The following is a 72,089-nucleotide window of genomic DNA, read 5'->3' on the forward strand; positions in this document are numbered from 1 at the left end:
GTTAGTGTTATGCTAGTGTTAGGGTTACTGTTAGGGCTAGGCTTAGGACTAGGGTTAAAGTTAGGGTTAGAGTTGGCTTAGGGTTCCAGTTACACTGAGTGTTAGGGGTAGGCATACTATTAGGGTTAGTGCTAGGGCTAGTGTTAGGGTTTGCGATAAGCTTAGGCTTAGAGCTAAATTTGGGTTCATCCTAGCTAAAGTTGGGTTCATCCTAACCCTAAAAATAAATCTAGCCATAAACTTAAAGAGAAACCTAACCCTAAATATAATAATGAGACCTAGCCTTAATCTCAGCCCTAACGATATCTCTTGCCATAACACTAACCCTAACACTACCCCCACACCTAACCTTCACCCTAACCCTACACGTAACCCAAGTGTAACCCTAACTCTAACCATTGCTGTAGCCCTAAACCAGTCCTAACGCAAAACCTAGCCCTATTTCTAATCTTACACCTACCGTTAAACCTAAACTTAACCGAAACTCAAACCACCTCCCCTATCACTAATAATAACCATAACACTAATCCTAGCCCTATCTAATCATAACCCAACATTAGCTAATCATAACCCAGCCCTAGCCTTAAGAGTAACCCTAGCCTAGCCCTAAGCAACACTAACCCTGACCCAAACTGTAAACCTCACCCTAAACCTCACCTTAACCCTAAACTTAACCCTCACATTGTCCTAGACCTGATGCTAATGCTAGCCCTAGCCCACACCTTAACGCTTGACCAAGCCTTAGACATAACCCTAACCTTAACATTAACCCTAGCAATGGCCCTAACCCTTACACTAACCCTAACACTACCCTTAGCGGTGACCAACCATAAGCCTTGCCATAATTGTAACACCAAGCCGACTCTTTGCCCTTGACCTAACCCTAAACCAGTCTTAGACCTGACCCTAACCCTGGATCTAGAAGGAAACATAAACCTTCACCAATCCCTAGATCTAACCCTTACCTTAGCATTAACACTAGCAATGGCCATAACTTTAACATTTACCCTATCCCTAACCTTAGCCCTAACAAACAATAACCCTAACCCTAATTTTAACACCAAGCCAACTGCTTGTCCTGGACATAACCCAAAATCAGTCCTAGACCTGACCCTAACCCTGGCTCTAGAATGAACCATAAAATTTCACCAAGCCCTAGAACTAATCCTAACCTTAGCACTAACACTAGCAATGGCCCTAACCTTAAACATCACACTAAATCTGTCCCCAACCCTAACACAAAGCTTAAAACTAACATTAACACACACCTTAAGCCTAACACAAAACCCAATTCTAAAACTAACCCAAACCCTAACCAGAAATGTATCCCTGACCCGAACATGAAACTTAACTCTAACTCAAACATGAACCCTAACACTAACCCAAACCACAACACTAACCCACACTATAACCCTAAGCCTAACACGTACCCTAACCCTAACCCAAACACTAACCTGAATGCTAAGCCTAAACTGAACCAAAACCCAATACTAACACAAAGCCGAACAATAAGCTTAATCTAACCCTAACCCGAACACTTACTTTAACCCTAGAGCTAACCCTAAGCCTAAACCAAACCCTAGCCCTAACCCAACCAACCCCTAACCCAAGCACTAGCACTAACCCTAACAGTAACCTTCACCCTAACACTATCCTGAAACCTAACACTAATCCTAACCATAAGCCTTACCAGAACCCTAACCCTTACCCTAACCCAACCCACCCATAACCCTAAACCTAGCCTTAACTCTAAGCCTAATCATAAACCAAACCCTAGCAGTAACCCTAACCCTAACCCGAACCCAAACCCTAACTAAGTCTAAACCTAACCCGAACCCTAAACCGAACCTGAAACCTAACCCTAACCCTAATGTTAACACTAATCCAACCTAATCCTAACGCTAACCTTATCCCTAACCCTAATTCTAACCCTAAACTGTACACTAACATGAAACTTATCCTTAACCGTAACCCGTAACCTGAACCCTAACCATGATACTAACATTAAACTAACTAGAACACTAGGCGTAACACTAAGCTGCACTCTAAACTTAACCCTGAGCTGAACCTTAAACCTAGCTCTAACCCTAAACATAACCCTAACCCGAATCCAAAATCTAGCATAATCCCAATCCTAACCCTAACCCTAACCCTAACACTAATCCTAAACATAAGCCTAAACAAAACCCTAACCCTTACCCTAACCCAACCAAATCGTAACCCTAAAACTAGCCTTAACGCTAAGCCTAACCATAACCCAAACCCTAGCAGTAATCCTAACCCTAACCCGAAACCGAACCCTAAATCTAAACCTAACCAGAAGACTAAACCTAACCTTAACCCTAATGCTAACACTAATCCAACACAATCCTAAACCTAACCTTAGCCCTAACCGTAATTCTAACCCTAAACTGTGCACTAACATGAAACTTAACGTTAACTGTAACCCGTACCTGAACCCTAACCATGATACTAAGCCTAAACTTAACTAGAACACCAGCCTTAACACTAAGCCACACTCTAAACTTAACCCTAAGCTGAACCCTAAACCTAGCCCTAACCCTAAGCCTAACCTTAGCCCGAATCCTAAACCTAATCCTAAACATAAGCCCAACCCTAACTCTAACTCTAACACTAACATTAACACTCAAAAGAATCCTAACCCTAACCCAAATGCAACCCTAACTTAAAACCTAGCCATTACCCTAACACGAACCCTACCGCTAATCCTAACCCTAACCTGAACCCGAAAACTAACCCTGACATTAATATGAACAATAATTCGAAACCTAAACCTAACCCTAACACTAACGCTAACATGAACCCTAACTCTAACCATAAGCTAACCTAATCCTAACCCTAACCCAAACCTTAATGAGAACCATAACCCTAACCCAAAACTGAACCCTAAAACTAACACTACCCCTAAACCTAAGCTTAACCCAAAGCCTAACCCTAAAATTTACCCGACCCTAACCCTAACTTTAATTCATGTTTGAACCCGAAACCATACCCTAACCCTAATACTAACCATAACCTCAACCCTAACCCTATCCCTAACACTAAACATAACCTAAAACTGACACTAACCCAAACCCAGGTCCTAAACCTAACCAAACCCTACGGCTAATCCTAATCCTAACTCGAGCCTGAAAGCTAACCCTAACCCTAATCTGAACACTAACTCTAAGACTAAACATAACCCTAAGGCTAACATGAACCCTAACAGTAACCCTAACCCAACCCAACCATAACCCTAAACCTAGCCCTAAGCATAAGCCTAACCCTAACCCAAACCCTAAACCGAACCACAAAAGTAACTCTAACCCGAAGCATAATCTGACACTAAGCTTAAACCTAATCTTATCCCGACCCAAAACCAAAACCTAACCCTAATCCGAAGGCAAACCTCACAATAAACCTAAGCCTAACCCTCAGAGTAAGCCTAATCCTAACCTTAATTCTAACATGAACATGAACCGGAAAGCTAACCCTAAACCAAACCCTAGCCCTAAACCGAACCAGAACCCAACCCTACCCCTAAAACTAAGCCTAACCCTAAGGTGAACACTAACCCTAACCCTAAGCCTAACCATAACCCTAACTTAACCCTAACCTTGACGCTAACCCCACCCTTAACACTGTCTCTAAAACTAACACAAACCCAAAGTCTAATGCGACTGTAAACCTAACTCCATCGAGAACCCAAACCCTAACCCTAACCCAAACACTAATCTCACCCTAAACGTTAACATAACCCTAACAGTAACCCTAATCATAACCATGAAAAAAAAAACAAAACATAACCCTAACCCTATCTGGAACATGAACCCAAAACCTAGCCCTAACTCTAACCCAAAAACAACTTGAACTTTACCTAACTCTAAACATAGCAGGAAAATTAACCCTAACCCTACCATCAGCCCTAACATGAACCGTAACCCTAAATATAACCCTAATCCTAGCCCGACTCTAACCCTAACACTCACCTGATCCTGAAACATAACCCTAACTCGAAAACTAGCCCTAACACTAAAAATAACATTAACCTAACCTGAACCCTATTGCTAACCCTAACCCTAACCCGAACTCTAACCATAATTCTAACCCTAATGTTAACACTAACCCTAACTCTAACCGAAACACTAATCCAAACCCAACCATAAACCTAACCCTAACTCTAACCCTAAATCGAGCCCTAATGTTAACCCTAACCCTAACCCGAAACTAAAATCTAACACTAACCCTAACTATAATCTGAACTCAACCTTAACCCTAAACCTAACCTAGCCCTAACTCTAAACCTAACCCTAACAAGAAACCTAATGCTAAAGCTAAGACTTTCCCGAACCCGAAACCTAATCATAACCCTAATCCTTATACTAACCCTAAACTTAAACCTAACCTGAACCCTAACCTGAATCCTAACCATAACAAGAACCCTAACACTAACCTGAAGCCTAACCCGACCATAACCCTGAGCCTAAACCGATACCGAAACCAAACAATAACCCTGACCCTAACCCGAAAACTAACACTAACACTAACCCTAACTCTAACTTGAAACCTAATACTAACTCTAACACTAAACTGAACCCGACCACTGACCCTAATCCTAACCCTAACAGTAACCCTAAATTCTAAACCAAACCCTACATGTAAAACAAACGTGTACCAAGCCAAACCCTAACCCTACCCAGAAGCCTAATCCTAACGCTAACCCTAACCCTAACCCCAACGGTAATACTAACCCTAACAATAACCTGAGCATACCCCAAAGCTAAACGGAACCATAACTCTAAACTGAAATCTAGAGACGTCAGGGATCTCTCTCTCTCTCCATCTCTCTGGCTGTCACTGTGTCTCCCTCTCTCGGGGCCCTCAGGCGAGGAGGGGAGGCGCACCCTGCCCACCTTGCCTACCTCTCCCGTGGGCCATTCTTTGGCCTCTCCTGGAGCACTGCGGCTTGAGTTCAACCACTCAGGCCAAGGGCGCGTGCACAGCAGTTAGGCCACAGGGGTCCATAGTGAAGGCCCTGTCCACCAGTGAGGCTCAGACCAGGTGGGGCTCTTTTTTGCGTCTACCAGTTGAAGGTGAAAAAGGAACACCAGCCTTCTTGAATTGACTTCAGCTGTTGTCTCCCTCCCATCCGACCACTTTTACTCAGCTCGCCAGATGCTTCCCTTCTTTGGAAGTGGTGGTCTGACCCTGGTAGCCAAAGGCGGACTGGGTGTGAGGTCAAGGCTCTGCCTGGGCCAGCTGCTTCATGCTGGGCCTTATTTCTTCCTGGAAAGACAAAACCATGGCCTCACTCCACGCCTGCACTTGTCGACTCCAGCCAGGTGGAGGAGAGGCTCTGTGGAGTCAGAAGGAGCGAAACAGGAATATGGCAAAGCAGTGAGTGTGGCCCCAGCAGGCTGCAGGCCCAGGGAGCCGGGGCCACACTGGGAAAGCCCTTCTGGCAACAGGTCCCAGGATCTTCCCTGAGTCAGGCGGGCCTGGCCTTCCTAGTGCCCAGGCCATGGCTCTAGGGAGAAATCCACCATGAAGGGCACCAGTGAAGCCCTCTCCCTGAGTTGGCCTGTGCCAAGCCCAGGGCAACTAGAAGGATGGCTCGGCTCACCTGCTTTGTCCCAAGTCGACCGGCTGGCTGGCCAGCCCATACTCCTCGGCCAGGCCCCTTCCAAGGGGACAAGTTCTGGAGAAAAGAACCCTGGGGGCTGCTGCCAAGTATTCTGGGGTGTATGCTAGACACTGTCAGAGATGGAAGCGGCCTTGCAACTCGTGTGTCAGACCTGGGAATTCGCTGCCTCCCACACCCGGGTCCCTGAACTGCCTGGGCCTCCCAAGGGAGGATGATGGACTTGGCAGTGGCGAGAGGGTGGGGGCTGGCAGTAAGCATTTCCTGGGATGCTCTGGGAGATGGCCTCTGGATAAGGGCTCTCCCTGGCCAGGTCTGAGGGAGGGACCCAGCTCAGGGCTCTCAGTGGCAGAGAGAGAACTCCCTTCTGCCCTTTCCATGATATTTCTTATGGTTGGCCAAATCATTAACAGGACAGGTTAGCTGGAGAAAATAATCTCAAGCTTAATAACATGTATAGATGGGAGAAACAAGGGAAACTGAGTCTCTCAACACAATGGCAGAGATTCTCCTCTTCAATACTATCTTCAGTTCAAGACAAAGGAGGATGTTGGGGGTGAGGTTTTCAGATTTGAGAGGGGAAGAAGACCATTCTCATGGATAGGGACATGGAAACCTTTGAAAGTTTTCCCCTGCTCTGGCATCAGGTCCCGAAGGGACAGCATGCAAATGACAAGGAACCAAGCTCTCTGTGGTGGGGCTGGCACAGGGGAGGACATGGTGGTGGCAGGGGGAAGTGGGATGGTGTGTGAGTTGGCACCAGTGGTGGAGGCAGTGACTCATAGTTCAGAGATCTCTCTCTCTCTCTGTTTCTCTGTGTCTCTCTCTTTCTCCCTCAGGGACCTGAGGAGAGATGTGGACTCAACCTGCCCACCGTGTCTACCTCTCTCATGGGCCCATCTTTCTCTGGCCGCTCAGGGACCCCCTGCAGGCTTGGGTTAAATGTGTCAGGCCAAGGGCACAGGCACAGCCACAGGAACTCGAGGGTCCTCATTGCATGCTTCACCAGCCTGCTAGTCTCTGACAAACTGGGCCCTCTCTCGCACCTGCCACGTGCAGGTGAAGAAGGAACGCTGCCTTTCTTGACTTGGCTTCAGCTGTTGTCTCCCTCCTATCACCCCACACCCATTCAGCTCACCAGCTGCTTCCCTTCTTTGGAAGTGGTAGTCTGGCCCTGGTTGCCAAGGCGGACTGGGGTGCGAGGTCAAGGCTCTGCCTCAGCCAGCTTCTTCGTCCCGGGTCTCATTTCTTCCTGGAATGACCAAACAAATGGCCTCACCCCACGCCTGTACTTTTCAACTCCAGCCAGGTAGAGGAAAGCCAATGTAGAGTCACAAGTGCAGAGACAGGCATATGGCAAGGCAGTGAGTTTGGCCACAGCAAGACGGAAGCCTAAGGATCTGGGGTCACCCTTGGAGTGCCCTTCAGGCTACAGATCCCAGCCTCTTCTCTGCAATAGTGAAGCCCTGGTCCTCCAAGTGCCCAAGGTTGGGTTAACCCTAAACTTAACCGTAACCGAACCCCAAACCCAAACCCTATCCATAACTCAAACCCTAACCCTAACCCTAACCTAACACTAACACTAACCCACATGCTAACACTAAGCCTAAACTGAACCCTAAACCTAACTATAACCCTAACTGAAACAAAACCCTAAATCTAAACTGAACCTGAAACCTAACACTAACACTAAAGAAAGCCCAAACCATAGCCTAAACCTAACACTGACACGAACTACCCATAAATCCAAACTGAACCAAACTCTAATGATAACCCTAACCCTTACCAGAACCCCCACCATTAGCGTAAACAGAACAGTAACACTAACCCATGCCTGCATGCTAATTCTAAACGGTACCAAAACCTAAACCTAAGCATAACTAGAGCCTGAATGTTAACTCTAAACTGAAACAGAACCCTAACCCAAGCCATAAAGCTAATTTGAACACTAAGCCTGTCCCTAATACCTAACCCGAATGCAATCCTAACTGTAAACTGAAACTGAATCCTAACCATAACACTAACACTAACACGAATACTATGCCTTGCCCTAAACAGAACCCTAATGCTAACTCTAACCCCAACAGTAACACTAACCCTAACCCTAACCTGATCATATCAATAAACTTAAACTGAATCCGAACACTAACCTAAAATGTAGCTTAATCCTAACCCTAACCCTAACCAGAACCCTGACATCAACAATAAACCTAACCTTAATTCCAATCCTAACCCTAACACTAACCCTAACCATAACATTAACGTGAATCATTAACCTATCCATAACCTGAGCTGTAAACCTAACCATAAGTCTAACCCTAAACCTGACCATAATGCTAAACCTAACCTGAATCCTAGTTCTAACCCGAACAAGAAGCCTAACCCTCATCCTAAACCTAACCAGATCCCGAACCCGAACCCTAACCCTAATCTGAACACTAACTATAGCACTAAACCTATACCTAACCCAAACCATAGGCTTAACCAGAACCCTAACGCGAACCCAACCCTAGCCCTAACCCTGAACCCAAACCCAGAATCTAACACTAAATGTAACCTGAGACCGAACCCTAACCTTAACCCTAACCCTATCCTTAAACCTAACCTAAACCACAACAGGAACGCTAACACTAACCCACCTGAACACTAACAATAAAGATAACCTTAACCCAAACACTAAACAGAACCCTAACAAAACACTAACCCGCACCATAAACCTAACCATAACCGGTAACCTAAATCTAACGCACATCCTAATGCAACCTAACCCTAAACTGCATTCGAGCACAATTACTAACCAGAACCCGAACACTAACCTTAACATAACTCTAACCTGAACCCTAGCTTAACCCTAAACCTAACCATAAGCATAATGCAAACACTAGCTCTAACCCAACTAAACTCTAACCTGAACACTAATCCTAATCTAACCAGAACACTAACCCTAAACATAATGCTAACCTAAACTCTAACCTGAACCAAATGGTAACCTTAGGCCAAAGCATAACCCCATCTTACAGTTAAGTGTAACCCAAACCCGAACCCGAACTCTAACCCTAACACTAACCCTAATCCCAACGCGAACCCTAACCCTAACCCTAACCCTAATCCTACCCTAACTCTAAGCCTAACTCGAATAACAAGCACGAACTGGAAGCAGAACCCCAATCAGACCACTAACTCTAACCCTACACCTAACCATAACCCTAAGCCAAAACTGAACCCTAACCCTTGCACTAACTCTAACCTTAAGAGTAACCCAAAAACTAACCCTAACCCTAGCCTGAAAACTAACACTAACCCTAACCCAAAACATAACCCTAACCCTAACCCTAACCCTAATCTAACCCAACCCTAAACGTAGCCATAAACCTTAGCCTAACCATAACCCAAACCATAGCAGTAACGCTATCATTAATTCGAACCCCAACCTTAACCCTAAAACTTCCTAGATCCCCAAAACGAAGCCTAACCCCAACCCTAGCCCAAGCACTAACACTAACACTAATCATAAACCTAAACCTAAACCCTAAGACTAAATTTAAGCCTAAAGAAAACTGGTGCTGCCCCTAACCCTAACACTGACCAGAGCCCTAACCCTAGCTTTGACCACAACCCCAACCCTAAACCCTAACCTGAACCCTAACCCAGGCCCTAACCTGAACCCTAACACTAACACTAACCCGAACACTAACCTGAACTCTAACCTTAAAACTAACTGTAACCCAAACACAGCCTAGGCATAACCCTAACAGTAACCCTAACCCTAACCCTGTCCTGAAACCTAACACTAATCCTAACCCTAAACCTAACCCTAACCCTAACCTGAACCCTAACCCTAAACCTAACCGGAACCCAACCCTGACCATAAACCTGACCCTAAGAGTTACCATATCCCTAACCCTAACCCAAAGCTGCAGCCAACTCTAACACTAACCCTAGGCCTAACCCTAACACTAACTCGTACCGAAACACTAACCCTAACCCTAACCCTAATCTTAACCCGTATCCTAACCCTAATCCTAACCTGAAGCCTAACCCGACCCTAACCCTAAACATAATCAATCCCTAACCTGAAACCTAACCCTCACGCTAATCCAAACACTAAGCCTAAAACTAAACTTAACCTTATACCTAACCCTAACCCAACTGTAACGCTTATCCTAACACGAAACCTAATCCAAAGCCTAACCTGAAGTTGAATCATAAAACTAACCCTAACTCTTACTCTTACTCTTAGTCTAACTCTAAACCTAACTTGTACCCTAACCCTAACACAAACCCTAACTGTAACCTTAACCCTAACCTTAATCCTCACCTGAAACCTAAACTTAACGCTAAACATAAACCTAATCCGAACTCTAACCCTAACACAAAACGAAACCTAAACCGAACTCTAGTCCAACACTAACCTGAATACTATTGCTATCCCTAACAATAACCAGAAACTGAAACCTAACCATGACACAAACACTAACCCTAACCCTAACCCTAACCCAACCAAATCCTAAGAGTAAACCTAGCCCTAACCTTAAGCCTAACCCTAACTCGAACTCTAACAGCAACCCGAACACTAACCCAAACCATAACCCTAACACGAACACTAACCCTAACCTAAATTTGAACCCTAATGCTATCCGTAACCCAACACAACCCTAACCATAACCCTAGCGCTAACCTGAAGCCTAACCCTAACCCAAACCCTAACACTAACCCTAATCCTAACCCAAACCTGAACACTAATGCTAACACAGTCCTACCTCTAACCCTAACAATCTCTAACCCTAACCCAAACCAACCCTAACCCTAACCCTAGCACTAAACCAAAGCCTAATCCTAACCCCAACCCTAATAGTAACCAGAAACCAAACTCTAACCCTAACCCTAACCCTAACCGTTAACTAAACCGAACCCAAAACCTAACCCTGACACGAAGCCGAACCCGACAATAACTGAAATCCTAACACAATCCAGAACCCAAACCCTAACCATAACCCTAATCTGAACAGTAACCTCTCCCTAAATGTAACACTAACAATAACTGTAACCCTAATCCTAACCCTAAACATAACCCGAAACGTAGCACTAACACTAACCTGAACAAGAACTTGAAGCCTAAACCTAACCTGAACCCCAGATGTAACCCTAACCAGAACCCAACCTTAACCCTAGAGCTAACAATTATCCTAACACGAGTATTAACCCTAACACTATCAGAAACCCTAACCTGAACCGTAAACCTAACACTAACTCAACTCCTAGCCCGACACTAACCCAACCCTAAGATGAACTTGAAGCTGAACCCTAACCCTAACACTAACCTGAACACTAACTCTAACACTAAACCCAATCCTAACCCTAACCCCAACCCTTAACCTAACCTTAAACCTAACACTACACCGAACCATAAGCCTAAATCCAACCCTAACCCTAACCTAAACTGAACCCTAAAGCTAAGGCTAACCCTAAACCGAAAGTGAAACCTAATTGTAACATTAATCCGAACACTAAACATAACACTATACATAACCCAACCCCTAACCCTAAAGTGAAACGAATCGTAATCCTAACACTAACGTGAACCCTAAGGCTAAAGCTAACCCTAAACCAAACCTGAAACCTAACCATAACCCTAATCCAAATACTAACACTAAAACTAAAACTTAATGCTAACCCAAACCGTAGCCCTTACCGTAACATGAATCCTAACCCTAACTCTAACCCGAAATCGAACCATAATACTAACCTTAATCCTAAAATTAACATTAACCCTAACCCTAACCCTAATCCTAACCTGAAACTTAACACTAATGCTAACACTAACCCGAACCAGAACCGTAGCCCTAACGTGAACACTAACGCTAAATCTAATCCGAACACGAACCAGACCCCTAAGCGTATCCCGAACCCTATCGCTAACCCAAACACGAACCCAACCGTACCCCTAAACCTAACTCGAACTCTAACCCTAACTCGTAACGTAAACCGATCCCTAACCCTAACCCTAATCTGAAGACTGACCCGACCCTAACCCTAACACTAACACTAACTGTAACTCTAACACTAACCAGACCACTAAACGTAACCTTAACCTGAACCATAACACGAAGCTTAAACTAAAGCTAACCCGACCACTGACCTGAAGGCTAACTCTAACCCTAAACCTAAACCAAAACAGTACACGAACCCTAACTCCAACATAACCAGAACCCTAACCCTAATCCTAACCCCAAAACTAACCCTAAACTAAACCCTAACCTGAACCATAACCCTAACCCTAACAATAACCTGAATGTTAACCCTAATGGGAAGGCAACAATAACCCTAATTCTTAGCAACCAGTAACACTTACCCTAAGCCTAACCATAACTCAATCCTGAACCCTAACTCTAACCCTCACCCAAAGCCTAACCCGACACGAACACTAACCAGAATCCCAAGCTTAACTTTAATCCCAATCCTAAATGTAACCCTAACCATGAACCAGCCTGAACTCTAACCCGCAACCTGACCCTAACCTTAAGCGGAACCAACCTAACCCTAACACTAACCCTAACAGTAACCCTAACCCTAACCTGAACCCGAAAGCTAACTCTAAACCTAAGCCTGACCCTAACCCTAACCCTAGCCCTAACCCTAAACCTAAATCTCTAAATCATGTGAGTGAGATAGTCTCTCAAGGTCCTTCATTGGCCTGTGTAAACCTGCTTTGCCAAGGCGATCCTTATGTGCTGGAAGGAAGGGAGATCTGGCAAGATGTATTTTCCAGGAATGGGTGTTACATATAGTTTAACTCAGCTTCAGTAGTGATTGTCACTCAGATAGAAAGATATTTCTTTCCATCTGCTTACAAGCCGAGATAAGAAAGTGCCTTCCCTAAGACATGTGTGTGAAATCCTCTCTCAAGGCCCTCCATGGCACTGTGCACAAAGTGGTTTTGGATGGCGATCTTTAAGAGCTGGGAGTAAGGGAGATTGGGCACCAAGTTGTTTCCAGGAATGAGTCTTATACATAGTTCAACTCAGCTGTAGTAATGAATGCCTCTCAGATACCAAGGTGTTTCATACCGTCTACATTCAAACCCGGACAAGAAATTGTGTTCTCCAAGGCATTTGAGAGTGATCCTGCCCCAAGGCCCTACATGGCCCTGTTTACAAGCCTGCTTTTGGAAGGAGATCTGTAGCAGCTGGAAGGAAGGGAGATTGGGCATGAAGTTATGTCCAGAAACAGGTGCTATACATAGGTTAGTTCAGTTGTACTAACGATTACCACTCATATAGCTACTCGTTCCTAGACTGTTACTTACAAGGTGGTTCAGAAAGTGGCTTATCATGGAGTATGAGATTCGTTCTCAGGGCACAAAATGGCATTATGTTCCAAACCGGGTTCAGGTTTTTCACCGTTACAAGATGGAAAGAAGAGAGGTTAGGCACAAATTTATTTCCAGGAATGGGCGTTACACATACTTTTGCTAAGCTGTAGGAATGATTGCCACTCATATACAAACTTGTTTATGGACTTCTACTTAAAAGCCTGCATCAGAAATTTCCTTCTCAAAGGAATGTGAGATTAATTCTCAGGTTCAGAAATGGCATTATTTTTCAAATTATGTTCCTGGGTGAGCAAAGTGATCCTTACAACATGGGAGGAAGAGAGATTATGCACAAAGTTGTTTCAGGGATTAGGTGTTATACACCTTTTAACTCCACTTTAATAATGATTGTTATTCATTTACAAACTTGTTCCTGTATATCTACATATAGGCTGGGATTAGAAAGTGCCTTCTCATAGGAAAGTGAGATACTTTCTCAGGGTCTGAATGCCAATATGTTCCAAAATATTTAGGTTGGTGATGCTTACGAGCTGGAAGGAAGAGAGATTGGGCACCAAGTTATTTTCAAGAATAGGTGATATATATTTCATCTCTGCTGTAGTAATGATTGCCACTCATATTCAAACTTGCTCCTAGACATTTACTTACAAGCCAGGATCAGAAATTGCCTTCTCAAAGAAATGTGAGATTCGTTCTCAATGGCCGAATTAACATTATTTACCAAATCTCGTTTTGTGTTGTGATCCTTACGTGATTGAAGGAAGCGAGATAAGGCACAATGTTATTTCCGGGAATGGGTGTTATACAAAATAAAACTCACCACTACTAATGATTGAAACTCATATAGCAATGTTTTCCTAGACATCTACTTAGAAGCCAGGATTAGAAAGAGCCTTATCAAGGGAATGTGAGTTTTGTTGTCCAGGTGCAAAGTGACAGTATCTTCGAAATCTGGTTTAGGTTTCTGATCTTTATGAGATGGAAGGAAGAGAGATTAGGCACAAAGTTACTTCCAGGAATGGGTGTTATGTGAAGTTCACCTCAACTGTAGTAATGATTTCCATATCTTATAGTAACTTGTTCCTAGACATCTACGTAAAAGCCAGGATCAGAACATTCCTTCTGAAAGCAATGTGAGACTCCTTCTTAAGAACTGAAATGGCATTATTGTCCAAATCTGGTTTAGGTGTGTGATTCTTACGAGATGGAAGGAAGAGAAATTAGGCACAAAGTGATCCAGGATTGGGTGTTATACCAAGTTTGTCAGCTGTAGTAATGACAGTCACACCTATACAAACTTGTTCCTAGGTGTCTACTTAGAAGCTGGTATCAGAGAGTGTGTTCTCAGAAGATGTGAGATTCCTTATAATGCCTTAGAGGGCACTATGTTCCAAACCTGGTTGACGAGGGTGGTCCTTACGAGCCGGAATGAAGAGAGTTTGGGCATGAAGTTATTTCCAGGAATGCCTGTTAGTCACAGTTTAGCTCAGCTGTAGTAATGATTGGCAAACATATACAAACTTGTTCCTACACTTCTACTTAGAAGCCGGGATAAGAAGGCTCCATCTGAAAGGAATATGAGGTTCCTTCTCTTTTTTCTTTATGAGGAATATCAGCCCTGAGCTAACGTCCCTGCCAATCCTCTTCTATTTGCTGTTGAAGTCTGGCCCAGACCTAACATCCGTCCCAATCTTCCTCCACTTTATGTGGGATGCCACCACAGCATGGCCTGACAAGCGGTGTGTCGGTGTGTGCCCGGTATCTGAACACGGGCCACCAGCAACAGAGGGTGCACACTTAACCACTACGCCATGGGGCTGGACGCTATGAGGTTCCTTCTCAAGGCCCAAAATACCATGATGTTCCAACAATGGTTGAGCAAGCTGATCCAGATGAGATAAAGGAAGAGAGATTAGGCACAAAGTGATTTCCAGGAATGGCTGTTATACATAATTTAGCTCCTGTCATCATGATTGCCACTCATATGCAAACATGTTCATAGAAATTTACATACAGGTCGGGAACACAAAGGGCCTTCGCAAAGGAATGTGACATTCCTTCTCAGGGCCCAAAATCGCAATGTGCCCCAACCTGGCTTAGGTTTGTGATCCTTATTGGACGGAAGGAAGAAAGATTGGGCACAATGACATTTCCATGAATGAGTTTTCTACATAGATTAACTCAGGTGTAGTAATGATTTCCACTCATATACAAACTTGTTCCTAGACATCTACATAACCCCAGGATCAGAAAGTGACTTCTCAAAGGAATGTGATATTCCTTCTGAAGGCCTGAAACAGCAATATGTTCCAAACTTGGTCGAGGAAGGTGGTACTTACTAGCTGGAAGTAAGAGAGATTGAGCATGAAGTTTTTTTCCAGGAATTGATGTTATTCATAGAAGAGCTCAGTTGTACTAACGATTACCACTTATATAGAATCTTGTTCCTGGACATATACTTAGAAGCAGTGATCAGAAAGTGCCTTCTTAAAGAAATATGAGATTCCTTCTCAAGGCCTGAAATGGCAATATGTTCCAAACGTGGTTGAGGAAGGTGGGCCTTATGATCTGGAAGGAAGAGAGACCGGCACGAAGTTATTTTCAGGAATAGGTGTTATTCATAGTTCAGCTCAGTTGTAGTAATGATTCCACTCATATACAAACTTGTTTCTAGGGATCTACTTAGAAGCTGGGATCAGAAAGTTCCTTCTCAAGGTAACGTGAGATTCATTCTCAAGGCCCGACATGGTATTACATTCAAAACCTGGCTTAGGAATGTAATCCTGTAGAGCTGGAAGGAAGAGAGATGGAGTAGGAAGTTATTTTGAGGAATGGTTCTTATACATAGTTTAGCTCAGCTGTAGTAATGATTGCCACGCATTTAGAAACTCGTTACTAGACATTTACTTACAAGCCGGGATCAGAAAGTGCTTTCTCAAAGGCGTGTGAGATTTGTTCTCAAGGGCCTGAAATGACATTATGTTCGAAAGCTGATTTAGGTTTGTGATCCTTACGAGATGGAAGGAAGAGAGAAGCACAGCTCTATTAGTGATTGCCACTCACATACAAACTTGATCCTAGACGTCTACGTGCAGGCTGTGATCAGAAAATGCTGTCTCAAAGGAATGTGAGATTTCTTCTCAAGGTCTGAAATGGCAATATGTTCCCAACTTGCTTGAGGAAGGTCTTCATTACGAGCTGGAAGGAAGATAGATTTGGCATGAAGTTATTTTCAGAATTGGGTGTTATTCAAAGAATAGTTCAGTTGTAGTAACGATTGCCACTTATATAGAATCTTGTCCTGGACATCTACTTAGAAGCAGGGATCAGAAATTGCCTTCAAAGTAGTGTGAGATTCATTCTCAAGGCCTGAAATGGCACGATGCATGAAAATTGGTTTATATTTGTGATCCTTATGAGATTGAAGGAGGAGAGACGAGACAAAATGCTTTACCAGGAATGGTTGTTATAGACAGTTGAGCTCAGATCTAGTAATGATTAACACCCATATACATACTTATTCCTAGACTTCAACATTCTGGACAGGATCAGAATGTGTCTTCTCAAAGGAATATGAGATTCCATCTCAAGGAGTGACAAGGCAATATGTTCCAACCCTGGTTTAGCTTTGTGATCTTTATGAGTTGGAAGGAAGAGAGGTGAGGCACAATGTTATTTTCAGGAATGGGTATTATACACAGCTTAGCTCAGCTGTTGTAAAGCTTGCCACTCATTTACAAATTGTACCTAGACATCTACTTCCACTCTGGGATCAGAAAGTGCCTTCTCAAAGGAATGCGAGAATCCTTCTCAGGGCCCAATAAGGCAATATGGTCCAAAACTGGTTTAGTTTAGTGATGCTTAGTGCTAGAAGGAAGAGAGTTTTTACATGAAGTTATTTCGAGGAATGTGTATTACAAGTCATTTTATTCAGCTGTAGTACTGATTGATGCTCCAATATAAACTTGTTCCTAGACATCTACTTACCTGAAGTTATCAGTAAGTGTCTTCATAGAGGAATGTGAGATTTGCTCTCAACGACCAAAATAGCATTATGTTCTAAACCTGGTTTAGGAAGGTGATTCTCACGAACTGAAAGGAAGAGTGAGTGAGCACAAAAATACTTCCAGAGATGGATATTTTATACAGATGAGCTCAGTTGTAGTGGTGATTTCCACTCATATACTAACTTGTTCCTGGACATCTACTTACATGCTGGGACGTGAAAGTGCCTTCTCAAAGGAATTTGATATTCCCTCATAAGCCTCAAAAGAGCAATATATTCAAAACCTGTTTTAGGAATGTAAACATTCAGAGCTGGAAGGAAGAGAGATTTGGCATGAAGTTATTTCCAGAAATGGTTGTTTGCCAGAGGTTAGCTTAGCTGTATTAATGATTGCCGCTCATATACAAAGTCGTTTCTAGACATTTGCTTACAAGCCTGGGTCATAAAGTGCCCTCTCAAAGGAATAAGAGATTTAATCTCAAGGCCTGAAACTGCATTCTCTTATATACCTCTTTTAGGGTTCTGATCTTTATGAGATGGAAGGAAGAGATAGTGGGCATGAAGTTATTTCCAACAATGGGTGCTATACATAGTTCAGCTAAGTTCCAGTAATCATTAAAATTCAATTACTAACTTGTTCCTAGAGCTCTACTTAGAACCCAGGATCAGAAATTGTTTTCTCAAAGGAATGTGATAGCCCTTCTCAAGGCCTGAAATGGCAATATGTCCCCAACCTGGGTAAGAAAGGTGGAATTCATTTGCTGGAAGGAAGAGAGACAGGGCACGAAGTTATTTCCTTAGTTGTTACTGGAAAAAGTGCCTGAGCAGTGGTATTTTGTCTTTCCATTGAGAAGGCAGCCTCAGTGCAGGCAACGAACCAAAAGGAAGAAAAGACACTTTCCATTATGACCCTCAAAAACTAAATGGAAATGTTTTTCTCCACAGAGTATGTTCATTAGATGGATACTATAGATATTCTCTCCCAGCTGCAGTGGAAAGTTTAAAAGCTCTCAGTGGTAGTTGCTCCTTAAACCTACTTGCGAGAGATGTTAAGCAAGAACTTGCTGGCATTACATGGGAGAGAATTCTCTTTTTTCTGTGTGAGGAAGATCAGCCCTGAGGTAACATCCGATGCTGATCCTCCTCTTTTTTGCTGAGGAAGATTGGCCCTGAGATAACATCTATGCCCATCTTCTTCTACTTTATAAGGGACGCCACCATAGCATGTCCTGGCAAGCAGTGCCTTGGTGCGTGCCCAGGGTTGGGAAACTGAAAACCCCAGTCCACCAAAGTGGAGCGTGCACACGAAACTGTTTGCGCCACCGGGCAGGCCCCAGGGAGAAAATTCTTAACTAAATGTCGTTAACAGCAATGTTGGGAGAGGCAATTTTCAGGATAGTCCTCTACAGATGCAAGCAAGAATTTTGCTCCAGACTGACCTTTTCTTTTACAGATGCCATAGATGCTATCTCCCAGGTCTACTGAAATTTTAAAACCTCTCATATGAAGATGTTACTTACACTTATTGGGTACTTGTGTTAAACAAAAGTGTTCGTCATGATATGCTAGTGAGACCCTGAATGTAGTTTGAACTGCAGTGTATTCAAATTCTCAAGATGATCCTAAACAGCTACAAGGAGGAGTTTCTCTGAAGAGTCAACTGTCATCGAATGGATGGTAAGGATAATCTGCACCACCTGTAGTGATAGCTCTCCTTGTAAGATGATCCTGAAAACTACTGACAAACTTGGTTGCTTAGTGGTGTTTTGTCATTCCATTGGGAAGACAGCCTCAGTGTAGGCAATGAACGGCAAAGAGCATAAGATACTGAACCACATCGTCGAAAAATCTACATGGAAGAGTTTTTTTGCACAGGATACGTTCATGTACTGGATGTTATGGATATTGTGTCCCAGCTGCGGTGGAACGTTTAAAAGCTCTCAGAGGCAGATCCTGCGGAAAGCTACTTGCAATCTGAGTTCAGAAAGGTCTTTCTTTCATTAAAAAGGGAAAGAATTACTAAGTGAATGTTGTTAACTGCAAGGATGCAAAGGAAATTATCAGGATAGTCCTATACAGATATTAGGAAGAAATTTTCTCTACAATGAACTGTCATTTTATGGATGTTATAGATATTCCTATCTGTACTGAAATTTTAAAACCTCTCATATGAAGGTATTCTTAACAGATATTTGCAACCTGTGTTAAACAATGCTGTTGATAATGATATGCTAGTGAGACCCTGAAGGTAGACTGAACTACAATGTTTTTAATGTCACTCATGAATATGATTGTAAACAGCGACACATAAAGATATTCTTCACACGGTACTTTCGTTGAATGGATATGATAGAGTTTCTTCCCCGGTTGTGGTGACAATTTTAACATCCCATAGGAATCTGCTCCTAGCAGCAACTAGCAAAATAGGTTTACAGTGGTGTTCTGTCTTTACTTTGGGGAGGAGGCCTGAGTGCAGTCAGTGAACTGCAGAGATGAAAAGGCAATTTGCAAGATGATCTTAAAAAGCTTAAATTATGTATGTTCCTCCGCAGAGTACTTACATGGAATATACGGTATATATATTCTGTCCCAGCTGCAGTGGAAAGTTTAAAAGCTCGCAGAGGCAGATCTGCTGAAAGACACTTGTCATCTGAGTTCAGCAAGATCTTTCTTGCCTTACCTGGGAGCGAATTCCTAATGCAGGTCGTTAACTGCAATGGTGGAAAAGGCAATTTTCAGGATACTGCTATACAGATACAACCAAGAGATTTTCTCCACACTGAACTCTCATTTTATGGATGTTATAGATACTGTCTCCAGCTGTACTGAAAATTTAAAACCTCTCATATGAAGATGTTACTAACAGATATTGGGAACCTGTGTTAAGCAATAGTGTTCATCATGATAAGCTAATGATACCCTAAATGCAGGCTGAACTGCAGTGCGTTTAAAGTCATTCATGAAGACAATCCTAAGCAGGTAGGAGAAGAGGTTATCTTCACGGTATAATTTCATTGAATGGATTTGATAGATCTTCTTTCCGAGGTGTGTTGATAAGCTGAAACTCTCATAGGAAGGTGTTCCTAACAGCTACTGGCAGAGTAGGTTTAGCAGTAGTGTTTTCCCTTTAAATCAGGGAGGAAACGTGAGTGAAGGCAATGAAATGCAAAGATGAAAATGCAATTGACAATATGATCTGAAGAAGCTAAAAGCAAGTGTTTTCCTCCACATGGTACTTACATGGAATGGATATTATAGATAAGTTCTCCCAGCTGCAGTGGAAATTTTAACAGCTCTCAGAGGAAGATCATTCTTAAGGGACCTTGCAAGCTGAGTTCAACAAAGGTTTTCTTGTTTTACTTTGGAAAGAGAGCTGAGTGAAGGCCATTAAATGCAATGAGGGAAAAGGCAATTTGCATGATGAACCTACCCATACACAAAAGAGATTTTTACGAAACTTGTCTTTCATATTATGGACGTTATAGATACGCTATCCCAGCAGTACTGAAGTTTTAAAACCTCGAAGATAAAGATGTTGCTTTCAGATATTGGCCACCTGTCTTAAACAATATAGTTCATCATGATATGCTAGTGGGACCCTGACTAGAGTTTGAACTGCAGTCTATTAAAAGTCTCTTCTCAAGATGGCCCTTAACAGCCACAAGCTGGAGTTTCTCTGAAGCGTCAACTTTCTTTGAGTTGATCATAACAATAATCTGCATCACCTGTAGTGATCGTTCGAAAGCTCTCCTAAGAAGATGATCTGATGGCTACTGGCAAATGTCATTGAGCAGGAGTGTTTTGTGTTTCCATTGGGAAGGGAGGCTCAGTGCAGGCAATGAACGACAAAAAGGAAAAGGCACTTTACAATATGATCCTAAAAAGCTAAAAGGAAGAATTTTTCTCCACAGGGTACCTTCAAGAATGGATGTTATTGATATTCGCTCCCCGCTGCAGTGAAAAGTTTAAAAGCTCTCAGAGGGAGAGCCTCCTTAAAGATACTTCCAAGCTGAGTTCAGCAAACATTTTTTACCTGACTTGGGAGAAAGAGCACGGATGAAGGTTATTTACTGCAACGTTGGAAAAGGCAATTTTCAGAATAGTCCTATACAGATACACGCCAAAGATTTTCTCCACACCTGAATTTCAATTGATGGATGTTATAAATACCCTTTGCCAGCTGTACTGACATTTGTAAACCACTCATATGAAGATGTTACTTACAGATATTGGCCAACTGTGATAAGCAATAGTGTTCATCATGATACGTTACTGAGAACCTGAAGGCAGACTGAACTGCAGTGTAGTCAAAGTCTCTTCCCAAGATGATGCCAAACAGCTGTAAGCAGAGTTTTTCTGAAGTGTCTGCTTTCGTTGAATGTAGGGTAATGATAAATTGAACCACATGTAGTGATAGTTTGAAAGCTCTCCTAGGAGTGTTTCAAAGAGTTACTGGTAAACTTCGTTGAGCAGTGGTATTTTGTCTTTCTTGTGGGAAGGAAACCTCAGTGCAGGACATGAACTACAAAGAGGAAAATGCACTTTACTATGTGATCCAAAAAACTAAAAGGAAGACTTTTCCACCACACAGTATGTTCATGGAATGGATGTTATAAATATTCTCTCCCAGCTACAATGGAAAGTTTAAAAGCTCTCAGAGGAAGGTGCTCTTTAAAGATACTTGCAAGCAAGTTCAGCAAGAACTTTCTGGCATTACAAGGAGAGAATTCCTATGTGTAGGTCGTTAACAGTAATGATGTAAAAGGCAATTTTTAGGATAATCCTACACAGATATAACAAGAGATTGTCTCCAAAGTGGAATTTCATTTTATGGATATTACATATACTTTCTCCCAGCCGTACTGAAATTTTAAAACCTCTCCAATGAGGATGTTACTAACAGATATTTGTCATCTGTGTTGAGCAATAGTGTTCATCATGACATGCTAGTGAGACCCTGAACGCAGATTGAACTGCAGTGTATTTGAAGTCATTTATGAAGATGACCCTAAACAGTTATAAGCAGAAGTTATCTTCACGGTGTACTTTCATTAAATGGATGTGATAGAGCTTTTTTCTGAGCTGTGGTGAAAAGTGTAAACTCTCATGGGAAGGTGTTCCTAATCGCTACTGGCAGAGTAGGTTTAGCAGTGGTGTTTTTTATTTACATCGGGGAGGAAGCCTGAGGGCAGGCAATGAAATTCTAAGATGAGAATGCAATTGACAATATGATCCAAAGAAGCTAAAAACAAGTGTTTTCCTCGACAGAGTACTTACATGGAATGGATGTAATGAATAGGTTCTCCTAGCTGCAGTGAAAAGTTTACAAGCTCTGAGAGGAAGATCATCCTTAAAGATTCCAACAAGGCAAGTTAAGAAACACTTTCTTGCATTACATGGGATAGAAAGCCTGAACGAAGGTCGTTAACTGCAGTGATCTAAAGGCAATATGCAGGCTGATCCCATAAAGAGACAAGCCACAAATTTTCTATATATTTCACTTTCATTTTATGGATGTTATAGATACCCTCTCCCAGCTGTACTGAAAATTTAAAACATCTCAGATGAAGATGTTACTTACAGATATAGGCCACATGTGTTAAGCTATAATGTTTGTCATGATATGTTCATGAGAGCCTGAAAGTGGATTGAACTGTAGTGTATTAAATATCTCTTCTCAAGATGATCCTAAACAGCTACCATCAGGAGTTTCTCTGAAGATTCAACTTGAATGGAATGGATGTTAATTATACTCAGCAAAATCTGTAGTAATACTTTGAAAGCTCTCATACGAAGATGTTCCTCACAGCTACTGGCAAAATTGGTTGAGCAGTGGTGTTTTGTCTCTATATAGTGAAGGAATCATCATTGCAGGCAATGAACAGCAAAGAGGAAAAGGCAATTTACCATATGATCCTAATACCTAAAAGGAGGACTTTTTCTACACAGAGTATGTTCACGGAATTCATGTTGGAGATATTCTCTCCCAGATGCAGTGAAATGTTTAATAGATCTCAGAGGAAAATCCTCCTCAGAGCTACTTGCATGCTGAGTTCAGCAAACATTTTCTTGCATGTCTTGGGAGAGAGAGCCTGAGTGAAGGTCGTTAACTGCAAAGAGGGAAAAGGCAATTTGCAAGATGATTCTATATAGATGCAAGGATGAGATTTTCTCCACATTTGACTTTCATTTTATGGATGTTATAGATACTCTCCTCTAGCTGCAGTGAAACTGAAAATCCTCTCATATGAAGATGTAACCTATGATATTGACCACCTGTGTTAATCAACAGTGTTCATCATAATATGCTACTCAGACCCCGAATGCAGATTGAACTGCAGTAATTAAAAGACTCTTCTCAAGATGATCCTAAACACCTACAAGCAGGAGCTGCTCTGAAGAGTCAACTTTTATTGAATGGATGGTAATGATCATCTGCACCACTTGTAGTGATAGTTGGAAAGCTGTCATAGGACGTTGTTCCTAACAGATACTTTCAAACTTGTTGGAACAGTGGTGAGTTGTCTTTCGGTTGGGAAGGGAGCCTCGGTGCAGGCAATGAGCGACAAAGATGAAAAGGCACTTTAACATATCCTAAAATGTTAACTTTAAGAGTTTCTCACCACAGAGTAGGTTCATGGAATGGATGTTAGAGTAATACTCGCCCCACTGCAGTGGAAAGTTTAAAAGCTCTCAGAGGCAGATCCTCCTGTAAAATACTTGGAAGAAGAAGTCAGCAAGAACTTTCTTGTTTTACATGGGGAAGAATTCCTGATTGAAGGTAGTTAACTGTAATGTTGATAAAGGCAATTATCAAGATAGTCGTATACAGATAGAAGCAAAAAATTTTATACATACTGGACTTTCGTTTTGTGGATGTTATAGATACACTCTCCCAGGGTTACTGAAATTTTAAATCCTCTCATATGAAGATATTACTATCAGATACTGGCAAGCTGTGTTAAGCAGAATTGGTCATCATGATATGCTAGTGAGACACTGAGTACAGACTGAACTGCAGTGTAGTTAAAGCCACTTAAGAACATGATCATAAACACTTACAAGAGGTGGTTTTCTTCATGGTGTACTTTCATTGAATGGATGTGATACAGCTTCTTTCCGAGCTGTGGTGAAAAGTGGAAACTCCCCTAGGAAGGTGTTCCCAACAGCCGCTTGCAATGTAGGTTTAGCAAAGGTGTTTTCTTTTATATCAGGTAGGAAACCTGTGTGCATGCAATCAACTGCAAAGATGAAAGGCACTTTACAATATGATCCTAAAAAGCTAAAAGGAAGTGTTTTCCTCCACAGAGAACTTACATGGAATGGATGTTACAGATATTCTCTTGCAGCTACAGTGCAAGTTTACAATCTCTCAAAGGAGGATCCTGCTTAAAGCTCCCTGCCAGCTCAGTTCAGCAAGTAGTTTCTTGCCTTACATAGGAGATAGAGCCTGAGTAACGGTCGTTAACTACAATGATGGAAAAGGCAATTTGCAGGAGGATCCTATAGACATACCAGCCAGAAGTTTCTGCACACTTGACTTTCATTTTATGAATTTTACAGATATTTTCTCCCAGCTGTAATGACAAGTTTAAAAGCCCTCCAAGGAAGGGCTGACTTACAGTTACAGGGCTGTTGGGTTCAGAACGGCTGTTCTTTCATTATATTTGAGAGAAAGCCTGAGTGCTGGCCATGAAGATCAATGATTGAAAAGTTCACTCATCAAGATGATCCTCAACAACTAAAATGAGTTTTTTTTCCCCCGTGTATGTTATTTCAATGGATGCTATAGATACTGTCTCCCAGCAGTAGTGAAAAGGATCAAAGCTCTCATTGGAAGATCTTACTTACAGCTAATGGCAACCTTTGCTCCATAAGAAGATTCTCTCCTATAATGTGAGAGAGAGACTGAGTAAATGTCGTGAGCTGCAATGTTTGAAAAAGCACTTTTCAATGCAGATGTTAAACAGGTACAAGCAAGAGTTTTTCTCCACACTGTGCTTTTCATATATACATGTTAGAGATATTCTCTTCCTTGTGTAGTGAAAAGTTTAAGCCCTCTCATAAGAATATGCTCCCTAACAGCTACTGGCCAACCAAGCTCAACGAGCACATTCTTTCGTTCCATGTAAGAGAAAGCCCGAATGAAAGACATAAATTGCAACCTTGAAAAGGGACTTTTCAAGACCATCATAAACAGATAAAAAAAGGAGTTTTTCTTCACATTGTACTTTCATTGAATGGATGTTACAGATATGCTGTACCAGTTGTAGTGAAAAGTATAAAAGCTCTCGTTAGAGTATGTTCCCTACAGCTATTGGCAAGTTGAATTCAGCAGAAGTGCTCTTTCAATACATTGGATAGAAACCTGAGTGTAGACTATTAACAGGTTGTGTGTGATATCAGTCATGTGTCCTTTGTGAGATTGCTCATTTATTTATGTGTGAAATCACACCCATTGTTATGAGTTACATCACATCAATAGGGTGACATCACTCCCACTGCTATCTGTGAGATCAGTGACATGTAAATTTTGACATCACTCCCATTGTGTGCATGTGATATCACACCCAATATTATGTGTGATGTGACACACTTGTTTATGGGTGACATCACAGTCCTTTGTGTGTACCAACATCCTCATTGTGTGTCACATCCCATCAATTGTGAGTGACATCAACCTTAATTGTCATATGATATCAAACCACTATTGTGTGTGGTGTCACTCCCAATATTATGTATGACATCACACCACTTGATTGTGACATCACTCAGATAGTGTGTTTGACATCACGCCAACAGAGTGTGACATCGCTCACATTTTGTGTGTGACATCATTCCAATCGTTATGTGTGACATCACACCCATTTTGAGACATCACACACTTTGAGCAGGATAAAACTAGGTTAGCCTCTCACATCTCACAAATTGTGTTATCACTCTCGTTGTGTGAGGGCAGTCATATTGTCAACTTTGATATGACATCCACAGTTTTGTATGAAATCACTCCCATGTTTCTGTGAAGTCTCTCACATTTTACTCTGACTTATAATCCTATTGTTTGTTTTATGTAACTCTCATTGTTATGTATGAATTCACACTCATTTTCCTTAGAGATACCACTCCAAGTGTCCATGATATCCCCAGGTTGGTGTGTACTTTCACACACTTTGTGTGTCTGACCTCACTCAATGTCTGTCTGACATCACACCAATGGTTTATGTGTGATAGTGCTCACATTTGTGTGTGAAAACACACCCATTGATATGTCTGACATCATTCACATTTTTGTGACATAATTCACAATTTTGTGTGACATCACACCTATTGTGTGTGTGACAACATTCACATATGTTGACATCACACCGATTGTGTGTGACGTCACTCGAATTTACCATATGAAATGGCTATTGTTAAGTGTCATGTCACTCCCAATATTTTGTGTGATGTCACATTAATTCTCGAGGACATCACTCTATTAGTGTTGTGACATCACTCCCATGGTGTTTCTGTGACTTCATTCATATATTTTGGGTGACATCTTTCTGTTATGTGTGACATCACGCCTGTTGTGTTGTAGGACATCAGACCAGTAGTGTGACATCACTCCCACATATGTTTGACGTCAGTCACATGTCCTTTGTGGTATTACTCACATGTTTATGTGTGACATCAGTCTTATTATGTGTGACATCACATCAATAGTGTGACATCACACCCGCTATGTATGACATAAGTGACATGTCCCTTGTGACATAATTCACATTTTAAAGAGTGACATCACTCCCATTGTGTGCATGTAATATCACTCCCACTATTTTGCGTGGCGTGACCACATGCTTCTTGGTGACATCACATCAATTGTTTGGGTGTGACAACACCCTCATTGTGTGTCACAACACAACATTTGTGTGTGACATTAACCTTAATTCCCGTATGATATACCAACCATTATTAAGCGTGGTGTCACTCCCAGTATTATGTATGACATCACACCAATTGAGTGTGGCATCACTCTGATAGTGTTTGACATCATTCCAATGGAGTGTGACGTGGTTCACATTTTGTGTCTGACATCACTGCAATCGTTATATGGGACATCACACCCATTTTGGGACATCACACAACATGAGTGTGCTAACAATAGGATAGACGGTCACATCTCTCAAATTGTGTAATATCACTCCCATTGTGTGTGATGGCAGTCATATTCTTAACTGTGATGTGACACCCACTGTTATGTATGAGGTCAGTTCCAGGTTTCTGTGAACTCTCTCACCTTTACTCTGACATATCGTACTGGTGTATTTTGTGTAACTCTCATTGCTATGTGTGAATATTCACTCATTTTCCTTAGAGACACCACTCCTGTTGTCTGTGACATCACCAGGTTGGTGTGAGCCTTCACATACATTGTGTGTCTGACATCACACCAATGGTTTACTTGTGACAGGGCTCACAGTTGTGATTGAAAACATACCCAATGATATGTGTGACACCATTCACTTTTTTGTGGCATAAGACAAGACACTTTTTCATGTATGACATCACACCTATTATGAGCGTGACAACATTCACAGATGTTGACATCACACCAATTGCGTGTGACATGAATGCAATTTAGCATATGAAATCACTATTGTTATGTGTGATGTTACTACAAATATTCTGTGTGACGTCACACTAATTCTTGAGGATATCACTCTAATACTGTTGTGCCCTCACTCTCATGGTGTTTCTGTGACTTCACTCATATATTTGGAGTGACATCTCTCTGTTATTTGAGACAACATGCCTGTTGTTTTTATGACATCACACCAATAGTGTGACATCACTGACACACATGTGTGACATCAGTCACGAGTCCTCTGCTGTATTACTCACCTGTTTCTCTGTGACATCACTCACATTATGTGTGACATCATATGAATTGTGTGACAGCACTCTCACTGCTATGTGTGACATCGTCATGTCCCTTTTGACACAACTCACCTTTTATAGTATGACATCACTCCCATTGTATGCATGAGATATCACACCCATTGTTATGCCTGACATGACACACACGGTTATGGGTGACATCACACCACTTGTGTGTATGACAACAACCTCATCTTTTGTCACATCACATCAATTGTGTGTGACATCAACCTTAATTAGGATATGATATCCCAACTGTCGTTATGTTGGTGTCACTCCCAGTATTACATATGACATCACACCAATTGAGTGTGGCATCACTCTGATAGTGTGTTTCACATCACTCCAACATCGTGCTTGCGACGTCATTCACATTTTGTGTTTGACATCACTGCAACTGTTATGTGTGACATCACCCCCTTTTTTGGACATCACACACCTTGATTGTGGTAACAGTAGGATAGCCAGTCACATCTCAAATATTGTGTGATATCACTCCCATTGCATGTGACGGCAGTCATATTATTCAGTGTTATTTGACATCCGCTCTTTTTTTTTTTAATTTTTTGTTTATTGCAGTAACATTAGTTTACAACATTGTAAAAATTTCAGGTGTACATCACTACACCTCCACTTCTGCAGATATTACATCATGTTCACCACCAAAACACCAACAAAAACCCATCACCACACACATGTACCGAACCACCCTTTCACCTTCCTCCCTCCCCCTCTACCCCCGGCAACCACCAATCTAATCTCTGTCCCTATGTGTTTGTTTATTGTTGTTATTATCTATTACTTAACAAAGGAAATCATACGGTATTTGACCTTCTCCCTCTGACTTATTTCACTTTGCATGATACTCTCAATGTCCATCCATGGTGTCACAAAGCGCTGGATTACATCATTTCTTATGGCTGAGTAGTATTCCATTGGGTATATATACCACAGCTTCTTTATCCATTCGTCCCTTGATGGGCACTTAGGTTGCTTCCAAGTCTTGGCTATTGTGAATAATGCTGCAATGAACACAGGGGTGCATGTACTTTTATAAATTGGTGTTTTCAATTTCTTTGGATAAATACCCAACAGTGGAATAGCTGGATCATATGGTAGTTCTAACCTTGATATTTGTGGAATCTCCATACAGTTTTCCATAGAGGCTGCACCAGTTTGCACTCCCACCAGCAGTGTATGAGAGTACCCTTCTCTCCACAGCCTCTCCAACACATGTTGTTTCCTATCTTGTTAATTATAGTCATTCTGACAGGCGTGAGGTGATATCTCATTGTAGTTTTGATTTGCATTTCCCTGATAGTGAGTGATTTTGAACATCTTTTCATGTGTCTGATCGTCATCTGTATGTCTTCTTTGGAGAAATGTCTGTTTAGGTCTTTTGCCCATTTTTTAATTGGGTTGGTAGTTTTTTTGTTGTTGAGATGCATGAGTTCTTTATATATTTTGGAGATTAAGCCCATATCAGATGTATGTTTTGCAAATATCTTCTCCCAATTTTTAGGTTGTCTTTTCGTTTTGCTGATGACTTCCTTTGCTGTGCAGAAGTTTTTTAGTTTGATGTAGTCCCATTTGTTTATTTTTTCTATTGTTTCTCTTGCCTGGTCAGACATGGTGTTTGAAAAGATGTTGCTAAGACCGATGTCGAAGAGCGTACTGCCTATGTTTTCTGCTAGAAGTTTCACAGTTTCAGGTCTTACATTCAAGTCTTTAATCCATTTGGAGTTAATTTTTGTGTATGGGGTAAGGTAAGCGTCTACATTCATTTTTTTGCATGTGGCTGTTCAGTTTTCCCAACACCATTTGTTGAAGAGACTTTCTTTTCCCCATTGTATGTTCTTGGCTCCTTTGTCAAAGATTAGCTGTCCATAGATGTGTGGGTTTATTTCTGTGTTTTCAATTCTATTCCATTGATCTGTGTGTCTGTTTTTGTGCCAGTACCATGCTGTTTTGGTTACTATAGCTTTGTAGTATATTTTGAAATCAGGGAGTGTGATACATCCAGCTTTGTTCTTTTTTCTCAGTATTCCTTTAGCTATTAGGGGTCTTTTGTTGTTCCACATAAATTTTAGGATTCTTTGTTCTATTTCTGTGAAAAATGTTGTTGGATCTTTGATAGGCATTGCATTGAATCTATAGATTGCTTAGGGAAGTATGGACATCTTAACTATGTTAAATCTTCCAATCCAAGAGGACGGAATATCTTTCCATTTCCTTGTGTCTACTTCAATTTCTTTCAGGAATATTTTATAGTTTTCGGTGTACAGATCTTTCACCTCTTTGGTTAAGTTTATTCCTAGGTATTTTATTCTTTTTGTTGCAATTGTAAATGGGATGGTATTCTTAATTTCTCTTTCTGCTACTTCGTTGTTAGTGTACAGAAATGCAACTGATTTTTGTATGTTGATTTTGTATCCTGCAACTTTACCATATTCGTTTATTACTTCTAAAAGTTTTCTGGTGGATTCTTTAGGGTTTTCTATATATAAAATCATGTCATCTGCAAATAGTGACAGTTTCACTTCTTCCTTTCCAATTTGGATCCCTTTTATTTCTTTCTCTTGCCTGATTGCTCTGGCTAGGACTTCCAGTACTATGTTCAATAGGAGTGGTGAGAGTGGGCATCCTTGTCTGGTTCCTGTTCTTAGAGGGATGGCTTTCAATTTTTCACCATTGAGGATGATATTAGCTGTGGGTTTGTCATATATTGTCTTTATTATGTTGAGGTACTTTCCTTCTATACCCATCTTATTCAGAGATTGTATCATAAATGGATGCTATATCTTGTCAAATGCTTTCTCTGCATTTATTGAGATGATCATGTGATTTTTATTCTTCATTTTATTAATGTGGTGTATTACGTTGATTGATTTGCTAATGTTAAACCATCCCTGCATACCTGGAATAAATCCCACTTGATCATGGTGTATAATCTTTTTAACGTATTGTTGTATGCGATTTGCTAGTATTTTGTTGAGGATTTTTGCATCGATGTTTATCAGTGATATTGGCCTGTAATTTTCTTTTTTTGTGTTGTCCTTGTCTGGTTTTGGTATCAAGGTAGTGTCAGCTTCGTAAAATGAGTTAGGAAGCTTCCCCCCCTCCTCAATTTTTTGGAGGAGTTTGGGAAGGATAGGTATTAAGTCTTCTTTGAATGTTTGGTAGAATTCATCAGGAAAGCCATCTGGTCCTGGACTTTTATTTTTGGGGAGGTTTTTGATTACTTTTTTGATCTTCTTACTGGTGATTGGTCTATTCAAATTCTCTACTTCTTCTTGTTCCAGTTTTGGAAGGTTGTATGATTCTAAGAATTTATCCATTTCTTCCAGATTGTCGAATTGGTTGACATATAGCTTTTCATAGTATTCTCTTATAATCTTTTGTATTTCTGAGGTGTCTGTTGTAACCTCTCCTCTCTCATTTCTGATTTTACTTATTTGTGCCTTCTCTCTTTTTTTCTTGATGAGTCTAGCTAAAGGTTTGTCAATTTTGTTGATCTTTTCAAAGAACCAGCTCTTGGTTTTATTAATTTCTTCGGTCTCTATTTCATTTATTTCTGCTCTGATTTTTATTATTTCCCTTCTTCTACTGATTTTGGGCTTTGTTTGTTCTTCTTTTTCCAATTCCTTCAGGTGCATTGTTAGATTGTTTATTTGAGATTTTTCGTGTTTGTTGAGATAGGCCTGTATCACTATAAACTTCCCTCTTATAACCGCTTTTGCTGTATCCCATAAATTCTGGCATGTAGTATTTTCATTTCCATTTGTCTCCAGGTATTTTTTGATTTCTTCTTTGATTTCTTCGTTCACCCAGTCATTGATCAGTAGCATTTTGTTTAATCTCCACGTATTTGTGGTTTTTCTGATTTTCTTCCTATTGTTGATTTCTCGTTTCATACCGTTGTGGTCAGAAAAGATGGTTGGTATTATTTCAATCTTCTTAAATTTATGGAGACTTGTTTTGTGGCCTAATATGTAATCAATCCTGGAGAATGTTCCATGTGCATTTGAAAAGAACGTGTATTCTTCGGTTTTTGGATTGAATGCTCTGTATATATCTACTAGGTCCATCTGTTCTAGTGTGTCGTTTAAGGCCAAAGTTTCCTTATTAATCTTCTGTTTGGATGATCTATCCGTTGGTGTAAGCGGAGTGTTAAAGTCCCCTACTATTATTGTGTTACTGTCTATTTCTCTTTTTATGTCTGGTAATAATCGCTTTATGTATTTAGGTGCACCTACATTGGGTGCGTAGATATTTACAAGTGTTATATCGTCTTGTTGGAGTGTTCCCTTGATCATTATGTAATGCCCTTCTTTGTCTCTTTTTAAAGTTTTTGTTTTAAAGTCTATTTTATCTGATATGAGTACTGCTACCCCAGCTTTCTTTTCATTGCCATTTGTGCGGAGTATCTTTTTCCATCCCTTCACTTTCAGTTTGTGAGTGTCTTTAGGTCTGAAGTGTGTCTCTTGTATGCAGCATATATATGGGTCTTGTTTTTTTATCCAGTCAGCCACCCTATGTCTTTTAGTTGGAGCATTTAGTCCATTGACATTTAAAGTCGTTATTTATAAGTATGTACTTACTGCCATTTTTTAACTTTTTTTTTTCTCAGTGTTTTAGTAGTCCTTCTCTATTCCTTTCTTCTTCTATACAGAATTGATGGTCACTTTAGTTGGACCTCTGTCTGAAAGCTGTACTCTTTAACTCCTCATCACTCCTTTTATGTTTTTGATACCATATCTAACCTCTTTTTTGTGCTTTTGTATCCATTACCCTCTTATCATGGAAATAGATACTTTTTCCTATTTGTGGTCTTCTCTTTTCCCCTTAAATCAGTCCCTTTAACATTTCTTGTAGCACTGGTTTCTTGGTGACAAACTCCTTTAATTTTTGCTTGTCTGGGAAATTTTTGATCTCTCCTTCCATTTTGAATGATAACCTTGCTGGGTAGAGTATCCTTGGCTGTAAGTTTTTTCCTTTTAGCAATTTAAATATATCGTGCCATTCTCTTCTAGCCTGTAAGGTTTCTGCTGAGAAGTCAGCTGATAGCCTTATAGGGTTTCCTTCGTAAGTAACTTGACATTCTCTTGCAGCTTTTAGGATTCTCTCTTTATCTTTCATTCTGGACATTTTGATTATGATGTGTCTTGGTGTGGGCCTCTTTGGGTTTATCTTGTTTGGGGCTCTCTGTGATTCCTGTACCTGGATGTCCGTTTCCTTCCTTAGGTTAGGGAAGTGTTCATCTATTATTTCTTGAAATAGATTCTCTGCCCCCTTGTCTCGCTCTACTCCTTCCAAGAGACCTATAACATGGAATTTAGTGCGCTTGATGTTGTTCCAGAGGTCCCTTAGACTGTCCTCACTCTTTTTAATTCTTTTCTCTTTTACTTGTTCACCTTGGGTAATTTCTTCTAGTCTTTCATCCAGCTCACAGATCCGTTCTTCTGTGTTCTCTACTCTGCTTTTGAGTCCCTCTAATGAATTTTTCATTTCCAGTATTGTATTCTTCATTTCTGATTGGTTCTTTTTTATATCTTCCATTTCTTTGTTGACATTCTCACTGAGTTCATCTATTCTTCTCCCCAGATCAGTGAGCATCCTTAACACTCTTAATTTGAACTCTCTGTCGGGTAGGTTGCTCATTTCTGTTTTACTTAATTCCTTATCTGGGGTTTTGTCCTGTTCCCTTACTTGGAATATATTCTTTTGCCTCCTCATTTTGCCTCTTTCCCTATGCTTGTGTCTACGTATTGAGTATGTCAGCTACGTCTCCTGTTCTTGGATAGGTAACCTTATGTAAGTGATGGCTTAGGAGACCTGCCTTGTGCTTACCTCAGTTCTCAATGTTCCAGGGGTCACCACTATGTGGGCTACGCGTGTCCTTCTGTTGTGGCCTGTTTGCTCTCCCTGTATTCACCCAGGGAGGCCAAGTTATGCTCCTGGACAGCTGTTGTAATGCTGAGCTGCTTGTAGTTGTTGTGGGCCCTTCAGTCTCTTTATGAGGTGTGGGGAGCCCCAGCACAGTTGGCTGCAAGTTCTAATACCACATTTGTGTTGCAGTATTTCTTTTAAGTGAGTAGGCCCCCAGCATGGCAGATTGTTAGGCTCAGGGCCTTACATTTGCTGTAAGCCTCTAGCATGTTAGGTCTCTTGTCAGCTCTCTGAGGATTGCAGCTGTGTGGGGCTGGCCTCAGGCACAGGAGCACCCAATTGCCTCAGGCTTTGGAAGGTGGGGCAAACTCCCATGTGGGTCTTTGAGAAGCACAAGTCTTCTGCAACTGACAAGCTCTGCTGCCCACAGGTCAACACACACAGTCAACACAGTCCTGCCCCGTGTGCGCACCCCGACCTCCCCAAGTGGACCCAGTCTCTCCACGGCGGGAGCCCCACACACTCCACCACTGCCCCACACTATCCACCGGCTCCTTGTGCACACCCTGCCCCCCTAAAGTGGGCTCAGTTGCCAGGCTGCAGAGAATCCAGTCACCAATCTATGCAGGCCCACAAGTTGCCTGAGGGCTTGTTGTTGGGTGGGGCCAGTCTCTAGGGTGGGCTGCCTGCCCTGGCTGAGCTGGATTAAATTGGTGCTCTAGCGGGTGGGGCTGACCCTGGGCTAGCAGGTCCCAGGGACACTCCAATTGCATCTGTGTCAGCACGCCCACACCAGGCCACAACAATGGCCGCCACCAATGTTCCAGTCCCTGGAGAGGTCTCACCCCTCGTCAAGATGCACTCAGGTCCTATTAGGTGAGTCTCTTTTCACCACAGCACTGTGCACTTTTCTTTCTGGTGATTTTAGGATGCTTTCTGAAATGGGTGAGTTTGTGCATGGGCCCTTTAAGAGCCGGTTTTAGTTTCTTTGTGAACCGGGTTTTCTGGGGGTGCTCCCCAAGGTTTTAGTAGCAGGCACATTCAGATATTATGCCACTGGTCTCGATTGTGCTGGGTCAGGATTACGATTAGATTTAGTGCTAGGTTTAGGTCTAGGGCTACTGTTATCTCTAGACTTAGAGTTAGGGCTAGTGTTAGGTCTAGAGCTAAGGTTAGACCCTGTGTTCTGGCTAGGGTTACAGTTATGGTTAGGGCTTGGTCTAGGTCTAAGTCTAGCATTAGGGCTAGGGTTAGAGTTAGGTTGAGGGCTTTGGTTAATGTTAAGTTTATGTTTAGGGTTAGTCCTAGTGTTGGGGTCAAGGTTAGGGTTCTTGTTAGTGTTCAGGTTCAAGTTTATGTTCAGGTTAGGGTTTGAGTTCGTGTTTGGTTTCTGATTTGGTGAGGTTTAGGGTTAGGCTTATAGGTTAGGGTCAGTTTTAGGGTTAGAGTGAGGGTTAAAGTTAGGATTAGGATTAAGTCTGTGCTATGGTTAGGGTTAGGTTACAGATTAGGGTTAGGATTAGCGTTATGTTAGTGATAGCGCTAGGGTTAGGGTTAGGTTTATAGATAGAATTTGGGTTAGCATTAGGATTAATACTCCATTTAGGGTTAGGGTTACACATAGTGGTAGGTGATGGTTTCGGGCTACAGTTCGGTTTAGTGTTAGTGTTATGGTTAGGGCTAGATTGAGCATTACTGTTAGTGCCATGGTTCGGGTTAGGGCTAGGGTTAGGGTTAGAGTTAAGTCTAGGTCTAGCGTTATGGTTAGGGATATGGCTAAGATCATGGTTCCGTTTAGGGTCATGGTTTGTGTTAGACTTAGTGGCAGGGGTACTGTTAGGTTTAGGGTTAAAGATTGGGTTATTGGTTGGGAATGGGAGAGATCGGTTTAGGGTCATGGTTAGGGTAAGGATTAGCATTAGTGTTGTGGCTACAGTTAGGGATAAGTTTAGTGTTAGAATTAGGGTTAGTACCAGGGATCGGGTTAGGACTGGGGTTAGACTTAGGGCTAAGGATATGTCTGTGGTTAGGGTTAGTGTTAAGGCTAGTGTAAAGGTCCGGTCTAGGGCTGGGTTAGAATTAGGTCTAGGACAAGTGGTAAGGTTAGCGTTACACTTAAGGTTAGGGTTTGGCATAGGGCTAGGTTTAGGTTTAGGGTTGTTTGAGGCTTAGGTTTGGGATATGGGTAGCGCTTTTGGTTGTGGTTGGAGATAGGATTATTGTTAGGGTTTGGGGTTGGGTTAGGAACAGAGTTCTGGTTAGTCTTAGGGCTCGGCTTAGGGCTAGGGCTAGGGCTAGGGTTAGGGTTATGCTTGGGGTAGGTTTAGTGTTTGGGTGAGGGTCAGGTGTATGGTTAGCGTTAGGATTAGGTTTTGGGAAAGGCTTAGGTTTAGGTCTAGGGTTAGTGCTAAGTTTAGGTTTAGGGTTAGAGTTCGGTTAGGTTTATGGCTATGGTTAGTGTTAGGTTGCTGGTAGGGCTAGGGCTGTGGCTGGCTTTAGGCTTATGGCTATGGCTTGGATTAGGGTTAGTGTTAGGGTTAATGTTGCGTGCGTTAGAGTTTGGGTTATGGGTAGGGTGAGGGTTAACTTTAGAGTTATGTGTAAAGTTAGGTTTTTATTTAGGGTAAGCATGGGGCTGGCCCCATGGCTTAGCAGTTAAGTGCACAGGATCCGCTGTTGGCAACCCAGCTTTGGATCCCAGGTGCACACCGACACACCGCATCTCCGGCCATTCTGACGCCGCATCCCATGTACAGCAAGTAGAAGGATGTGCAGCTATAACATACAACTATCTAATGAGGCTTTGGGGGAAAAAAATAGGGTAAGCGTTAAAGTGACGGGTAGGAGTAGCGGTAGAGTTAGGGGTAAGTTTAGAGTTGGGTCACAGTGAGGGTTATGGTTGGGGTAGTGTTAGGGTTTGATTTAGGGCTACTGTTAGTGTTAGCATTAAGGTTAGGGCTAGGGCTAGGGTTAAGGCTAGAGTTAGGCTTAGGGTTAGGGTTGGCGTTAGTGTTAAGGCTAGTGTTAGGCATAGGGTTAGGGGTAGGGTTAAGGTTAGCACTAGGTCTAGGGCTAAGGCTAGTGTTAGTGTTAGTTCTAGGGCTAGGTCTAGGGTTACTGTTAGGGTTAGAGTATGGGTTAGGGCTAGGCATAGGGTTATGGTGAGGGTTAGGGTAAGGCTATGTTTAAGGTCAGGGTTAGGTTTAGAGCTATATTTATGTCCGTGGTTTGGTTAGGGTTAGGACTAGGGCTTGTGTTGGGGTTAGGGCTAGGGCTATCATTAGGTCATGGTTATCATTAGGGTTAGGGCTACTGTTGGGTTAGAGTTAGGGTTAGGGTTGTGGTTAGGGTCAGGTCTACGGCTAGGGTAGAAGTTAAGCCTATGGCTAGGGTTATGGTTAGGTTTATGGTTACGGTTATGGTTAGTGGTAGGTCTCGGGTTAGGCTCAGGTCTCTGTCTAGTGTTTGGGTTAGCCCTAGGTCTATGTCTAGGTTTAGTGTCAGGGTTAGGTTTAGGGTTAGGACTAGAGCTATGTTTAGGTTTACGTTTAGGGGAAGGGTTAGAGTTACAACTAGGGTTAGGATAGGGTTAGAGTTAGGGCTAGAGTTAGGGTTCGATCTATGGTTATGGCTAAGGTTATGGGTGTGTTAGGTTTAGATTTAGTGCTAGATTTACGGGGAGGTCTAGCGTTAGGGTTACTGTTAGGACAAGGGTTAGGGTTAGGGCTAGGTTTAGGCCTTGGATTAGCCTTAGGTTTAACCTTAGGGTTTGGGTTAGGTTTATAGCTACAGTTAGGGTTAAGTCTAGAGTTAGTGCTACAGTTAGGGTTAGGGCTAGGGCTGGTCTTCGGTTTAGGGTTAGGGCTAGAGTTCGGATTACAGTAGGGTTAGGGTTAGTTTTGGGCTAGGGTTAGGACTAGAGCTAAAGCTAGGGCTATCATTAGGGTTACGACTAAGTTAGGGATAGTGTTAAGGCTAGGGCTATGCTTAGGATAAAGGCTAGGGTTAGGATTAATGTTATGGTTATGGTTAGGGATTGTTTAGCTTTTCAGTTAAAAGTAGGGCTAGAGGTAGCATAAGGGTTAGGTTAGAATTAAGACTAGTGTAGTGGTAAGTGTTGGGTTAGGGTTAGAGTTAGAGGAGTGGTAGGCTTAGGGGTAGGGTGAGGGTTGGGTTAGGGTTAGCTTTACGATGAGTGTTAGGGCTGGTTGTAGCATGAGAGTTAGCGTTAAGGCTAGAGTGAGGGTTAGGGCTAGGATTACGCTGAGGGCTAGAGTTGGGCCTAGCATTAGGAGTAGGATTAAGAGTAGGGCTAGGATTAGGGTTATGGTTAGCATTATGGGTAGGGGCAATTTTAGGGCTACAGCTAGGGTTAATGGTAGGTTAGGGTTACATTTAAGGTTAGGGTTTGGGTTAGGTGTAGGCTTAGGTTTAGTGTCAGGTTTAGGGCTAATATCATGGTTAAAAGTAAGATTAGGACTAGGGTTTGCACATGGGCTAGTGTTAACATTAGGGTTAGGGCTAGGATTAGGGCAGAGTTAACATTAGGGCTAGGGTTAGTGTTGGGTGATGGTTATTGTTGTTTGACGGTTAGTGTTAGCGTTAGGGTCACCTCTAGGCTAGGGTTGGGGTTAGGCCTAGAGCTAGAGTTAGACTTAGGATTAGTTTTATGTTTAGGGTTAGTCCTAGAGCTAGGGTTAGGTTTACTTTTAGTGGTACAGTTAGTATTAGAGGTAAGTTTAGTTTAGGGGCAGGGCTAGGACAATTGCTGGGGCTCGGTTTTTGTTAGGGGTAGAGTTATGTTTAGTGTGTGGGATCAAACTAAGGTTAGGGCTGTGGCTTAGACTGGGGTAAGTGTTAGGGTCAAGGTTAGCCTATGGCTGAGTTAGAGTTAGGGTTAATGTTAGGCTTATGGGAATGGGTAGGGTTGGGGTTAGATATGATTTAAGGTTATGTTTAGAGGTAGTTTTAGGGTTAGGGTTAGTGATAGGGCTAGTGTTAGGGTTATGGTTAGAGCCAGAAACTATGGACACGGTTAGGGTTAACATTAGTGCTAGGACTAGATCTAGATTTATTATTAGGGTTAGAGTTAGGGTTAGAGCTAGGGTTAGTGTTAGAGTTCGAGTTATGGCTAGGGCTAGGGCTAAGTTTAGGGTCAGATTTAGGGTTAGGATTTGTGTTGGGTAGGGCTAGCGTTGAGGGTTAGGCTTAGGGATATGGTTAGAGTTAGAGTCAGGTGTAAGGGTAGAATTTGGCATAGGGTAGTGTTAGGGTTTGTGTTATGGTTAGGACTAGTGTTAAGCTTAAAGGTAGGGCTAGGTCTAGGGCTAGATTTAGGGTTAGTGTTAGGGTTAGTGTTAGGTCTAGCACTAGCGTGAGGGTAGGGCTAGGGCTAGAATTAAGGTAAGATTAGGAGTTATGGTAGGGTAAGGATTTGCTTTAGGGTTAAGTGTAGTGCAGGGTCACAGTTACGGCTAGTTTTAGGGTTAAGGGTAGGGTTAGTGTTAGGGGTATGGGGATGGGTTTATAGTGGGTAATGGGGATGGCTTTTTAGTGTTTGGTTTGGTTCAGGGTTAGCATTAGTGTTTGTGCTATGGTTATGGATAGTGTTAATGTTAGGGTTAATGTTAGGGCCATGGCTATGGTTAAGTATAGGTCTAGATTTATGGCTAGGGCTAGGCCTGAGTTTAGGTTTAGGACTAGGACTATGGTTAATTTCATGTGTATGGCTGGGTTAGTGTTAGGTCTAGGGCAATGTTTAACATTAACTTTACAGATGAGGTTAGTGTTAGGGTCAGGGTTACAGCTAGGGTTATGGTTACTGTGAGCGATAGTGTTAGGGTTAGGGTTAGGTTTAGGGTTGAGGTTGGGTTGGGGTTGGGTTAATGTGAGAGTTAGGGCTCAGGGTGGCGATGGAGTGTTAGTACAATGGTTAGGGTAGGACTATTGTTAGTGCTAGGTTTAGTGTTAAGTTTAGGGCTAGGGTTAGTTCTAGGTCAGGTTTAGGGCTAGGGCTGTTGTTGGTTTTATGTTTAGGGCTATGGCTAGGATTAAGGTTGGGATATGAATGGGTTAGGATTAACGTTAGGGGTAGCGTTAGGGGTAGAGCTGGGTTAGAGTTTGCGTTAGGTTTAGGGGTAGGGGTAGGGGTAGGGGTGGGGCTAGGGGTCGGTTTGTGTTATGGTTAGGTTTAGAGTTAATAGTAGGTATAGGTGCAGGACTTGGATTAGTGTTAGGGTAAGGTTTATGGTTAAGGTTAGGTTTGGTACAGAGTTAATGTTAGTTTTATTGTTAACGTTAGGGTTATGTTTGGCGTTAAGCTTGCTTTAGGGCTAGGTTTAAGCTTAGGGTTGGGGTAGGGTTTGGATTAGGATTTGGGGAGGTGTGTAGGTGTAGGGGTAGAGTTAGGCCTAGGGTTAATGTTTGTGTTAGTGCTAGAACTGGGGTTCGGGTTAGTGTTAGGCTTGGCTTAAGGTTGGGTTTAGCAGAGCGGTACGTGTAGGGATAGTGTTAGGGTTAGTGTTAGCATTATGGTTAGGGGTAAGTTTAAGGCTAGGGCTAGGTTTAGAGTTAGGGCTAGGGCTAAGGTTAGGATTACGGCTAGTGTTAGGAATAGTGTTATTATTAGGGATGGAGTTGGGGTTAAGTTTGGGTTAGGGTTAGCTTTAGTTTTATAGTTAGTGGTAGACTTGGGGTTAGGGTTGCATTCGAGTTTGGCCTATGGTTATGGAGGGGCTAGGGTTTCGGTTAGGGTTATGATTAGGGGAGGAATAGGTGTAGGGATAGGTTTAGGGTTAGTGTTCGTGTTAAGGCCAATGGTTGTTGTAGGAATTGAGTTAGGGTTAGTTTTAGAGTTAGGGTTTGCTTTAGGTTTACGGCTAGTGTTAGAGTTGGCTTTAGGGTCTAGAGCCACGGTTAGGGTTAAGGGTAGTTTATGCTTAGGGGTAGGTCTGGGGTACAATTAGGGTTAGTGTTTGGCTTTGTCTTAGGTTTAGGGTTAGGGTTAAGGCTGGGTCTAGGGCTGGTTCTAGGGTTAGGGCTAGGGTTAGGGTTAGGGTTAGTGCTAGGTTTAGGGCAAGGGTTTGGGTTAGGGCTAATGCTAGGATTAGTGTTGGGGTTCGGTTTGTGGTTGGGTTAAAGAGTTAATGTTAGTGTTCAGGGTAGTATTAGGGGTAAGCATAGGGCTAGGGTTAGGGCTAACGTTATGATTAGGGTTAGGGTTAGACTTAGGAGTAGGGGTTATCTAAGATTTAGGGTTATGGTTACAGTTAGGCATAGGGTTAGGTTTAGGTGTAGTGGTAGGTTTAGAGTTATGATTATTCTTAAGATTAGTGTTAGTGTTATCACTAGGGATTGGGTTATTGTTAGGGTTAGGGTTAGGGTTAGGGTTACGGTTAGGTTTGTGTTTAGGGTTGGGTTAGTGTTAGGGTTCGTGTTACCTTAAGTCTTAGGGTCTGGCTAAATAGTGTTTTAGGGATAGAGGTAGGGTTACAGTTAAGGTTAGGGGTAGTGATACGATTAGCTGTGGGAATTGCATTAGCGTTACTATTACGGCCAGGGCTAGAGTTAGGTCTATGCTTAAGTTTATGGCTAGGGTTTGGTCTAGGTCTTAGACTAGGGTTAGGTTCAGTTTTACTGTTAGGTTTAGTGTCAGATTCAAGACTAAGCATAGGGCTGCGTTTAGTGTTAGTGTTCGGGGTTGGGCTAAGTTTTAGGCCCAGTTTTAGGGTTAGGGTTACAGTTAGAGTTAGGTCTAGGGCTGGGGCTTGTGTTATGATTATGGATAACATTAGGGTTAGTGTTAAGGCTAGGGATAGTGTTAGGGGTCAGGTGAGGACAATGATTAGGGTTAGGGCTGGGGCTGGGTTTAGGGCTAAGGTTAGTTCAAGACTTGGGTCAAGGTTAGTGTTAGGGTTATGGTTAGAAGTAGATTTAGGTTTAGGGTAATGATTATGGTTAGGGTTCGGGTTAGGGCTAGGGTTGTATTTGTGTTAGGGTTATTGTTAGGATTAGAGTTAAATTTAGTGTTAGCCTTAGTGTTTAGAGTTAGTGTACTAGAGTTAGCATAGTGTTAGGGTTACGATTAAGGTTTGGGCAAGAGCTAGGTTTAGACATAGAGTTAGGGTTATGGCTAGTGTAAGGTCTGGGTTTAGGGCTAGGGCAAGGATTAGTTTCAGCTGTAGGTTGGGTTAGGGCTAGATCTAGGGCAAGGGTTAGGGTTAGGGTTACAGTTAGGGTTAGGTTTATGGCTAGAGCTAGTGCCAGGGTTAGGGTTATGTCTAGGACTAGAGTTGGTGTTAGGGATAGGGCTAGGCTTAGGCTTAGTGCTAATTGTTGAATTATTGTTATTGTTACTGTTAGTGTTTGGGTTGGTGTTGTGTTGCGCTAAGTGTCAGGTATAGGGTTAGTGGTAGGCCTAGGTTTAGTGTAGGGGAAATTGTAGGTTTAGATTTAGGGTTAGGGTTAGGTATAAGGCTATGTCTAGGGCTATGGTTAGGGTTAGGGTTAGGTTTAGGTCTATGATGAGAATTAGGCTTAACGTTCGGATTAATGTTAACATTAGTTTTAGGGCTAGGGTTGGAGTTTGTATCATGAACCCTAACCCAACTTTAGCTCTAACCCTAAACCTACCCCAAGCCCTAAAACTCCCCCTAGCCTTAACCCTAATCATATGCCTACCCCTAACACTCACTGTAACTGTAACGCTAAGCCAACTCTAACCCTAACTTAAAACCTAGTCCTAGCTCTAGCCCTAACAGTAACCCTAAAGCTAGCATAACCTTAACTCTAACCCTAGTCTTAACCCAAACCAAAACCCTACGCCTATTCCTACACTTTCCATTGTCCCACCCTAAGACACACACAACACTAACGTCAGACCTAACCCTAATCATACACCTAGCTCTAACCTCAAAACTGCCCCATCCCAAACCATAAAAATAAATCTAGTGATTAACCTAAAAAGAAACCTAACCCTAAATGTAATAACTAAACTTAGCCCTAAGCTCAGCCCTAACGATAACTCTTGCCATAACACAAACCCTGTCACTACACCTACTCCTAACTCTCACCCTAACCCTACATGTAATCCAACCCTAACCTTATCCCTTTCCCTTGCTGTAGCCCTAAACCAGTCCTAACACAAACACTAATCTTATTCCTAATCCTACCCCTACTGCTAAACCTAACCTTAATGGAAACACAAACCACATCATCTAACTCTAAGAATAACCATAACACTAATCCTAGCCCTAGCCCTAAACATAACCCAGCTCAGGCCCTAACCCTCACCCTAACCCTGCCCCTAACCCTAAAGCTAGTCCTAACCCTAACCCGAACCTTACCACTAATCCTAACCCTAACCTGAACCTGAAACCTAACCCTAATCTGAACAATAACTCTAAGACTAAACATAACTCTAACTCTAACATGAACCCTAACAGTAAACCTAATCCAACCCAACCCTAACCTTAAACCTAGCCCTAAGCATAAGCTGAACCCTAACCCAAACCCTAAACCGGGCCCCAAATTTAACCCTAACGCGAAACTTAATCCGACACTAAACCTAAACCTAAACTTATCCCGACCTGAAACCTAAACTTTACCCTAATCCAAAGGCAAACCTCAAAATAAGGCTAAGCCTAAACTTCATAATAACCTTAATACTAAACCTAACATGAACACGAATCGGAACCCTAACCTAAACAGAAATCTAGCCCTAAACCGACCCAGAACCCAACCCTACCCCTAAAACTAACCCTAACCCTAAGGTGAACACTAAACCTAACCCGAACCCGAACCAGAACCCGAATCCAAACCCTAACCCTAACTCAAACGCTAACCCTAACCCTAACAATAAACCTAACCTGATACCGACACCAAACACTAACCATAACCTTAATCCAAACACTAACCTCACCCTAAACCTTAACATAACCCTAACGGTAACCCTAATCCTAACCGTCCCAACAAAGCAAAACATAACTCTAACCCTAACCACAAAATGAACTCGAACCCTAGCCATAATCCTTACCCGAAAAAAACCCTGACCTTAAACCTAAACCTAAACTTAACATGAAAATTAAACCTAACCCTATCAGCAAACCTAGCCCAACTGTAACCCTAACCCTAAACCTAATCTTAGTGCGACTCTAACCCTAAGCCTAACCAGAACATGAACCTGAACCCTAAGCCTAACCCTAACTCTAACACTAGCGCTAACACTAAAACTAAACATTACCCTAACCCGAACACTACTGCTAACCCTAACCTTAACCTGAACTCTAAACATAATTCTAACCCTAATGCTAACCCTAACCCTAATCCAAACCCAACACTAACCTTAACCATAACCCTAACCCTAGACCTAAATCCAACCCTAACCCTAACCATAACCCTAATCGGAAACCGAAACTTAAACCTAACCCTAACCCTCACCCGAACCCAACCCAAAGCCTAACCCTAACCCTAGCCCTAACCCTAACCTTAAGCCTAACAAGAATCCTAACGCTAAACCTAAGCCTTTTTCGAACCGAAACCTAATAATAACCCTAATCCGAATACTAACCCTAACCTCAGCCTAACCCAAAGCCTAACACTAACGTGAAGGCTAACCTGAACCCTATCCCTAACAAGAACCCTAACCCGAACCCGAAACCTAACACTAACCCAAAGACTAACCCAACCACAACCCTAAGTCTAAACCGATATCAAAACCAAGCCCTGACCCTGACATTAACCCGAAAACTAACACTAACACTACACCTAACCATAACCCTAAATCTAACTTGAACCCTAACACTAACCCCAATGCTAAACTGAACCTGACCACAGACCTTAACCCTAAGCATAACCCTAAACTCTAACACTAACCCTACACGTAAAACAAACCTGTACCAAACCCAAACCCTAACCCTAACCAGAACCATAACCCTAATGCTAACCATAACCCTAACCCGAAAAGTAACAGAAACCCTAACACTTACACTAACCAGATGATAACGCTATGCTAACTGAACCTTAACCCTAACCTGAAATCTAACCCAAACCTGGCAACCAACCATAACACTAACCTAAACTCAAACATACTATTAAACAGAATCATAACCCTATCCCTAACCAGAACCATAAACCTAACCCTAACCAAAAACATATACCTAAATGTAAATCTAACACTAACCTGAAAACGAAACCTAACCCTAAAACTGACAGTAAACGGAAACCAAACATAACAGTAACGTAAGACTAAGAGTACCCCAGGAAATGGCTCTGGGGAGAAAAGCATGACGAAGGGCACGTGTGAGGCCTTATGTCTGAGTACAAAGGTGCCAGGCAGAGGGCAAGAGGATGGCTGGCTCGGGTCGCTGGCTTTCTCCAAAGGAGGCTGGACAACCAGCCGAACATGCTACCTGGGCCAGGCCACTTCCAAGGGGACAAGTTCCCGAGGACATAGCCCTGGGGACGGCCGTCAAGTCTCCTGGGGGTTGTGCTGGGCCACGTCAGAGGAGGAAGCAGCCAGGCAACTGGTGTGCCAGAGGTGACATCAGGCGGCCTCCCACACCCAGGTCCCTGTCATGCCCAGGCCTCCCAAGGGAGGACGATGGTCATGGCAGTGGCGAGTGGGGTGGGGCTGCCATCTAGCCTGTCCCGGGATGACCAGGGAGAGGGCGCCTGGAGATGGGCTGCCCCTGGCCAGGTCTGAGGGACCGACCCAGCTTGGGGCAATCCGGGCCAGAAAGAGAATCCACCTCTGCCCTTTCCCTGCAGGATCTTAGGGCTGGCTAAATCCTTAACAAGACAGGCTGTCTGGAGAAAATCAGACCCAGTTGAAGAACATGTGTCCATGGGAGAAACAAGGGAAACTGAGTCTCTCCACACACTGGCAGAGATTCTCATCTTGCATACTCTCCTGAGGTAATGACAAAGGTGGATGTCGTGGGTGGGCCTATGGGAAGGGAGAGGGGAGGAAGATGATTGTCATGCCAAGGGACATGTAAAGGCTTGTCTGAACCATTTCCCCTGCACTGGGGTCAGGTCCGGAAGGGCCGGCACAGAGCTGACCAGGAACCGGCCTCTCTGTGGTGTGGCTGGCCCCGGGGCGGGCATGGGTGTGGTGATTGGAAGTGGGATGGCGTGTGAGTTGGAAGGACTCAGTAGAGGCAGCGACTCAGAGGTCAGGGGTCTCTCTCTCTCTCCCTCTCAGTCTCTCTCTCTCTCTCTCCCTCGGGGACATGAGGAGAGTAAGGTGCTGTGCCCTGCCCACCTCGCTTACTTCTCCCATGGTCCCTTCTTTCTCTGACCTTTCCGGAATCCCTGTGGGCTTGGGTTCAACCCCCCACAACCCCGCACAGGTTAAGGGCGCATGCGCGACCGCCAGGGCCTAGAGTTTGCCTCTGGGTCCTCAGTGAAGGCCCCGCCCTCCAGCCAGGATCTGACAGGCTGGCGCCACCCAGCTGCAGCTGTTCCATCGCCACCCTTCTGGACTTGGCTTCAGCTGTTGTCTGCTTCCCCTCCCCCACTCCCACTCAGCCTGAAGGCAGCTTCCCTTCCTTGGAAACATTGTTCTCGTCCTGATGGCCCCAGGCATACTGGGCTTCAAGGTCAAGGCTCTCCCTGGGCCAGCTGCCTCATCCCGGGTCTCATTTCTTCCTGAAAAGACAAAGCCGTGGCCTCACCACATGCCTTCACTTTGCGACTGCAGCCAGGCCAGTTGTAGGAAAGGCTCTGTGGAGTCTGAAGAGCCGTGACTGGCATATCGCACCCCAGGGCTAGGGAGCCACAGCCATATTAGGCTAGTCCTTCCCATGACATGTCCCTGCCTCCTCTGTGGAGTCAGGAAGGCCTGGCCTTCCTAGTGCTCAGGCCATGGTCTGGCGAGAAATCCACCATGGAGGGCAGGTGTGAGGCCCTGTGCCTGAGGGCGTATGTGCCATGCCCAGGGCGACAGGAAGGCTGGCGCAGATCGCCTGCTTTTTTCAAAAGAGGCTGGCCTATTCGCTCATCCTCCTGCTCCAGGCCCATTTCGTGGTGGACCAGTTTTGAAGGAAAGAGCCTTGGTGCCTGCCACCAAGTTTTTTTGGGTGTGTTCTCACCCCCTTCAGAGGAGGAAGCCACTTGGCAACTGCTGTGCCACACCTTGGGTGTTTTAGCCTCCCTCAGGCTGGTCCCTGCCATGCCCATGCCTACCTGCATGGAGGGACTACTAAGGTCTTAGCAGTTGCCAGTGGAGATAGTCGTTAAAGACTTAACTTGGTGTTGTAGTAAAAGAACATAACATAACAGCATTGAGCTTGGGCTCTGTCATTTATGAGCTGTGTAAACTGGATGAGTTTTCTAGACACTGTACCCAGTCTCTTCATCTATATAATTGTGAAAAGACCAAGATCTACTATGTCGGGATATTTTGAGGATTATGTGTGTTAATGTATGTTCAATCACAGAATTAACATTCAGAGTGTAGTGCCTGGCTCAGTAGAAGTGTTTGCTGCTGTTATTATAATTATCATTATTTCATGTCCTTCACTTCCTCGTGAGCTCCCTGTAAAACTAACCATGATCCATGGTGTCAACTGTTTTATTCCAGGTTCCTGCTTAATGGCCTGCAGAGGGAGCCTCGGGCTCATAACCTTCTATTTTTATCCCAGTCTCTGGAGGGATGCGTTTGCCTCTTTCTTCTTTGCACTGAGGCACTGAATGGGGTCCCACACCCAACCCTGCATGTACTCCTTTTAATATCCCATGCTATTGAAACACTGTTTAGTGTTTACTTGGTGGCATATACTCCCTGACATTCAACAACGCACGGGACATAGGATTTAGGAAACATTGTTCCATGTAGGGCTCTGATTTTATCATAACACAGAATACAGTTGATCAAGGGCCAAGGTAGAGTTCCTTATTGCAAAAATCTTCAGAGATGAGGGTGTTCTAATGTGATACCACCTGAAAATAAAGCCAGCACATAAAAGCAGATGTAGTTTTAAAAGGAAAAGCACACAACTGAAAGAATTGATCCAATTAAATACACTATTCTATTTGTTTATGTATCAAATTACTGATAGGTAATAAGCAGGTGTACAGATACTAGAATTATCAATTTCATAGAGAATTATTATAACAGTTGTTCATATCTTGTGTTTAACATCATTTATTAGGGTAATATTTTCATCTTTACTTTTCGTTGTGTCTCTATCTTTCTCAACTTTTCCAAGAAATATATTTGTATTATCTTCTAAAATTTTAGGGAAAGTTAAAAAAAGTTATGAAACATTTGAAGTTGTTGATTTTGTATATTGGAGGAGGACTAGATTGCAAATGAATTAGTGATAATTAGAGTTTTATTTTTGTAAAAGATGGTAGTTGGAATTGATACCAGGTTGTTTGTAACCTAGTTTTTACTTCATTATTTGATGTAGTTTCTAAAATGCCAGAACTGATAATTTTAAATATAATAACTTGTCTCATTTTAAAATATGTGTTCTTGGAGAGGGTGACTGAGGTAAGTAGACAATAATTTACTGTAGTGACATGTTTTTCTCCAATTAATCTGTTATAAACCCAAGAGCCATTTAGCAGTCTTTTGTCCAAATGACCTAATGGCACTTTCTTGACTTTTCTTGCTGTGACTCTAGCAATCTGGGGTCACACCACCCTCTCGCTCCTAGTCATGCTTTCAGTTGTAAGAGTAACATTATCAATAATATGGTGACAAATTTTTTCACAGTCTACAATTTACTAAAATATATATATCAATTGCAAATTTTGATAACATAATTGTTAAGGAATGAACAATTTGCAGTGCACTTAACAGCTGATTGCTACACATTATTGTGTACTGACATCATGGTTAAAACCATTATTTGCAACATGTGGCCCATTTCAATTTTATTTTAAAGGAAAGGGTTCAATGACTTTTTTCTTTTTGAAGAAGAAAGACTTGCATTTCCATCTTAGAAAATTGAGAACTGGTTTTTAGCCCTTTTTCTTGTCTTCAGCTCTTCTTTATATTGGTTACTAATTCACATGTCCAGTTACGTCATAATCATGGTGCTATCTCCTCTGCCTTTTTCATGGCTCTCACATTAATTTATCCATAATCCATTCTGTGAAAGAGATTTATCTCCACCTTCATATATTGAGGAAGGAACCTACCCTCCTTTATGTGAACTTGGAAAGAAAGGCCACGGTGACGCCTTAGTGCCCCTCCCCAGCAGTGAGCTGCAGATGGGCTGCAGATTCCTGTGAATCTTTTGCTCACCTCCTGGCTCCCTACATACTTGGCATTATCTGCACGGAGAAGTCTATAGAAGCTGGCTGAAGGATAAGACTGGCTAGAAAGGACATCAACAAACAGTGTGCTCCAAAATTTGTTGGCCAGAAACATTAATAAGAAGAAAATCTTTCTGTTTATCTTGTTTTCTCTTTATCTTCTCTCTCTTCATTTTCCTTTACTTATATGGTATAAACCCTATCCAACCCCCATGGTGTTTTTTTTTTTTTTCTCAAAGCCCCAGTACATTGCTTTATATCTTAGTTGTAGGTCAACCTATGGTGGTTCTTTTGCCTGGAGTCCCGCGGCATTTTACTCATATATCTTTCAATCAAAGTATTTATATAGTGTAATTTATCTGTTTATACATATCTGTCTTCCTTGCAGACCCCCAACATCTCAAGACATTTGGCCGCATAATGTATACTTAAGTATTTGAGTGAATCAATGAATATCTCTTGTTGAATAAGATCTAAATAAATACAATACGTACTCAGCATATGAATGCAAGCATTTGAGAGAGAGTTTTGTGTCTGCTGAAGCAGGCTGTGGACCAATTTAGGAGTTCAGTGCCAAGGTTACTCAATAGATTGAGACAAAATGAAAGAGATAATTAACTTTAGTTTTAAAATTCATGGAGAACAGGAGCAGGATATCTAGGTGTGAATCAGCACTTGATCATTCATGTTGCATCTTTGGAAAATCCAGTCCTCTATTTTTCTATGAAAATGTGACAGGCTAAGAGAGTGAACAGAGGACTGGTTTTTAGAAAGGCAATTTTGTCGCAGGAAATCCTTGAGGAAAATATATGGAAAGAGAGCTGGTAGAAACATGGCAGAAACTTTTTGTGTAGAAATCCTAAAAATTGAGTTCACATGCTGGCTGAAAGATTTGTAACTCAACATTTCTCCAATATAGGTTAGAGCAAATTTTAAATATCTAGGTATACAAAAGGAATACAAAGGAACATAGATCAAACTGAAAGGAGTTTAGGATAGAACAAAGAAATGAAGCTAAGGTAAACCAGCACACTAAAATGTGTTTCAGAAGGACCTGCAGTTTTTAAAGGTAGTTGGAAATTTATCACTCTGCTTTAAAGTAGAAAGGGAAAGGGGAACAATTCTCTATCATTTCATGTCCATGAGATTAAAAACTACAGTCTGTCAGAGAAGCAAAACTTGTCTGGCCTCTAATGTCCAAAAAAGTGTTTTGAATCATGCCTAATGAAAGAGAGTCTGTGTGATGTAATGCAAATACAGTGTCATCAACTCATTTCCAAGTTTATTACAAACACTTTAGCACACGTTTAATTGAGGTAATGCAGAATTCTATAAGGGGCCAAGGAAGAGGCTGATAGCATTCTCTCTTTCAGCTTCTCAGTTTACCAAGGGAGAAAATGTTCTTGAACAGATTGACCATGTCTCCTAAAGACAGTGCTCATTTTCAATTTTTCTTTTTATAAACTCATCTTGCATTTCCCCTTACATATGCAAGCTACAGCGTGTGTGTAGACATCCTTCATTGGCAATGAGGAGCAGATCCATACTATTAAATAATCAAATAAGCGGAACATACGGTTGGTGCCTTTTAGGAAAATTACAGGTTTAAGCCCACCTTCATTGGTGGGAGGACATGGCATACCCAAATTAAAATATCTACCATTTATTATGCAGCTAATCATGTCATGCTATTTAAATGAAGATTAATGAATACTTCTTCTATAAAATTGATTATATTTTAGTCAAACTGATGTATAATTTTATATAAGTGCATTTTTACTTAAAATGTAAAACTCTTTAGAGTCTGCTTCATTCAGTTTTAGAGGCATATTTTGTATATTTTGGTGTGATTTTATTATCTTTCATAGCAGAGAAGCACATCCTACTCTTTTTCTTGCTGCCCTCTCTCTACAAGATAAAACTCATCCAAGTTTATTTTGCTTCATAAGGCATAGGCTTACTTTGTGATGAAAAGGAGATCATTTCTGAAACATATTTGGAACTGTAGGGAGCCCAAAATTTTAGACTATGCTCAGAATTTTGTGAGGTAACTTCAAAAAAGATGGAACACTTAACGTTTGCCAGGAAAGTTTTCTGCTACTTTGCTTAACAGTAGTTTTTTTTTTTTAAACAGTTTAGTTTCTTAATTCTTTGGAAGGATGAGTGAAGGAGTTGGCAGGTTTAAATGTACCCCTCATAGAGCTCTCTCTGGGTTACTCTTTCAAAATAACCATCCCAGTTGATGAATATTTAATGGGGACTCTGTCAGTCCCAGAGCTGAGAGAGGCAGTTCTCAAATCTCCAGCAGGTCCTGGGAGAGGAGAGCGCTGGTAACCATTGCCATCCAAGTTTGGATGAGGCATGGTCTTTTTCAGGATGTTAGAACTGAGTAGAGTTCTCAGATGCAGCTCAGTGACTCTAGACCTGAGCCCTGCTCAGAAACCAGTTGACTTGTCATTCACTCTGAGCCTGGTGTCTTCCCTCTGCTCGTGCCCCTTTCTGCCATTTCTCATGCTTTTCCTGACTCTCTCTCTTTCCTACACCTTCTTTCTTCTTTTTGCTCTTTTTCTTACTTTTACTCTCTATTATATTCCTTCTCCTTATCATTTTTTTCTGTCTCTTATTGTTCTCATGCATTTACTTTTTATTTTCTAGTACAATTACTCTGTACATCACTTTCATCTTAAAATCTTGACCCTCTACAACTCCTATACTTCAGCTAGTGATGTTTTTTAAAGATTTTATCTATTTTTTATTTTTTCCCCCCAAAGCCCCAGTAGATAGTTGTATGTCACAGCTGCACATCCTTCCAGTTGCTGCACGTGGGATGCGGCCCCAGCATGGCCAGTGAAGCAGTGCGTTGGTGCACGCCTAGGATCAGAACCCGGGCCGACAGCAGTGGAGCGTGCGCACTTAACTGCTAAGCCACGGGGCAGGCCCTCAGCTAGCTATTTTGAAGAGATTATTTTGATAAATTTATCTTAAATGTTATAACATGCTGATTCAAGGAAATAAAAACTATCACAAATGGGATGGGGATGAAGAGTGAATTCAGTTCAGGTAGACATGGAATTAGACAGAGGGAAACTGAGAGGTGTTCAAAATATTTCCTGATACATCTTTGTAGTTCATTGTTGTGGTAAACTGCACAGAGTCTTATTTACTTCTGGAGCCTAGGTGTTTGCTCCTTGGGGCAGCTCATCAGACCTCGGCCTATAGAAAAGAAGCTAGGAAATATTGCATGCATTTCTAATGTGAAGAACTGTTAGTGTTCCACCAGGAGACACCTTGGGCTCTTCCCTGAACTATCTGAATAGAAAAAGAGGAAGAGAATCTTTTCTCCATCTGCACAAAACCAGGACCTTATCTTAAGTTTGAGAGGATTTAAGATGACTGAAAACAAAAGTGTTCCCGAGTTTGGATTTGCTTTGACAAGAAATATTGGCTGGCTTTGATGTTAAAGGTCTTTATACAAAATTGACTACCTCTAATGCTAAGTTCAGAGTGGAGATTTGTCAGTATAAGAGAGAAGATTTCCTTTTTGATTAAGTCACTGAAATACAGTATTTGGGAGAATGGTTGTATTTGAAGGCGACTTGTTCATATTATGTTGCCACAGTGACATCTGTTGGTAAGTGACTGCTTCATGCTATTCTCGATGATTTCTGTTTGAAAAACATACTGAGCTTGATAAATAAATGGCAAACAATAGGATATAATGGAACACATGAGGAAGCCATTTGGGGTAAAGCTAATTCAGCCTGAATTTGTTTTTCCAAAATGGTCTGTCGCCTGCACTGTGTATCTGCTTTGCCATGTCCCAAAGAGAAGAGAAAATGCCCTTAAGATAAGAATGTAACTTACCCCTCACTGGCATTTCCTTAAGGAGAAGCATTTCTCCCTAGGCTAAGATTTGATTGCTGCAGTCATCCTGTGATCACCCAACTCCAGACAACAGACGTGACACCAGCCATGCCCATCGAGACAGCAGATCTGCTCCCCCGCTGGGTCCATCAATAGCTGTTCTGGCAGGGCAATATGGAAGGGCTGATCTAGTGGCTATTGTGAAAGGGACATTGCAATCACTTGTGATACATCCTCTTTGATGGTATATAACCACTCTGTACACCCCACTTCTTCGGTGCCCTTCCTTCCTTAGAGAAGGAAAGCCACAGTCCATGGTCCTCAAAAGTTGGCTCATAATAAACTCACCCCAATTTTGATTTATAAATTGATTATGGATTATTTACATCGACAAGATGATGTGCAGGAAGTAGTAAAGGCACAGTGGTACCCGTGTTGCCTGATATAAAATCTTTCCTCCCTCTTTCCTTTCCCAGGATGCTCACTCTTCATGGTGGCACCTACTTCCATGATGTGGTCATTCTTCTGATCACTCCTTTCATTCCCTCTTACAATTACTCAACAAATATTTGAACACCTACTGTATGCCAGGCTTGGGATACATTAAGGAAAAAATTTTCTACAAAATCTCTGTCTTCACAGAACTTGTTTTTGTTGGCTAAGTGAGATAATGGATCAGTAGGCAGACAAGTGAATTACATAGTCTATCGTGTGATGATCTGTGTCAAGAAGAAGGTAAGTGACAGGCAATGGGGAGAGCTAGAGAGTTAGTGGGTTGCTACTTAGTTAGAGAGCACAGGGAGGCTGGAGCAAGACCCAGAGGGAAGGGACAGAGCAGGATGACATGCAGATATCTCAGGGGTGCAGAGATGCTGTGGAGGAACTGTGACTCGGATGTAGTTGGGCAGCAAGAAGCCAGTGTGGCTGGAGCACAGTGAGCAAGAGGGGAAAGGCAGAGAAGGTTTGAGATGCCGGGGATGGTGAGCAGATGAAAGAAGGCCCCTGGCTCCATCAAAACTGTGCTGTAAGTGAAATGAAAACTTTCAATGTCATTTAACTATACATTATACATTTTAAGTAGTAAATACATTTTGTTTTTCTATAGTCTTGTCAAGTACATCAACTAAAATGCTGTTGAATTCAGAATGTCTAAATTATCCCCAGGAGTGACTGCTGTATCTTGTCAGGCGTCTGGTCTGCACAGCAGTCGGGGTTGGGAGTGATGTGACAGTCAGTAGACGAACTCTACTCTTCAGGTTGTGTTATGTTTCATCTGTAAAATGTGGAGGACGGAAAAGATGAGTGGTTTTCAGACTCTGATCCATGGAGCACTGGATATTCCTGAAGGCTGTTGACTTTTGTTTGTTTGTTTTTGTGAGGAAGATCGGTCCTGAGCTAACATCTATCACTCCTCCTCTTTTTGCTGAGAAAGACTGGTCCTGAACTAACATCCATGCACATCTTCCTCCACTTTATATAGGATGTCACCACACCATGGCCTGACAAGCTGTACGTTGGTGCGCGCCCAGGATCCGAACCGGCGAACCCTGGGCCGCTTCAGCAGAGCGCGTGCACTTAACTGCTTGCCCCACCCAGCTGGCCCTGAAGCCTCTTTGTTTTTTTCCTTATGTTTATAAACTTTGATGCAAGCTTCACGTAGAAGAAAGTGTCCCCTAGCTTTAAAAAGATTCCTGGACTTGGTCCTCACTTAGGTTTTCCAGTATGAAGAATTTGCAGTCTCACAGACTCCCAAAGGACAGACTTCCAAGGGATCAAGATCCCTTTTTTCCCAGTGTCTATTGTGACAGTGCTCATTGTCTCTCATTCAAACCAGAAGGTGATTTGTCAATAGTGAGATATAGCATTTGAGAACCCATCCTTCAAGATGGCTGAGTTGTCGTCCATCATTTTACAGACTTATTCTAAGTGAATTATATAAAAAGTGAATGTCTCAGCAGATACTTTCTGACACAAAATAGAAACTAGGTATTGAGAAAAGTAATTATGATTGATGTCTGTCTATAAGGGCAGAGGGCTAGTCCAATTTCAAAAGTAATTAATGGCATGAGTGTTAGTCACTGTACATATTAAATATATTGAAAAGTATTCATGTTCTCATAACACAGAATTATAACTGGAAGATAAACTGGATGTTTTTGGTACTTATGCTTAAAGATGTATTTTATTTAGTTTTGTTTTCTGATTGAGGACATGATAAAATTTATTTTTTAATATATTGACTATCTTCTTCCTTTCCAACCTAGAATCTCAATCTGCTATTTTGGAAACTCTGAAAAATATGTTCAGATGCAGTTCAACAGGTAAGAAAATCTTGTTAGGATGTCAAATCCTTTTCTCTCTTATTTTCATAAAAATGTGACAGACTCTCATTTATCTTCCTGTCTTCCCATCTGACTAGGCCATCTTGTTTCTCTAAGCCTGCAGGGGAATGCAGTCAGTTGGAAGGGGATGTTTTCTTCCACTTAGACTTTGCAGAGAAAATCAGCCTTGAAGAGGAACTGAGCACATGCTTTTCAGAAGTTGCATCATTCTGTACCCAGCCAGAGCATTGGGCCTGACAACAGCTGGATCCAGCAGAAAACTGGACACTCTTGGAGATGTCATAAGGAGATGTGCCTGGCTGGACTAATAGTCACATGGATACGAGTTTTAAAATATCTCTCAGAGCTTTTCCAAAATCAAATAATATTCTTAAGTTGCTGTAGTAGATGAAACATTAGTGAGTGTCTTTATAATTTCCACAGAAGCTTTTTTTATTACTAAAGAAACCAAATTTCATATCTTTTTTCTTGTTACCAAAATAGACTTACTATTAAAAAAAAGAAACCTGCAAGAAAGGAAACACTCATATGGAATAGAAATTGTGGGTAGCAATTGTTACTTTTTTATATAAAATCATCTGTATTATTTATTTACACTTTCTCCCAACTGTGCTTTTGAAAATAACTTAGTATTAGAAATTACCAGTAAGAAGAGGGGGTGCTCCCTTGAGTGTGGTCCAGTAGAAGTCAAGTGACTCAGACCTGAGTTCTAGGCCCAAGTCTGTTTCTGGTTAGTGTGTGACAACGTACTTAGGCTCTCTGGAACGTAGTATTCCTTTCTGTAAAATTAAAGAATTTGATGATTTTTGAGAACATTCTCAAATATTAAATGAATTCTCTTATAAAAAGTAGAAAGATCCTTCTCAAACTTATAAATTATCAAAAATTTTTTGTGACCTTTCACGTACCAAGAACAACTGATGTCCCTTCAATTATATTGATTGAATATAAAGATCATAAAAGTATATATTTGGTAATCTAATAAATGAATTAGCATTAAAATGAGCCAGGAAAAAATTTATGATCAATCAAGATATTACATTATGAAAGTATTACTGTTTGTTACAGTATATAAAATTATGACTCTAAAATAGTATCTTTTTGCTGTCTGTAAGTTTATATTGTTACTCATATATCACTATTAACCCTATTATGTTTTACAAGTAATAAAATGTTTTGAAACGAAAAAACAATAAAACAGCAGCCCTGCATTACACATGAAAGTTGTGCTCCCCCTGGAGGGAAAATGAGGATACAACATTGGTCGAGTACTTCATTTTGTAATCCAGTGGTGCCTTTCAAAAATATAGCTATTATTGTAAGAGTAAAGATATTCTTAAGAATAGGGCCACAAAACAGGTTTTCCAACTTCTTTTTGTCAGAGCTGAGACCTACATCAGGCTGGGGCACTTGAAGAGGCATGGGGGACTCAGCTGAGGGTGGTTTAATTACTGTGAGATGATTAGCCAATAGCAAATAAGACGGAGAAAGATTAAAAAGAGGTAAAGGGAAATAAAGTTGGAAATAATTAAGAAAAATAGTGCCTTCAAAATAGCCTCTCATTATTTTTATAGCTTTTTATTTATTTTATTTTTTTTTTTGAGGCATGACTAGGATAGTATGTTAGATTTTTCTAAACCCTTATCTCCAGGTCATATATTACTGAGTTCTTCATTATAAATGATAATGCCAAAGAAAACCTGAACAAAAGTATTCTGTACTATCCACGAGGACAAAATATGTACAACATTGCTCTATATATTAAGAGTCCAGCTGTAATCAAGATATATATTCATGTGTGTAAAATTATAATGATTTTCTAATTTTCTCGGACTGTGAAACATGGTAAAATATACAGTAATAAGCAGGAAACCTGAAAAACTAGGTGATTTAAAACACCTGATGTTACAGCTAGACCATTCAAGGGTGAAATCAATTTAAATTTCACACCTTCTCCTTTCCTTGTAGCCAGTGAAGTGTCTGGAAAACAGAAAAGATGTAAAATTAATTGAGAGTTGACAGTATTTGGAGGCAGTTGAGGTTAAGCACACAACAATGATGTCCCTTACTTCAGGAGCCATTGAATTTTTGTCATAAGTTTACTTTATACACAGTTTCTCTTCTTCGATTATTTCTGTATGTTTCTTAGAAGAGAGACAGGGAAGGAGAATTAACTATCAATCTACTGTGCACCGGTTCCTTTACTGTATTACCTTATGCAATTCTTACAGTAATCCTTTAATGTAACTGTTATAATTCATATTTGATAAAGAAAACCATGTTTACAAAATTGATCAAGGGTAAGAGGGAATATCTGAACATCAGTCCGTTTGGCTTATGCCTCATATTCTCTTCATTGTGATAAAAATGGTGCTTCAACATGGGTACTCACCATCTGGCTATTTAATACTGGCTCCTGCAAACAGCATTGGATGAGATGAGATAAGAAGTTATTTCCAAAGATATTCTATTATATTTAACCTGTACTATTTATGAGTCAGATGTCAAGACATGTTTTAGAGGCATAGAGAGCAACTGATTTGTTCACCTACACATTATTCAGGTTTACTATAACTTTCGTGAGCCACATCGTGTCAACTTTGTGTCAACTTTACCAACTTTAGAGCTTCACTGTTCTTTTTGAAAAAACTCAGATTATCACTTTTCGTGTCAAACACCTTGCTGTTTTCTTCTTATTCACTAGATGACAGTTCTGTATCTCTGTAAATTACCACTGCAGCAGGAAATGAGAGGTCTTAAGCCAGTTTGCTCTGCACAAATGATGGACATAGGAGGACTTCTGCTCCATCAAGGCTGCCTGTATTTTTCCGTGGATGTAACGGGGATGTCCAGGACTGCTTAGTCAGCGGCACGAAGCAGAGTCAGAAAGCATCCTCTAAATTCTTCTTCAGATGTGAGTTCAGGCACCTGTCCCCTCACCTGAACACACTGGAGTTTATTGAATGTGTTCTGACTCTTACTCTCTCCCTGTAGTTAATAAGTCTGGGAGCTCCATACCCCTAGATAAAACACAGGACTTATAAAGCCTTTTCTCAACTAAACGGAGTTGAGGGCTATGGTGTTGCCCGAGAGTCTGATTCTTAAAGAAAATGCAGCTGGTGCTCAGGCGGAAGGAAAGAGTGTCAGCCACTCCTGGAGGGATTTTATTGATGCTCCCATGGAATGAGCAAGTTTAAAACAAAACCACATTGCTTAAACCTCACTAACTGATTGTTTTATTTTCAAGTAATATGCTCTGAAATCTGCTATGTCTAAAAAACCATTTCAGGCCGGCCCCATGGCTTAGTGGTTAAGTGCGCGCGCTCTGCTGATGGCGGCCCAGGTTCGGATCCCGGGATCGCACTGACGCACCGCTTCTCCTGCCGTGCTGAGGCCGTGTCCCACGTACAGCATCTAGAAGGATGTGTAATTATGACAGACAACTATCTATTGGGGCTTTGGTGGAAAAATAAATAAATAAAATCTTTAAAAAATAAATAAATAAAAAAATAAAAAAAAATTTCATAAAACTTAAACTTCTGATTTTTATTCTCTGGTATTTGAAATTATTATTGAGACTGTAAATGCTTTAACATTCTACAATATACAAATAGGCAAATATCAATTATGCTTTCTAAAATAGTTTGCTCCCATGTTAAAGATTAATATATGGTAGCAAAACTGGTTACCATCCAGTTTTTAACTCATTTTTTGCTTTTGAAATTACACATAAAATTTGTGTTTTGAAGTATTTTCCTAAAATTAAACAACTTTCTGGTATAAATCTACTAGATGAAAGGTAAGTAAAATGAAATTTGATCTTAAAAACTCGAGCTTTGTGTAAGAATTGATAATATCAGACAGTTGTAAGTTGGGTCTCTCCACAATATGATACTTGTTAATTGTGAATAGCCACATCTATTACAAAGTGCTGAAAAATAAAAAGAAATTGATCAATATCAACACTCTCTTACCCCACATGTTGTACAGTTTATAAGCAAATAAATTTTCAAAGGTCAGAAAAATGTTTATGATTTCAGATAACTGTTAAAATACTATCTCATTCCAGTTTTAACCTCATTTGAAATGGACTGAAAACTCTTCTCTTAGGATTTTGCTCTGATCTGTGCCCCCAGGTCCCCTCAATGCCTCATTTGATTGTAAAGTTATCTGAGGAATTGAACATTCTTTTCCATTTGTTCTCTTTAAGGTATCTGTGATAGTGTTTTTTATGAAACGACCACTTGGTACAATTTATTATTAGTTTCAGAAACATGCTTATTTAGAAACAAATTAAGAAAACAGATGTGAAGAATGTGGGGTCACCTAGCTGATGGTGTTCGAGGGATTCCTCATGTGAGTCTTGGCATAGAAAAGTTCAAAGGGTAAAGCAGCATTGGTCAGATCAAAAGTGTGGGGTGAACATAATTCTGAAGGAATAATGATGGAGACGTAAAAACAAGAAACCTCTTGAATTGCGTTGGAAGTTAGACACATCAAAGAGCTGGGAAAAAACATTGTTTAATGTAAGTTCTTTCTAAACTCTAAGGCAAAAAGTAACATGAATTGACATGGTAATTATAAGCCACAAAACAACAATTCAAAAGACAAGTAAACAACTAAAGTAGAAACCAGAGTGAGAAAAACAGAGGTTAAAGGAGAGATGGAAAGAGATGGTTGGGGTCAGAAAATATGGCTTAGTCATCCTTGAGGTCTCCCTCAGACTCTGATCATTCCTAGTGTTCAGTAAACACTTTGACCCCATGAGCCTGGGGAGGAGCAAAGTGACACGTGGTTGGGAGGGGAGATAATGCAATGATACCCTTGTGGAGGCACTGACATTGAAAATCAGTGACATTTTACAAAGGTGTTTATCATAATATATTAAGGATTATTCTGGTAAGTTAAGGATTTTTCTGGAATGCACGTTTTCATTTTATGGAAACTCCAATAAGCCCAGTGAAAGATTTAGACATTTCAGCTTTAGAAATAAAGACAGGGGCCAGCCCCATGGTGCAGCGGTTAAGTGAACGCACTCCAGTACGGTGGCCTCAGGGTCACAGGTTCAGATCCCGGGCGCGCACAGACACATCGCTTGTCAAGCCATGTTGTGGCGGCATCCCATATAAAGTAGAGGAAGATGGGCACAGTTGTTAGACCAGGGCTAATCTTCCTCAGCAAAAAGAGGAGGATTGGCATCGAAAGTTATCTCAGGGATGATCTTCCTCACACAAAAAAAGAAAGAAACAAAGCCAGAATGGGAAATTTTTTCTGTCAGTTTTAACAATGAAAACCAGTTAGCATTTGGAAATCAGTTGCATTTCGAGATGAGAATGTGAAGAAAGAATTAGATGTCACGTGTTGTTTTTCCTTTTCTCTGAGGCAGTAAGGCTTGCAGGGGAGATGAAATTCCATCTTTGTTCTATTGAGATTGAGAAGGTGTAAAATTCATTTGTGCTGGGCAACACTGTTGACCTGTGGAGAAAAACAAATGGTTTAAACAGCTGATCTAAAGGAATAACTGAGCTCATAAAAGTTCTTAGTTTATAAAGGGTGCCTCTACTTCATTCAACTTTACTGGATATCCATTGACCTATATGTGCAAGGTATTTGTGGTAGGTATTGAAGGAAATACAAAGAATTATTACGTTCCAAGCTCCTCCACATACATGACATGGTTTGCAAGATGTAACTTGATTCTGCCAAGGTATTTAGTGTATGTTGAATTACAGAACCTGAAAAAAATGGCAATGTTATTGAGAAATTGTAATTAAAGACAGCTTCTTAGGAGTGATGGACTAGATCAAGTCCTCAAAGGGACCACTTTTGGGCAAGTGGAGGGAAGAAAGAGTGAGGATTTCAGATGGGGGAAGAGAGGAAATGTACAGAAGTGGAAAGAAACATGGCATTTGGGCATGGGGGTGGGGAGGCCATGACAGGCACAGTCTTCCCGTGACTGAGAGGAAGCTCAGTTTCCTCCTGCAGAAGCCCAGCACTTCTTCCCACCTACTGGCCTCCTCCACCTGCCGACCCCACGTCTGAGTCAAGGCCTATGTTATCTGGATCGCTGCCTAGTCTCCCAACAGGTCCCTTTACTTCCAGTCCTAATTTCTTCTAATCTTTCCTCCACCATGCCTCTAGAGTCACATTCTAGAATCCAAATTTGCTTAAATCTGATATCTGCTTTGACTCCTTCAATGACTGTTCAGAGTAGCCTAGAGAGCATTCAGACTCCTGAGCTGGACACGCAGGCTTTCCCTTGCTGTCCTCATCTTTACCCTCATCACCCACTCTGTCCTACATGTTTGCTTTGTTCCAGCCTTAAAAATACCACCCATTTTCTGAAAGATTTAGCATCTTCTATATCTGTCTTTTTATATGTGCTTCTTCTGTCCTCCTACCCCGTTTTTTAATCAACTTAATTCCTATTTCTTAATCTAAACTCATGTCAAATGTTCCTTTCTCTTGGAGACTTTTCCTGAGAGGTCTCCATGTAGAGACCCATTTTGATGTCCCCACTCTGGGACCCTGTACTTATCTACTTTTCCATAACTGTTGTTTTATTCATGTCTCATTGACAGTGAGCTCCTTAAAGCTGAGACGATCCTTCTTCTTCATAAATAAATGGCCAGCAATAGGATATATTGGAGCATATGAGGAAGCCAGTTGGTGTAAAACTAATTGGGCCTGACACTGCTTTTTTTTTCCCCCAAAAGGGGCCTGTAGCCTCTGTTCATCCATTGTATATCCGCTCTAAGCAATTAACATGTCCCAAAGACAAAAGCAATGCCCTTAATGTGTAAATGCAACTTCCCCCTCATTGGCATTTCCTTAAGTATAATCACTTCTTCCTAGGCTAGAATTTGATTGCTGTGCTCATCCTGTGACCACCCAACTCGAGACAACAGCTACGCCCATGGAGACAGCAGACCTGATACCCACTGTGTCCGTCAATGGAGGTGCTGACAGGTCAAGGTTGCGGCTATTGTAAAAGGGACATTGCAATCACATGTGGTCCATGCTCTTTGATGGTATATAACCACGCTGTACACCCCACTTCTTTGGAATGCGCCATTTCCTTGTGAAAGGACTCTCCTGGGCTATATGGTCCTCAAAGATTGGCTCATAGTAAACTCACCCCAAGTTGGAATTATAGATTTTTTATGGATTATTTGCGTTGACATTCTATTTGTCCCTCCAGTGTCTGAACACAGTACCTGGCACCTTTGGGGCACTCAGAAAATGTTTGATGAGTGAATAAGTATGTGGGAGACCACACTGGCTGGAGCAGAAGGGGTATTTTGGGGAGTGGTAGAAAATTCGCTCACGTTCCTACCATAGTGGTTGAGGCTGTGGGATTTGGACCAGTGTGTCTCGGCACCAATCTCAGTTATCCCACTTTTAACTGGAGAAGCTGTGCAAAGTATTTAGTCTCTGAACCTTGGTTTCCTCATCTTATAAAATGGGGCTACTGAGAACTCCTGTCTCATAGGGTTTTAGTGAGATTTAAATGCATTAACTTATGTATTTAGAAGAGCTCCTGGTGCATAGTAGGCATTAACATGTTAGCTGTTGTGTTATCATTATTGCCCTTATATCTTAACAATACTCTGGTTTTGAAAAGATGTTTTCATAATATAGTTGATCCTCATTATTTGTGGATTCTGTGTCTGCACACTTGCCTACTAGCCAAAATGTACTGGCAGCCCCCAAATCAACACTCACAGGCCTTTCATGTCCATTTGCAGATAAGCGCAAAGTGGTGAAAAATTTGATTCACTCAAAGTGCACGTTCCCAGCTGAGGGGAACAAGGTGACGCTCTGCCGTCTTGTTTCAACCCATGCTGTAAACAAATGTCCTTCTTGCAGTCTATTTAGTGCCTCATCTGTTATCTTTTTGTGCCTTGTGTTGGTGACTCGGCTGTTTAATATGTTCCCCATGTGCAGTGCTGCAATGCTGCCTGGTGTTCCTCAGGGTAAAAGGCTGTGACATGCCTTTACAGAGAAAGTATTTGTGTTCGACAAGCTTCCTTCAGACACGAGGTACAGTGCTGTTAGTTTAAGTTCAATGTTAATATATCCACACTATATATTAAATAAGGTGACTTTAAAGAGAAACACACAAAGAAAAAGGTTATGTATTGATCAGTTGAAGAAAATGTGACTAAGGTTTGCAGGAACATAATCCTGCATTTCCTGTAGGAGCAGTGGGTCATATTCACTGATTCAGTGTTCACAGTGACTTTGTAGAATGTCACACTGTGCATAGCGAGAACTGACTGTATCTTATGTAATTTTCACATACTCCTTTATAACAGGCAGGGTAGGGAACAGGGTGTCCACATTCTGCGGGCTATTACAGACCTTATGAGCCAAGTAGAGAATTTAAAATGTCTTGTGTTCAGCATAAGAGCCATGAGTTTTTGAGCAAAGAAGATCTATGATGAACTGATGTTTAAGGAAAAATTACCTGGCAAGAGACTGTAGTTTTGAGAGGAAGAGGGAGAACTGAGCCAGAAAGAAGGACCAGCTGTTAAACTCTCCAAGTATTCCCATTGCTTGGTGAGGAGATTCGGAGCTAAGGAGCTGATGTGATAAAGGAAAAGTAGCAGCCAAGGGATGAAATAATGGATTTGGTAACCATATATAGGGTGTAAGTTAGGCTGTGGTTCTCAAAGTGGCGTCCCTGGACCAGCAGTATCAGCATCACCTTGGATCTGGGACAAAATGCAAATTGTCAGGTGCTGCCACAGACCTGCTGAACTGGAAATTCTCGGGTGGGGCCTGGCAATCTGGGTTTCAACAAGGCCTCCAGGTGCTTCTGGTGCCCATCAAGTTTAAGAGCCAATGAATAGAAAAATGATTCCAACACGTCACCATGCCCAGGTAAGCCACAGGGCAGGGAGGTGGTATTTGTTTGCAGGATATGACACATTTTAAATTTTAGGAAAAAGTAATTCAGTGTCTGTTTCATCGGGAGGACTCCAGAGATGCCATTTTAGCTCTCTGCATGTGAAGCTCTTTTTTCCACAATATGTTCTCCTTTAGAGAGCCCTTGATAAATTATTTACCACTTACCACATGTTCTGAGAGTCCCTTATTTCTTGAAATCTCCTTCCAGACGTCAAAATGTACTTTATTTTTGTGTTCAATCTCCACTCTTTAAAATCTGGAATTCTCTTTCTATAAGATCATGTATCGCACATGCAGCCTTACTGTCACTTTGGAATGCCATTGGTTTCTTCCAAAAGCGTAGAATGTTTTAGAATTCAGAACCTGATGAATAGAGAATTTATATGCTTCTGTAGGATTCATATTTTTTAGATGTCTAGAGGTTTCCCAACTTGGAAATAATGGGCCTTAAGATTTAGCAGATCTTGAAAATATGAATATAGTAGAAAGTGAATTCCATCTGTAATATTAACATTTACAAAGTAAATGATCACATTGTTAACGTACCAATAAGCACTTTCTATATTCTAGGCTCCGAAAATATCTTGCTTACATAGTAAACCTGATAAAGTTTCAAAGATGAGACAATTAACTTTTCAGCAAAAGCTTTTTACATGAGTGTATCTTGGCTTCCTTTTTGACAGTTTTAGCCTTAATGTCACAGCAATGTTTTCTTTTTCTGGGAATCAGATAATCTTCTATTTGGTGAACACTTTAATTTTTAATGGTCACTTGTATTTTGTGATATGCACGTGTTCAAATAATCTATAAGAACTTACCATTACCACCCACATATAAGATTGTACAGGAATGGAAGAATTTTGGCTGACTTACTGTATATAATTGTTCAGCCAAAGCAGATGGCAGACTCTACTACAAACAATGATTTAGGGGTTTGAAGCAGTATCTTTAAATACAAATAATCTCAAAAACGCTCATATATATAGTATATTACTTACAGTGTTAACTAACCAAAATAGTTAAATTTGTTATCTTTCCTCCCTTTATAAGGATGTACCCATTATATAGGTTCTGTACAAAGCTGCGAAGATCACTTTTTTCCTTTTCAAAATTTATTTATTTTAATTTTTAATAGTGAGAACCTTAGTGTTGGGTAAATTGCTGCACAATTACTGGAAATGCTGAGAGTCTTTTGAAAAAGTGTAGAAGTCTAAAGATAATGAAAAGTACATTTCTCCAATGTCAAGTCCTTTGAGCTTCTGTCTAGTTGTACTCTGAAGAGATGGAAGATTAAGTACCAGCACAAGACACAAGGAAACAGGATGCCAACTTGAGGGCTTCACATGGACCACAGAGTGCCTGGCAGACACTTGGAGATTGAATCTGGGCTTTGTCCATGGCTGGGCCCAGAGAGGAGGATTTTGCTTAAATGATCAGAGAATAGACCACCTTTTTTCTGGATAATAAGTAATATTTACCATGTAAATTTCTTTATAAATCTCTGAATAAAATAAAATTATAACCCGTATAGAAATCAAGTCTTACTGACAAACCCCACAGCCTTCTTTAGAGAGCTCAACAGAAAATGTTTGAGCTGACTGTGAATTGGTCTTCTCTGAAAGCCAACCAGCCCTTCATTGATAGCCCTAGATAAGGAAGGCCAGATACAATACTTTGAAGATGTTTAGCTGAATTCAGAACCAAAAATCCTACCCCCAGTTGGCTTCTCTGTGAGAATAGATGGCCAGCCTTATTTCACAGGCTGGGCAGTTGAGGTTTCAGATGAGCTTAATTGCTCTGTTACACAGGGATGGAAAAGGAGGAATGTGACATTGATTCAGTGCTCAGATTTTGCAGGTAAAGATAGGTTCATAGAGGGGAATAAAGATTTCAGCAAATTGGTTTTTTGTTCTCTACAGTGGAAGTAATTTAAGAAACAGATAGTCTCTCACTCCAACTCTCTTCCCTGTTATCTATCTGTAATATCGCTGTAAAAATTCTCTCTTTAAAGATTTCAGTCTTGGGCCAGACCCGTGGCTTAGTGGTTAAGTGCGTGCGGTCCGCTACTTGCAGCCCGGCTTCGGATTCCGGGTGCACACGGATCCACCGCTTCTCCGGCCATGCTGAGGCTGCGTCCCACATACAGCAATTAGAAGGATGTGTAAATATAACATACAACTATCTATTGGGGCATTGAGGAAAAAAAGTAGGAAGAATGGCAATAGATCTTAGCTCACAGCCAGTCTTCCTCAGCAAAAAGAGGAGGAATAGCATGGATATTAGCTCAGGGCTGATCTTCCTGATACACACAAACAAAAAGAAATTCAGTCTTTTCTCCTTGCAGTCTGTTTATTACCATCTTTACGAATGCTTTGATTTCACCATCTTCTTGGCACCACAACGGTAACCATTGAGATGTTATTATAGATTCAGTGTTGAAATTTTATCATCTTATTTCTATTGGTTCTGCCATTTCTTAGTTTTAGTTCCTACTGCTTCTTACGCTTGAAAATATTTGAAGCTTATAGTGTGTATCAATTCCTTATTTTCTCAACTTTTTATTATCTAAGTGCCCTCAACTATCACTTTTTTTAAAAAAAGTAGTGAAATACATAACAGAACAATACACTGTAATAAATTGACCAATTATAAAATTAAGTTCAACCTGAAATCCCTCCCCACTTAACAGAGACCATCTTTCATAATTCACCATGCTTTTGCTTGGGCAGGATCAGTTTATCAATGATTTTTGGATATTTTAAACCACACGAGATGAATACAATATAAGGTAAAATTTTTAGTCTTGCAGAAGTTGTAGAATTTACTGATGGTTAGAGAAGTTGATGGCGGAGAACCTGAATCATATGACAAGTAGTTGATTAATTAGCACCTGACAGAGTTTGTTAATTTGTTAAAGATGATGATAAGACATACATGTTGAAAAGATAACTTTGCATATCAGAGTATTGTCAGAGGTCACTGGGAAAATTCATAATATTCTCAATACTACAAAAATGACCATTTTTTCATAAAAGATGTCATACATGATGGCATCACATACTTATGTCAGAAAATTTACAATGAAGAAAATTAACACTTGAGTTATTTTAATTCTAACAATTTGTTCATGCTTACTATTAGGTTAAAAACAATTTTTAGGAATAAAGTGATAAATGATGTACTTGCTTAATTTTTAATTTTTTAGGAGAAGTCTTTTTCACATTTTAAAAAAATATTTATTTGTATTTATTTTATGTTGAATTTATTCCTAGGCCCAAAGACTTTTTTTTAATTAACTAACACCAATTCTTTTCAAACTCTTTCAAAAAGTTGAAGAGGAGAGAATACTTCTAAAGTCATCCTATGGGGTTACTACTACCCTGATATCTAAGCCAAAGACACTAAGAGAAAGGAAGACTACAGGTCAATACCTTTCATGAATATTGATACAGAAATCCTCAATAAAATAGTAACAAAGCAAATTCAGCAGCATAGTAAAAGGATTATACATCATTTTGAAGTGGGATTTATTCCTGGAATACAAGGATGTTTCAATATATGAAAATGAATCCATGTAATTAACCACATTAACAGAATGAAGGAAAAAAATTGATCATCTCAATGGATGTAGAAAAGGCGTTTGACAAAACTAAACATGCTTTCATGTTAAAAACACTAAAAAACCCTCAGAGTAAAAGGCAGCTACTTCAACATAATAAAAGCCATGTACAGAAATCCACAGAGAACATCGTATTCAAGGGTGAAAGACTGAACTCTTTCTATCTAAGATCAGGAGAAAGGCAAGAAGGCCCACTTTCACCACTTCTATTCAACATGGTATTAGAAGTTCTAGCCAAAGCAATTAGATAAGAAAAAGAAAGAAATAGCATTCCAATTGGAAAGGAAGAAGTAATATTATATTTGTTTACACATAATATCTTATATGTTGAAACCCCTAAAAATTACACAAAAAAATTTTAGAAGTAATAAATTATGCAGAGTAGTGGCACACAAAATTAACCTGCAAAAATTAGTTGTTCCTCTATACATTTTAATAACAAGTGATCTGAAAAAGTAATTTAAAAACTTTACATTTTTATTTACAATAGCATCAAAAAGAGTAAAATACTTAAGAATCAACTTACTCATGGAGGTAAAAATTCCAATGATTTTTTTGCAAAATTAGAAAAATCTATCCTAAAATTCATATGGACTCTCAAAGGACCCTGAATAGCCATAACAATCTAGAAAAAGAAGAACAAAGTTAGAGAACACACACTTCCTGATTTCAAAACTTACTACAAAGTAATCAAAACAGTGCGATACAGGCATAAGTACACGCAATGTACTAATGAAATATTATAGAGAGCCCTGAAATAAACCTTTGCATATATGGTCAAATGATTTTTGACAAGGGTGCAAAGATCATTCATTGGAAAAAGGATAAGTTTTTCAACAAATGGTGCTGGAAAACTGGATACCCACATGCAATAGAATGATGTTGGACCCTTACCTTACACCATATACAAAAATTAACTCAAAATGGATCCAAGATATAAATGTTAGAGTTGAAGATATAAAATCCTTAGAAGATAACACAGGGTAAAAGCTGCATGTCATTGGGTCCAAATGCCATTGCCAACAATGATTTCTTTACTATGACACCAAAGACATAAGCAACAAAAAAAATAACAAATTGGACTTTATCAAAATGAAAAGTTTTCTGTATCACAAGATACTAACAACAGAGTAAAAAGGCAATGCACAGAATGGTTGGAAATATTTGCAAATCACATATCTGATAAGGGATTAATATCTAGCATATATAAAGAACTCCTATAACTCAACAAGAAAAAAAAACCAATTTAAAAATGCACAAAGGACTTGAATAGACATTTCTGCAAACAAGGTATAAAATGGCCAGTAAACACATGAAAAGATGTTCAACATCACTAAGTATCAGGAAAATGCAAAATAAAAACACAATGACATACATGTTCACACCCATTAGCATAGTTACTATCACAAAATCAGAAAATGACAAGTGTTGGCAAGGATGTTGAGAAATTAGACCGCTTGTTCAATGAAGGTGAGAACATAAAACTGAAAAACAGTATGGCAGTTCCTTCAAAAATTAAAAATAGAATTCACCATATGATCTAGCAATTCCACTTATGGGTTCTGAAATAATAGAAAATACATTTCTCAGTCTCTGCCTCCAGTTCCTGGCACAGAGCTCCTAAAACTTTGTAATTTCCTAAATGATAAGATCACTAGGAGCAACTCTTATTCTAATATTTGTCTTTGACACCATCCCTGACACAGAGACCCTAAAACCCTTGTAATTTCCTTTTTTTTTTTTTCAGGAAGATCAGCCCTGAGCTAACATCCGTGATAATCCTCCTCTTTTTACTGAGGAAGACCGGCTCTGAGCTAACATCTATTGCCAATCCTCCTCCTTTTTTCTCCCCAAAACCACAGTAGATACTTGTATGTCATACTTGCATATCCTTCTAGTTGCTGTATGTAGGATATCGCCTCAGCATGGCTGGAGAAGTGGTGTGTCTGTGCACGCGTGAGATCTGAATCTGTGCTGCCAGTAGCGGAGCGTGTGCACTTAAATGCTAAGCCACGGGGCTGACCTCCTTGTAATTTCCTAATTGATAAGAACACTAGGAGAAGCTTTTGTTCTATTAAGGCAACTCTGGGTGGGCATCTGTATGGCTCACGGATGGGTGTTGGTCACCAGGAAGACCAAGCCCTGATTAGAAGCTTCGAAAGTTTAGCCCTACCCCTTACCTTGCAGAGAGGGGAGGGGGGCTGGAAACTGAGTTAATAATTAATCATGCCTACGTAACAGAGCCTCCATTAAAATCCCAATAGAAGGAGGTTGAGAGAGCTTCCAGGTTGGCAATGACAAAGAGTGCTTGGAGAGTGGTGCACTTGGCTATGGTGTGAAAGCTCTGTGTCCCTTCTCACATACCTTTCCCTATGCACCACTTCCATCAGGCTGTTCTTGAGTCATATCCTTTTATAATAAACTGGTGATCTACTAAATGTTTCTCTGAGTTTTGTGAGCCACTCTAGTAAATTAATCATACCCAATGAGGAGGTTGTGGAGACCTCTGGTTTATAGCCAGTCAGTCAGAAGTACAGGTAAAAGCCTGGGCTTATAACTGGCATCTGAAGTTGAGGTGAAGTTGGGTGGGTGTGCAGTCTTATAGGACTAAGCCCTCAACCTGTGGAATCTGATGTATCTCAGGGTTGACAGCACCAAATTGAGTTGAATTATCTGACGACTAGCTGGCACGCCAAGGATTGCTTGTTGGAGGTGTGGGGAACCCTCCCACGTATGAAAAAATGAATCTCAGAACACCATTTATAAGCTTACACCCAAAATGGTTGAATGCAGAGGTATGAAGACATAAACGTACACCCGTGTTCTTAACAGCATTATTCAAAATAGCCAGAAGCTGGAAGCAAACCAGGTGTACATCAACAGATGAAATGACAAAAAAAAAAGTGGAGTATACACACAATGGAATACCATTCACCCTTAAAAAGGAAGAAATTCTGACACATGCTATGACAAGGACCAACCTTGAGGACTTTATGCTATGTGAAATAAAGCCATCCACAAAAGGAAAAATACTGTATGATTCCACTCATATAAGGTACTTAGAGTACTCAAATTCATAGGAATAGAAAGGAGAATGGTGTTTCCCAAGGCCAAGAGGGAAGGATAACAGTGAGTTGTTACTTAATGAGCACAGAGTTTCAGTGCAAGGTGAAAATAGTTCTGTGGATGGTTGGAGGTTATGGCTACACAATAATGTGAAGGTACTGCATGTCACTGAACTGTACACTTAAAAATGGTTAAAAGGGTCAGTTTTAGGTTATGCATATTTTATGACCATTTAAAAAAATTAATACTTTTCAACAAATGAACACTAGCTACATGCAATAGCATAGATGAATATCACAACCAAAATACTGTATAAAAGAAATTATATTCAAAAGGTTATAGATTTTTTAATTCCATTTATATAAAATCTAAAAAAGAAACAAAACCGAGGTCTGGCTTCCAGTAATGGTGGAGTGGCTTGTTGAACTAACACTCTCACAGATAACAATGATAAAATCTGCATAAAATATTATATGTATTTATATAGAATCATGTATTTATATGTAATACACATATAATAAATGTGTATATGTGTGTATGTATAAATGTCTTCCTAAAGGAAGCAGAACTGAGAGGGAGTCTTCCCTTAAATGATGGGAATTGCACCAGGAGATATTTGCATGCTTAAGTCTTTTGCCTCAAAGCATTCCAAAATCTGTACATGGCCCAGACAGGGGAAAAACTACAGTCTTACTTGTAATGTTAGAGGATGTATTTGGGGGCTGACAGAGTAGCTGGAAAGTTAAGGGAGAAATTCTGGAAGGGAGGGAGAAACACATAGGAAAATCTCAAAATATGTATGTAAGTCTCCAACACACACACACCAAATTGGCAGATCTTTGAACAACACACATGCAGGGTAGACCCCAAAGGGCTTAGTGTAAAAACAGCAATTGGTAGATGAAAGAACTGAATGAGGATTTTAGCTATGCTCACTGTAAAGGAGAGAAGATTGGAGTTTCAGTCCAGCCAAGTTAACTCCCTGCTAGAAAAATAACAACACTCTTCAAAGGAATATAATAGAATACAGAATCTCTATAACTATCATTCATGGTTTCCAGTACACAGTTTAATTTTTTTTAATTTATTTTTCCCCCAAAGCCCCAGTAGATATTTGTGTGTTATAGCTGCACATCCTTCTACTTGCTGTATGTGGGACGCGACCTCAGCATGGCCAGAGAAACAATGTGTTGGTGTGCGCCTGGGATCCGCACCCAGGCCGCCAGTAG

This window comes from Diceros bicornis, assembly GCF_020826845.1.
Source record: "Diceros bicornis minor isolate mBicDic1 chromosome 1 unlocalized genomic scaffold, mDicBic1.mat.cur SUPER_1_unloc_3, whole genome shotgun sequence".
Classification (NCBI taxonomy): domain Eukaryota; kingdom Metazoa; phylum Chordata; class Mammalia; order Perissodactyla; family Rhinocerotidae; genus Diceros; species Diceros bicornis.